The following is a 71812-nucleotide window of genomic DNA, read 5'->3' as shown; positions in this document are numbered from 1 at the left end:
TGAATGAGAAGCCTGATTTTCATTTTATCGCCTAATTATTCTAGAAAATAATTATGCAAATGTGCTACTGAAGACCTTATGGTAGTTTTTCCACTTACTGTCTGTCTATGCGGTCACATCTGGCCTGAAGCCTTGATTTATACATCAGTAATGGGCTTAAAATCTGTACAGTCATGAAAAAAACAAACGTACCCTTTTGGATTCAGCATATGTTTGTGATCAAAAGGAGGAACTGAAAAGAAAGTGAGTTCGTGTAGGACATGCACAATCCTGATTTGGCTTTGCAAAGGGGATGCAAAGTTCTGTTGTGCTTGGATTATGTGAGGGTGATGAAAAAAATCCAAGCCTCCCCTCAGTGTCATAGATTTACCATTTGTAAATCTGATGCAGGACATTTATAAAATTTGTAGTAAAGAAAAGATAGAGGATGAACTCTTTTTTTCTCCCCCCCCCCCCCCCCCCCCCCCCCCCCACCCACAAAGAAGCTGCTGAGTCCTGAGCTTGTACCTAAGAAGTGCCTTATATCAATAGAAACTTCATGTTTTTTTGTATATTTCAACCAGACCAAATCATCCTGACTGCACACCTGCTGTTCTTATTACACTCTGTGAAACTGCAGGCAGGTCAACCCAGCATGCATCTGTGCTGCATTCACTTCCTGGGTGAGGCAGTTCTTTGATGCTGTTTGCATATCTTTATACTGTAATGAACTGAGACTACGTAGTCATTTCATTTCCACAATGATTAGATTTTTCCTTTAGGTGAATAGGAAAATGATAGTGTCTGCTTCCTTTTCTTTGTTTTACAGATTCAAACTTTTTACTACATTATTTTTCCTATGGTTGCTTCACTACAAACAGAAGTGTACAGAGATGTACTGCAAGCCAACTTCCTGGGACACATTTCTTAAAGTAGAATAAAGATTTAGTCTCAAAGTCTGACTCTTTTATTTCAACATTTTGCAGCCAGGAATGATTGTATGCCTACTGGGATTCTCTTTCACCTACCTTCAACATTTATAAATAAAAGTTATTTTTATTATTATTGTTATCTGTAGGGATTTACTGCTGTTGAAAGTAAAGCTCAGGAAAGAACACTTTGCCTTACATTTCTATAACCTTCCTTTTATTTTTACACGTTTTTCAGAGATTTTCCAAAAATGTAGACCTGTGAACATCATTTTACTTTCTTATTTAACTACATGTATAGAACATGAGACTGCTACATCAGAGCTGGAAGATCTTGTGATATTAATCACATACCTTTGCTCCAATTTTCAAAGACAAACAAAAACATATGCTTGCTGTTTTTGGTGGACAGACATTTGTATCCAAATCCAAGGAGTAGAAACTGCTGTAAACGAAGGATAAGACTTCTCCAAGATGCAACATGAAATGAAGAAGAGACACAGGTTTATAGAAAGATTTAATTTTTGTATAAGTAGTTCACGTCCCGGTAAAGTCATTATAGTACCATCAAGAGTATCGGGACAGCATAAGAATATTACAAAAGTCAGAGGAAGGGTACAAAACTTTTTTTTCCATCCCAAAGTTTCCATTTCTTTTTTTCTGTTATTTGACAGGTTGGACACCAGATGGCTGATAAAACTTGTACAGTTAAGGGAGTTTTACATTATTTTCTTGATGTCCATACGTCCATTGTATACAGAGCACAACAAGAGTACACAAAGGACAACATAAATCATGTAAACAGGGACTCAACAAAAACAGGACATGCATTCAGTTATTGCAGGAAATAAACACCGAAACAAAAAGAGCAGAATAGTTTTAACGCCATAAATAAACCTTCAACATAATTTTATAACTCCAAACTGTCATTTTTGACCTTATCTGTAAAAAAAACAACAACCCCTTATGTAACATCACTTTCCTATCATAAACACTCTACAACATCTTTTACATTGAAATCCTTTCATATATTCATATAACATTAACATATTTTTTTCTGTCCCGTCAGAAATGAACTTTTTTTTTTACTGCAAGAGGAAAAGCAGGAAAACAACAAAGTTCCTTTTATATTTCACCCATTAATAACATTCATAAAAGCAACAAACATGTACGGTAAATCTTGGAAACATTTGTGCGTAAGGAAATTAAAACATACAAAAGTAATCTCTTTCATTTCAAGCCCTTTGTATTTGGGTAAAGGTGACATCAAGGTCTCGTACGCACTCTCGGACTCAGGAGCGGAGGTAAACGGACACTTAGCTTGAAGAAAAAAACGACGAAGGTTTAGAACTTGAAGAGGTCGATAAAGTGCTGTGGAGAGATGGGCATGAGGCAGCTGTCTGGGTCGTTGGCTGTGCAGGGATGGCCACAGTCCTGAAACACAGCAAATAAATACATTGTTAAAAAGAGGTTGGGTCAGGAAACAGGAGGAGCAGTTACACATACAGTTCATAGACAGCTACTTGATGAAGGACACTGGAGCTGGTTGCATCAGCTGTTAGTCTGAACTTGAAGACGTTGTGACGCAAAAGGTGATTTACGCAGAGTGAAATCAGATTCCTGAATTCAAAATCTTGCTTTGATCCAGATACTTTTTTGCCTTTTCCTCCCATCTGGAAAATAACCCCTTGATTTCTGTCACTTGTTTTCACCTTCACTCAACTTCAGCCAGCACCTACAAAAACTGCATGTGTAAAACATTATACCTTTTGTTATGTCATCACTTTATTACTACTAAGTTTCTATCTCTGTATCCCAGCTGACTTTGGTATTCCAGGTTAAATGAAGACAAAATAAAAACTGTGTATATACATGTGTAAAAACAAGCTCTAACAATAATCGAGAGGAGTCGGTTCCCAGAGTTAGAACACATCCATGTACAGAAGGACCTCTAATCGTCCGAGGTGAGTACAATGGGGGAATTTGTGTTTATCTCAAAGGATTGAAAAAATAGTACCCTTGTTTTTCTTTTCTTTTTTTCAGCTTTTGGATTTGTGTCCTATACCTAATACTGCATTTGAACTGGATAATGGGTTCACTATGATGTAATATTGACAGTTGTATTTGTCTGAATTGGTTAGGTTTGTGATGTGAGAATTTTGATGCAACTCTCTGGCCTGGTCACGTTGAAACAGACATGGTACTCTGTCTGTAAAGAGGCATATATGCCTTTAAACATTACAGCAGATCACTGCTGATTGTAAGCTTTTGAAACAAACAAGAGTACTAGAAACTTGGAGGATGTGTCAGTGGTCCTTTAAATTGCAATCTTAAACTGACACATTGTACTTTTAAATGATGAAGAATCCTACTTACAATGTTTGACTAAATTAAAAAGAACCCAATATTACTACTCCACAATAAGGATGGTGTAGGTGGGTTGTCTATATATCCCTCTCAATTTTTTGTTTTTTTTAAATACTACTTCCTCTACATATTTTAATGATTACGTTTTACACAGAAATGTAATAAGCATCTATCTATTTACTTATTTGGTAGAGAAAAATAAATTGACAGAGTGGTGGTCGAGAATTATTCTTTTATTGGCTTTCTTAAATTTTTAATTATTAATAGCCAAATTAAGCTTTTAAGCTTTTAAGTAAAAGCATGACTTACAGTAGATCTTTGCTTGCTAAGCTGTAAGATTACCTGATCTAGCAAACCCTAATTTGGTACTGAAGAACTGAAGGACTTTGTACACATTACAGATGGACTTCAAAACAGCTGTTGCAACCTGGTTGTATAGATATACAGAGACAAAGATTTGTGTTAACCTAAATGACTTTAAAGACATGAATTAAACATTCAGTGGAATGTGTGAGCAGACAATAACCTTTTCTAAGAATGAGTTTGAACACCATTAAAAAGTCCGCAGAGAGTTTCACTGTTTCCTAAACACACTTCGAGCAACACATAGTGATCAGGTGAAACAGAAAACATTGAAAGGAACGGCTTATCACAAGGAAAAAGACGAGTTATAGATCAGATAATCTGAGTAAATGGAGACGGACTGGCCACTGTAGTAACACAAAGGAATGGTGGGACAGAAAGTACCTTGAATAACAAAGCCAGGTGGCGATCCTTAAGGAATCAGGGAGGAACAGAACCAGGAGAGGAGGCAGGAAGGAGGGAGACAAGCGAAAGGAGGGATGCAGAGAGGGCAGAGGTTACAAAAGAATAGGGACCACGAGCATGAGGATAATAAGATTGTGGGTGGTAAAAGATCGCAAGGAGCGGGATACTGTAGAAGCAGTGTGATTTATCAGCCTAGTGTAGTTAGTTTGTATAAATACAAATGTTACCTGGAAGTTATAAACTCACACCCTTTAGAATTACATCTTACACATGGCGTAAGATCAGATTTAAGGTTCATTATTTGACCACTGATCCCTACATGTAAGAGAGTTTAAGTTAAAATAATAAATATATTCGGAATCAAAAGGATTAAGCACGCATTACCATCAGTGGTTATGGGCGTTGACAACTTTTACAGTGGATTGAAGTTTAAACAGATATTTTATCTTATGTTACTATGAGTTGAAAAAGTGAATTTGAGGCTTTTTTCTTTTTCAGCAGCCTCAATGTATTCATTTCAATTTTTTGGATTAGATCCTGATGACGCTATTTAACGCAGTGTTAACACAGAGAGTGTGAGAAAGAATGTGTGACTGAACAAGAGTGTCACTGAGACTTTTCTCGTGTCTAACTAAAGATAACAGATGTTTTGTCTCGTTGGCCAAGGATATACAGCGTGTCCTTTTACAAACTTGATACTTGATCTGATTTTCATTTCTGATCTCTGGACAGTTATCAGGACTGTTAAAAAAAACATCTATTTCAAAGGCACAGGTTGATTTGACTTTGCACAAACGTTCTCCAAAAGGCTGAAGCATGTTGTTAGATGTGGGTTTTTTTTACCTTCCAGAAGAGGATGCTACAGTGTTTGCAAAAGTGCAAGGTGTCGCCGTACTGCTCCTTCATTGGATAATGTTTCTGCAGAGTGAAGTACATCAGCTTCCAGTCCACCACACCACTCTTTGTAAGGACCAGATTCCTACAGTACTGCCAACAGATGGAAGGAAAAATAGAGTTAAAACACGATTCAAACACAGGGGACATGAATGTAATTATAACTGGCACAAAGTGCTGTTAGATATAATTAAGGACAATTACTCATTAACACCAATTCTGTGTGTGAATGTGTGTATGTTTGCCTGTGTGTGTGTGTGTGTGTGTGTGCATGTCTGCGTTTGAGAGCGAGCGAAGGAAATGGTGATAACTGTGAAAGATGATCAACTCGGGACGATGCTGCCATCTAGTGGTCAAAAGGTGAACTACTTAGCAGCCTGGTGGAACAGCAATCTCTTTAAATGCTTAACTAAAAATCAAGTTTTACATACACATGAAACATACATTTTAAAATAATTATTAAACCAGACTTTGTCCTAATTTATGCCTAACATACTAAATCTGCTCTCTCTTACCTGTTTGTCTGAGAAGTGGAAGTGGCAGAGTTTCTTCCACAGCACCCTGTTCTCACTGAGGCAATGCAGAGTGGGCGTGGCCTGTCCGAGGTTAATGATGTCATAGGCATCAGATAACTTGCAGAGGATCTGGTTCTGCATGTATAGCGGTAAGTCATTGAATGACATGCCATCACAGATTTGCTGGGAAGAAAACAAAGAGACAATATTTTAAATGAAGAGCTTGTTAGTAAAAAATATCTAATGGTAACAAAAGGTGAAATGTTGCAGTTTTCCACTGGGGATGTGGTTGTGATTCAAACACAGTAAATCATTAAATGATCAGTTTAAACTAAAAGAAGTAATTTTTCCCCTTCCTTGTTTCATGTTCCTCTTATGAAAATCAGCTTACAAGTAAATGCATTTCTACTGCACTTTTACACACATATAGATCAAACTGAACATGGACTGCAGGTGTTTTTAGGCTTGCAGCAAGCTGTAATAAGTTTTGGCTTAAGCTACAGATAATGAAAAAAATCACACAAACAAACACCCAGTCCAATAAAACTACACAAGCAAACAGCAGAACTCGGTCTACCTTTGGGATCTGCAGGTTGTTGAGCTGCTGCTGCCACTTAAGAATGGTCTCCAGTCGACACAGCCAGATGTTGACGTTGCCCACGAGGACACACCTGCCTACATGGATGGTCAGACTGTGCAGGGTGGAGCTCAGGTCCTGCAGCAGTTGCTTGACAAGGCGTGGGTTGTACTGGTCCTCTACAACTAGAAGTGACATTTAAAAAACAAACAGTTAATAATAATAATAATAATAATAATAATAATAATAATAATACTACTACTAATAATAACTTTATTTGTGTGTCACTTTAAAAAACAAGGGTTTACAAAGTGCTTTGACACGTTGACAAGCAACAGTTAACGAACCCAAACAAAACCCAACCAACATCAGTAACCCAAACACTATAAGAACCCAGGTAACATAATAATAACCCAGGTACCACAGGAACCCAGCTACATAAATTGTAAGAAGATAAATAAGCAGTTCAAAGAAATACAACAAAAGGAAATAAAGAGATGGAAACAATAAGGGGGGATACAAACTATAAAATAAGATAAGAGAATTCTATGGAGAGAGAAAAAATAAGAAATAAAAACAATTAGAAATAGAAACAATATGGTGGGGTAGAAGTTATAAAATGAGAAACAAAAACAGCTAAAGCCTTAAATGGACACAAAGCAGTAAAAAAACAAAAGCAGTAAAATAAATTCAAACAATAGACGCAGTAAAAGATTTAGATACAAATTCTGATAATAAAAAGAAAAAAACACATGCTGCAATAAAACAAAACCAACATAATACAAACACATCTAACCACTTCCAAAATACCTGCTTATAGACTCATGAACACCCTAACAGACCGGTTATGTTTCAGACCCAAAGATCACAAAAGGGAAAAATGATAGAAATTCAGAATAGATACAGTTGATGATTTAGAGGGAGTTTTTTTTTTTACATGTCAGTTTCACCTCATAAATGTGGCAGACTAGTTCTGCACCAGGCAAAACAACCCCATAATGACCGAGCACACTGGTCCTACAGGTTTTGCAGTTGGACATTCATTGCAGTAACACTTCTGTTTCTAAATAGTCTATAAACAAATTATCTGATTGCTCAGAATCTCCCAATCTAGCAATGAAACGTTCCTTCTGTTGAAAATTTGAACTTACACAACATGAGGCTTTATTAGAGTCTGAGTTAAAATGACAAGCTCAAAAATGTCCACCTGGTCTATCTTTGTATTCTTACCCTTTCGTACGATCTTCTCCAGTATGTTGAAATAGTTTTTCTGGGCAGCTCCACTCAAAGAAGTCAGCTGGGACCTGGCTATTAGCTGGAAGAGCTTTTGGAGAGCAAGAGAGTAAGACATGTTAGAGGAGTCGTTATTCAATAGTTTCAAAAGGATCCTCATTTGAAAAGTTATTGCTCACCTTTGCAACATAGTTGAATCTTCTCAAGTCCTGAATGGCACTGGAAAAGTCTAAACGGTTGAGGGCTTCACCGAGCGTGCAGTATCCATGTCGCTGTGTTAACATTAAAAATACCAGAAAACAATTACATTAAAAAAAAAGGTCTTGTTTCATCAACTGCAATGACGTAAAAAAAATCTCCTGGAATACATCTAGTAACAGCTGCAGCACTCACCTCTTTTGTGCTTCCTTTCTGCACATAGATCCATTTATCCCTGAAAACAACTGAAGAAGAAAACAAACACATCGGAGAAGAAGTGTTAGGGGTGTTTGTGACCACAAGCAGGGTACAGCTCCATTCAAATTGAACTGAAGTGCAAACTGAAGTGCTAAAATAATAGAGCCTATCTGTGGAGACGCAGAGCACTACTAAGCATTACATCCTGAACTGCTGAAATTGACCCTAAGTTTTCAATATGTGGCAGCCCCCCGTCGGAAATTATTTGCTACAAGTGTTTCTGCTTAGTTTATTTTTTAACAAAGCGCCTTTCATTTTTGAACCATAAACTCTTCCCAAAGCCAGAACAGGGATTATGTGTTAATGAAACTCACACTGAGATTTGGTGTTGTTGTTGTAGAAGTCCTTTTTCCTCTTTGTGGTGGCGAGCTCACACACATCCCCAACAAACAGATTCTCTTTGTTGTCACTGCAGAGTCTGTTTAGAGAGAAGAAGAAGAAGCATGGGTGGAATATGCTAATAACATTTCATGAAAGTGTTACTAATGCATCTGTGATACATTTCATAACACACCACAGATTAAGCTCTGCTGAAGCGTCCTGTGACTTTATCTATATGTCCTGTATATATCACTTTGTAGAGGTACCTGCTGGGGTCTCAGCAGTTAATGTGGTGCAGTGTGTTTGGCTTTACAGGACCAGCAAATGTTTCACTTAAACATTAGAAGCATCTCTTAACGGCACAGAGAAGATACCAAGTCCATAATGTATTCCAGTTCATAATCCAGCTGCTGTATTTTTTGGACCAATCAGGATCATAAGCAGGCAAAGACAGATGTTACATTCAGAACAGACAACATTTGAACTGAAAATTATTTCAAGTGGCTTTAAAAATGTAAGAAAGACCACAGATGGAACCCATACAATACTAGAGACAAAATAACTGACACTGTTTTCTCAGTAAACTTGCAAAACATTACCAGATTTGATCTGATCTCTGTTATTTCTGGCAGCATTTTTCTGGCCTGCATGTTTGATAAGTGATCTCCTCATAATTGATAAGCTAGATCTTTATTTATGTAGATCTTTTTTGGCCTCGAGTTGACATATTTTGACATGGGAGGCTTAAATTGGCTCAACTGCAACATAAACACAACTGAAAGCATTACATTTGTGAGCACATGTTGTTATATTTGATAAATGTTAACTACAGAATGTGTTTGTGAGGGTCTGTGAATGTATGTTTTTTTTCTCCCAAATAAAATAAGCCAGTAAAATGATATTCCATGACAAGCTTCACTTGTTTCTCTACAGCTATCCATTCTCTTCTGACCTTTAACTGGCAGATCAAAGAGGTGGATGGCTGGTTATTGATTCTCCATGCATTCATAATCTCTTGGCTGACGTTCAGCAGCAGACTGGCAGAACTACCAACTCCAGGGGCAAAATATTTTGGTCAGATGATTATAGTGAAAAAGAATACCTTCAAAATATGTAACAAGCAGTGGGACTGATACCAAACTACTTCTATTAACACTATTCAATCTAATATTTGAGATGTGAAATATTATAAATATTTGTAAATATGCATTTGACTAATAGTTTTTTAATTCAAATTATTTGTCAATATTTGCGGTTGTTGTGCTAAAGCTTAACAAGGAGTTTCACTGAGAGCACAGTTGTTTACTGCTTAAACAATCAGACTATTTAACAGTAAACTGGGAACCATTTGGGTAATGTTTTTTTTATTTGAGTCAAAATGATCCAACATCTGAAGGATCCTGCTTTTCAAATGTGATGAAATGATGCTATTCTTTGCGTACATGGCAATACTTTAATATCTCAAGGCAAGGCAAGGCAAGTTTATTTATATAGCACATTTCAACAACAAGGCAATTCAAAGTGCTTCACACGAGACATCAAAAGCATCATGACAGAGTGTTTAAATATGGGCCAGATAAAACAACACATTTCAGTTCCTTTCTTTTGACTCAAAGCCATTACAATGGGCATATTGGACTGATTTCTGACCTTTATATTAAAAAGACTTATCAGGAAAATGATCAGCACAGTAAATGATAATGATATTTTTTGTTGTTGTTGATGAGGTAATAAAGCTATCAGCACATGGTGCCCAAACTATTTGCAGACTTCACTAGAAGGGCAAAATCCCTCAACAGCTTCCCACCTTCAAATGTGAGATTTAATCAGATAAACAAAAGGTAGATACGGAAATCTGCTTTATGAGTATGCATACAACAGGAAATCTATCCTAATGAAGAAGGGCTGTGTTTGTTTTATGAGCTTTCTGTGGCCAGATGAAGTATTTACATCACCAAATGAATGTGACTCCAGCAATAAGTGAATGCACATCTTTTCTTGTCTGACTGCGACGTCAACAGGGTGAATGTGCTAAACAGTAATCCCTGGTCTCTATCCATTTATCCAATTGTTCGGGCATACACACAAACACACATGCAAGCCCATCAATCTGCCACAGTGAATTACAAGGAAGAAGAGCAGTAGCCTGGCTCTTTTACACCCAGTGCATGTGTAGCATCAACCTCCACAGAGCCAATAAAAGACATCAAACAACAGCAGGGATGTTCACAGGGATTTGTGCATGTTTAAATCCTGAAATACATGAGCTAAAGAGGTTGTGTAGAAAGCTATGAACAAGGGAGAAAACAAATGTACCTGCCTGAAATGTAGCTATTTCACATTTCTTAATTATTGCGGGAAATGAATTGAAGTTCAATTCCTTACATACTTTTTAAGTGCAAGTCAGATGAACAATTTAGTCCCTTTTCTGACATTAAGAGATGGATCTAAACTTCTTCTGTTACACACTGTGTACTATGCCACTGGTACACTGACCATTATAAAGCTCTCCTTTCTTTCTGCCAAGTGTACCTCCGTGGAATGATGTCACGGGCCTTTCTGAGTGAGCTTTGTTTGGAGAGTGGCCAATCCGAACAGATGATGTCACAAGTTATTGTCTGATGCCGTGTCCTGTACTTTTTTAGTGAAAAGACTGCTGACAAGCTAATGTGGGGCTGTGAGTAATGTTTGCTGGCTGATCAATAGAAAGGGGGACTCAGTGACGTGAGGGAGATATCGCACACTGGTGCAGAGATTCTACTGTTAACCCCGTGATGACCAGTGCAGGACACCAGCATGTCACTCACAGTTAAAGTCAGGCCTGCTCATCAACAGATGGCTATATCAGACAAACACTGCTGAGCACTTGTGCTTGCACAAAAGGTGTTGCTGCTTTCACTGGACACACACTCACAAGTTGACCTACTTCAATTACAAATCCTTTACTTACTGATATTTTTATTTCCAATTACAATTTGCCAGGAATGATCATTTTTGATTACTATAATTTGTATTTTATTTTTATTATGTCTTTGCATTCAGCTACTCCAATGCTCTAGTCATTACAAACTAAATGAGCCACCCTGTTTTGCTGTTATTTCTGCTTACACTTTTTTCATGGCACAGCATCATGTGCACATTAACACTGATTGGATAGCTGCCTGCTTTTTCTTTTACGAGTCTTCTATCCTAATTTTTCATACTAAAAGGGTGACCCTTGAACCCTATGAAGTTAGAGAGGTTAGGCACATGGTTCAACTTGAGAATCTAAGTAAAAAGGACTCTGACTGAATGTAGGTTGTAGCCCTTTAAAATATATTTTTGTCTATTAAATATATTTGTAATGATGCACTGTTAAGCTCTTGGTTACTAGCAGTAACACCAGATAACCTCATCTGTAATGAACTGTCATATTTGATGTATTCAGAGACAAAATATCTAAAAAAAAAATCTTTAGTCTTGCCCTGATTTCATGGAAAAGGGAAATTAGCAAAACACCTGAATTAGATTTTTAATCCAAACTTTGAAAGGTAGGAGGATAAATGCAAAGAGGACAGAATATGCTAAGAGAAGATATTCTTTCAGTGTACATAATAAACAAACAAACACAGTAAATGACACAACCCCCCAAAAAGCATACTACATAAAGTAAAAAAAGAGAAATAGAATGAGAGGGTGAATAAGAACGGGAACCTCCTTTTCTTTTGTGAGACTTCTAGATGGCATACTTCAAACAGGACATGTTTCCTGCTGATAACAGAGAGCTCTCCAGCTGGGAGGTACCCAGACTGCCCACAGTGACATGTCATACAGAGCAGACAGACCGAAATAGCAGAACTTGTTTTTAGTTTGGCTCTTTCAACAAACATAGGCCATTTAAGTCTCTAAAACAGCTAGACGCCTTTCAGAGGGACAGATGAACTGATGTTAACATTCAATTTACAACTTTAAGCAACAATACCTGCGATAGAGTCACATGTTTCATGTGTTGCAATCATCCAAGAGTAACTACAGGAGATATATACTGTACATGAACATCTAAATACTGAACAAAGGTGTCAGAAACGAATACATGGAATTGCAGCTGTTGTATGTTGTGTTGTTATTTGTTTTCATGGAGTATGTTTGTTTTTTATTCACTGGGTTAAAATCTAATTTCCCTATAGAGACATTTGAGTCGTTAATGATGCTTTTTTACATCAAAACTATGAATAGGCATACTACTGTGTTTTTAATTTTAGAGTTTGTGCCCTAATGCACTCTTGTTTCCCCCCCCCGACTCTCCTGTCGTGGGGAAATGGAACTATGGAGTGGAGCTTTGTTCATTAGAGACATCAGGTATAATTCTGTTTATCAAGGCTTTACCACAACTTATTTTTTACACTTTGTATTAAAAACATATTAACGCATTATCTGGTATTGCCTCGAGGTAATGATTTGCAGAAGACGTTCACCTCAGTTCCTTCATAAACAATACCTGACCTCAATACTTCAGACTCTTGTCTAGATCGGGTAAAAAGTTAGACATTTCGAATCAAAGATGTCTTTCACTGTGATACTGTTGACATGCTGAACAGGTTACACTGACAAGTAGGTCTCATGTAAAAATACCTTCTTAAAGTCTAAAACGGACCTTATACTCCGGCTGTCTGTTGCCACAACGCCCCTTTGGCAACAGCAGGCTGCAATTGTGGGATGCAAATCACCGCATCAAAGACTCTCTGCCTTGGTGGTGATAAGAGTCAGCTGAATAATTTTTCATTTGATGCTGAGACACAACGGCTTCTTCATGCAATTTGGTAAAGAAGTTGAAGATTGTTATTATCACTGTCACTTGTTTGCCTGGATCTGTTAAGCATAGCAAAGGTCAGCCCTCAGATTCTGATGGTTTATTAGAATGAGTGTAGGGGTATCAGTAAGTGTGTTTGGTTTGCACCCAGGTATTAACACACATTCTAGCTCACCATATCCATTGTCAGAACATCTAACTTCTAGTCATTACTAGTCAGTGCTCACACACCAGGAGTTGTGATGTCCTGGTTGTGTTTGTTAACTATGGTAAGATCCTTAACAACCTCCAGCTGATTGGCTCAGATGCCCATACAAAATATTGTTTTTAAGTTCCTTGAGAATATTATATGCAGATGTTTTGTCTTTTTAGAGTAAGGAAAAATACTATGGAAGGGAAGTATAGATGTGCACAATGTTGTGACACCACAATATTTAGATTTTTAAGTCAAAAGGTGAGATACAAGTGAGATTAAATGTAATTTAAAAAAGGGCCATTTTAAGTCATTTTAAGTTCTCCAGCCCTGGAATATATTTGACAAAGCATCTGATTAAGCTCCAGATAGAAACACAACTTAAGGGGGAAAAAAATTATCTTGTACTTTTAGTACACTGAACTATGTAATTAAAATGATGCACATATGGTCAAGTAAAACCAAATATTACTTGGAAAAGCACTGACTCATTCAATTTATATAGTTTGGCATGGACAGTAACAGTGAAAAGACATGATAATGGGTGAACATTTTTTCTTACTCTGTCAACTCTATTTCTCTGTTGTCATCATCCAACTCGTGTCCATAGAAGACAATCCTCTTCCAACCATGTTCGGTCTTTGTCCAGCTCAATCCTGGTGACCTCCAGTCTTGGCCTAAGAAAGGCATTTTACCTGAGGAAGGGGACAAGATGCATGTTTTATCTTTGAGCTGCTGTGAGAGGAAATTAGACAATTATGACATGCTGTATATTGTAGTGAGAGATGTAGCCATCAATTAATATTGAAACAGCGTATTTAGTTCAAACATGAACTAAAGGGTTACAAATTTAAATTAATATTAAAATTTTCAAAAACTAGATTCAAATATGCTGGAATTAATTATCCCATCTTAAAAATGGGTTAAAGCTTCATCCAAGACACCACTTGAGTCCTGTGTTAGTTTGAGTGAACACTTTTATAGGCCTAAGTGAACAGGTTTTATGAAATTGCACCAGATGAAACATCGGTGCATTTAAATAACACGGGTTCAACAAAATATACTGATATTTTCTAAATATTACAATGCTTTAAATACAGTAAAATATCAAATTAAAACACAAGTGTTCATTCCTGTTTTACTTAAGACAAAAAAAACAACCACATGCTATGGCCTTAAGCAGCCAAGGACAAAACTACACAGGCTATTCATAACAGGTTATTGTCTGACAACAACTGCTCTTTACTCCTATTGTTGACATTGAGAAGTTAAAATAACATACGAGGCCAAATTGCTCAAATAACACAACAATGATGACTAGGACGCATTGACATGATAAAAACAACAGCGTTAGAAAAAATAGTTTTTAACAGTCAGCGGTCCAAAATGGGAAACAGAAAATATGTCACTACGAACAAAAATCACCATATGAAGAAAATAAACGACCGCATCTTAACATTAAACGAGTGCTAAATGTCTACAGCCTACCAAAAGCGACTCCCTTGTTGTATCCTCCGTCTTTGCTTCTTTTTCTTGTCTCTTCTGCCTGCTTTGATGGAAATATTGACGGAAGTAAACACACAGTGCGGACAGAAGATTTCGTCCACGCCCCTGCTGTTTCTGATTGGACAAATCGCCAGTATTTATCTTGTTGCTACCCAGTGTTGCGTCGCTGATTGGCTGGCCGTGGCCGTCACTCATGTTCTTTTTTCATCCCTTCTGTTTTGTTGGGGCTTTCTTGTACACGTGACAGTAGCCTGCGCACATGTACTTCTGTTTTGCTTTTTTGTGATGGAGGATGGGAACAAAACCACAGGACATCTGTGTGACTGATGATGTGGCCGAAACAAACACAGGTGTGATGATAGAGTTTAAGTGTTTTATAAGGATAATACATCGTTTGAATGACATCTCTGTCATACTGTTTCTTAGTTCAATAGTCACATAAGCATGTTTGGCTTTCATTAATTCTCTGCCCATGTCAAAACATGAGCAAGTTCAAGCCAGGTTGGAAGTCTGAAGTGTTAACAGTATGTTTCACAAAGCTGAGAAGTAGGCTACCGCCAATGCTTATGCCTGGTAATTTAGATAAGAGTTTGACATTATTTTGAAATCTCAAGCTAGCCTATTTTAAGTTTTTTACTACATACAGCCTATAAAAGATTGGCACTTTTAGTTCAGAACAATACATCCGTATTCCAGTATTTAACATTTACTTTAAAATGTATTTTCAGGGGTGCTGGTGGCACAGTGGTTAGTGTGCGCACCCCATGTATGGAGGCTTTGCTCCTCCAAGCGGGCGACCCAAGCTCGAATCCCACCTGTGGCTCCTTTCCTGCATGTCATACCCTACTGTCTCCCTGATTTCTGACTATATCCACTGTCCTATCTCTCCATCAAAGGCACAAAAAAAAATATTTTCATATCATTACAATATATTTTTACATTATCAAGAAAATAGTAAAAGGAAATGTTCACAGGTTTGAAATTAGGCAATTTTATTTCACTTAAAACATACAGCCTATCGTGTGCATCTTCATAAAAGGTTAAGCATACACTGCCAGAGTCTCTATACTCCATCTCAAGTGTGAATGTATGTACATCCTTGACAAAGGGGACAACAGCTGAGTAATATATTTAATAGGCAAAATCAATTGCATAATATTTATAATAAAGTATTTTAAAACAGTTATAGTATTTCCATGCCACTGTCCTCTTATTATGGGAACTTGATTTGTCAGCTTCCTGTGAAACTGACTAATCTGTGACTCATGTTTTATTTGCTCTGTCTTGGCTTGATGTGTGTACAGTATCATTTGAAACCTTTTGGGGGGTTGACATTGTAAATAACTATAATACTGTTTGTGTATGTGATTGCAGTCAGAGGATTAGTATTATTGGCCTGGTAACAGATTCAAACTCAGTAGCTTCATTATCGTTGTTAGATACTGCCCCCTTTAGGCCCCATACTGTTGCATTAGAACATTTTTAAATCACTAACATTGTAATACACTGTGCTTCTCTTGACATTTACTTAGGCCTTATTTACGGGCATATATAAATACTATTCATAATAGGCCCTGTTATATATCATGGCTGAATTATCTCTGATTTTAGCTCTCCTCTCATTTTAAAATAAAAAAATGTATTTCGTTTTTGAACATTGTTGATAATCAGAAGAGTATCTGCTTTCTGGAATCAGGCAACCAAAACTTTTATTCAACAACAAATTCTTTCAATCGTTGAGTCATCATAGGCTGTCACTATTTTTTTTTTTTTTGGACCTGCCTTAAATATATAACGAGATGTGCAACAGCTTTTCACCATGAACACACTCAATAAACAATACTCTAAGAAAAATGATCAACCACTTTATTTGTGTAGCAGTTTTCCAAAATACTCCAGTCTAAGATGATGCACATGTCAGCACCAAACCCATAGAAAAGTGACTCATTTACATCTGCCAAAAGGTGACAAGACACAAAGCATTTATACTGTATTTCAGCCTTTACAGTAAAATCTGAGCACATATCTTCCTACCAGATCCACAGGTTTATATGTTCAAAGTACAATAACGAAGGCACTTAAAAGCCTTCAGAAGTGTAAGTTTCTTAAATTTTTAGCCAGTATTCACATGTCATGCAATTTCGATACATATCTGTAGATTGAAACACATAGCCTACTATTATTCTACTGAAAGTGCAATTTAGTTCCTGACTGAAACACAACCTGATATGCAGTAGCAACATCTGAGCAAGTTCTGGCAACACACAGAGAAGGCAGGACATGACTTGCTTGGAATTGAATTAGGCAGTCAGGCCTCAGGAGAAATGGAATGTGTGTCTTCCACAGTGCTGCTGAGAGGTATAACTGCTCATATATATATATTGTTTGTTGCTGCATGTGTGTGTGAGAAACAGAATGGGTTATAATTGGATCAGTCTGTCCTTGGATTTTTCCCTCACTCATGTTACAGCCTCACAGCTTTGATCTGTAAAGAAAGTTTGGCTAAAAGACAAAAAGGGAGAGAGTGGAGAGGAGAAAACACAGACACAGATTGGGAGGGAAGTGGAGATATGGTTACACAGGTCACTGGATTTAAGCCTATAAGATTATTAAGTACATTCCTCTCACACAAAACTGTGCGAACATGATTCTTTGGCTGGAAAATAACCACAACTTGTAAGTGTTTGTGTCTGGCTGTAGTTAAATCTGATTACTTTCAATACAAATCATGGAACCACAATTTGGGAGGGCCAGATTTTTCTCACTTACACTTTTTCAGTAACAGTTAAAGTAACTGTGAATATTTGTTTGTGTGTGTGTGTGTCTGTGATGGAATGTTTACCTTTCACGTGAAGAGAACTACACTCATTGGATTAAAAAGACAGGTCGCATATTTCATGCTTTTACTGGCCCCATTTCCTGCTGAATTTATTTTTCAGAATGAATTTTTATGTTATCGCACGTGCTGTAGACCTTCATCTAGAATTGCACTCTCTATTAATACTACCTTTTATGACTGTTTCATACATAGCAAGTCTTTTTTAAAGTGATGACAGATTATGTATACATGTTTCATAGATCTGTTGTAAGACAAATTAACAACAAATCTTTTGGTTGCCAGGTTAAAAAAAATATTTTTCATCCACTACCATGCAGGGATCTGGACCAAAAAACAAAACAGAAAAAATAATAATAAATGTACCATAAATTGAAAATGAATGTGTTTTTTTTATTAGTTATCATTGTGGCTGTATTTTTTGCCACTAGCTCCTGTTAGCTTAATATCACTGCTGCTATTGAAATGTATCCAAGTGTGCAAATACGCACATAGTTTTGACCTTCGACCTGCAGCTGTATGACAAATCTGTGTGGATTGCACGTTATGACAAGATAACACTATATGAAAATAAAATGACATTAATTGTTTTTTGCTGTATGTTTGACAGCTAGCTCTATTGAAGTTTGAACAAAATCAAAGATGCTAAATCTGACTCTCTTCTAACAGGTGTGTGCTGATATTGGCGCTCACATACAAATGAAACAATGATATATGCCCATAGACACACAGACACATGCAACATTTTTAAGAGTAAAATTGCATTAGCTTTTGTCATTCAGAAACAATAGTTTTTGCTAATGTGGCCTCTGTAGAAAAAAGATTGATAATCTCAATCCAGATCTCTTAACTTTTTCCCAGTCTCACTGGCATTTTTGCAGCTGTACAGCCACTTGATAATCCGTGCATTGCGCTCAATAACCGACGTCCCCTGATGTATCTTTTCTTGTAACTCATCCTTCAGCAGCCCCTCGCTGTCACCGCTGTGCCTGGAGAAACAGTCGTCCGTAGAGACACTGGCACTACGGATGGTTATAGATATTTCGTCGGAGCGACAGGAGAAGTTCTTCTTACCCAAAGACTCGATGACCTCACCGTCCAGCCCGCAGTACTTGAAAAAAGCATCAAAGTCTGCAAAGTTTTTGGAGTACCTGGAGCTGATGTCGGAGTGCGAACGACTGACCCCTTTTCCAGGCCTCCTTTCAACCTCAGGAACCGCAAGCAGAACAGCAGATTTGTTCCCACCAGTCACCTTTGTCCAAGAATCATTGTTTCCTGAACATTGTTGTTCTCCTTCTCCGTTTCTCCTCCTCACATCTGTATGAGAGCTGCATTCCTTTGCTGTTCCCTCAGGTGTGGTGATTTTCACTGTGATGTCACTTTCTTTATCTGACGCCTCTGGTAAAGGAACATTTTTCTGCTGCAGCTTGAATGTTCTACGGTGTTTTCTACTGTTTGCTGACCCTCTCAGTAACTCACATTTCTGTCTGTAAAGTAGAAGTGAGTCTCGTCGATTTTTGGAGCTCGACCGACGTACCTGCACTGGTGAGGAGTTCTGTGAACCACAAGTAGCTGCAATTGAGACACTTGAGGTGTTAAGATTCCCGCTACGGTTGGAGCTCCGATTAGAAGATCCAGTGCTGCTCACAGAACCGGATCCAATGCTGATCACAGGCTCCTGAGTGGAGTTGACCACCTGTAGGCTTTTGACGTATTTGAGTTTGCTGGCAGCGAGCCTCTCCACAGCACTCATGTGTCCTTTCGTCTCACTCTCCAGCTCCATTTGCTTTCTTAGGTACTCAGGACCCTTCTCCAGGATTTTTGTTGTATCACTGGCTGTATCCATTGTGGTTTAATCAATTATATCCAAGAAGAGGATAATCCTTTGGCTTGTGTTGACTTCTTCGTTCGAAGAAAAATATTCCATTCAAGCCTGTCCTTTGCCTGAGCATGTAACACAAATAGAAGACTTCACCTTGTCTCTTCAAGCACACATCACATTACCCCACCCATTTCTGCGTGAGGCTAGTTTTAACCAAACACAAGCCTGTTCAAAGTACACCTGATACTATCACAAGTGAGAACAGAGAAAGCTGACACTGCTGCACAGTTTTCCTCCTCGCCTACAGGTAGAAACTTAGGCCTTTATCCTTGTTGCCCAATACAGGAAAGAATCTTGCTTTAGCTCCCACAGAGGAAACTAGTTTCTGTCATTCCAAAGTATTCTCCAGTGACTTTTATCGACTCATTCACCAGACTGACTCATCATCAAATGGGCTTGGTGCTTGTTGCAGTGTGAATGTTGCGAAAAAGGTGTTTAAACAATGATATTCATCCTTGAATCATGGAATAGGATATCTCTTGCAGGGATTGTTTAAGTCAGGTAGATTGTATTTATGAGTCAAAGCCATCAATAAAGCAGTGTTGTGCAAGTCAAAAAGCCTAATAGGCTCAGTTACTCAGTAACTGTACTCAACTGAATAACACACAGCAGTATTTTTTAGAATAAGTAGTAACACAAGATCCCCACTTGTGGCCCCATTAATGCCCCTGAAACCAAACCGAAAAAATGTGTCTAGAATGATTTAAAACAAACAGCTCAATCAGAGGATCTGTCCTACACAGAGCAAGTCTGGATGTGTTGGTGTAAAAGCTTAATGTTATTGAGTGCTTGAATGAGAGCAACAGAAACAAGCACAGTCATGAATTTATGCAACTTATTTACCCTAATATTCACTTAACACACAAGTTTCAAGCCTAGCTCTGGCACCCTTTTAACATGTGTGTTGAAACCTTGTATGCTTATAAGCATCAAGAGGAAGAGAGAAAATAATCCTTACAAAATAATTATGGATAGGCATGTATACTTGGATAGTCTCTTAACTAGAATCTGAAACATCTGTGTACAAAGCGAACCATTAAGACACCAGACCCCAGGTTTATATGTTCAAAAGGCAAAGGGCAGCACTAGAATGTATGAACGTCATTACACAAAGGCTTTCATTGACTTAATTACCCCACAATAGCTTCGACAGCCCAAGATGTAAGACTCTGTTTGTGATTGTTTGTTAACTTAACAACCCTGTTTTTATTGATTCATATAAGCCTACTGTTCGAACATGATCGAACACATCTGTTTGTATGGGTTGATTGCATTTATTCAGCTGTGTGATTTCTTTTGTTTGGCTTCCCTTAAAACAAAATGAACAGTTCACTTGGGATTCTGCAGTGTTTACTTGTACTTTATCCTCATTTGACTTTAACTTCAAACTAATGGTGACCTGCTTGATATTTATCCTCACATTTTAGTGCTGGTGCTAAAAAAAAAGGCATGCAAGAGGCATCTGTGTGATTAATGACTCCTCAGGGGGAAAACAGAGTTAAAATAATTATTATTGAATGTGTCAGGTGGGCATTGCATAGTCACAAATAAACATTTCTCAGGATATTTGGACGTAAGTTATCAATACTGCTCCATGAAGTACTGCAAGTCATTCTTATACAACAATGTTGAGTCTGGCGTTCATGTCTGAACAAGACTACTTTTTACAGGGCTACGCTCTCATGATAATAAATATTAAGCATACTAACATCCTGACACCTACAATGCTAACATGCTAAAGTTTAGCAGTCATACAGAGGCCATGTGAAGCTACTCTTAATGCTAAATGCTAACATCAGAATGCTTAATGTACTGTTCAATGCTAACTTGCTGATGTTTAGCATATACACACAAGTTGGATTCTTGTGTTCCCTAAGTTGGGGATTCATTCTTCTGATATCTATGTGAAAAAGCTTTTACCTTCCATCCATCTATCCATCCAATTTCTTCTATTTTCTCAAGGTTGTGGTACAGCGTTTTCTAGCTCCTCCTTGTGGATCCCAACCAAGGCCAGAAGGTATATAAAGCTGATCGTTTGCTCTTACTGACATTGTTCCCTTTTTCTAGATCCTTGCTTGTGTTGTACTTACTCTCTGATGTACGTCGCTTTGGATAAAAGTGTCTGCTAAGTGAATTGTAGAAATATCTGAATATTTTTATATATAAAATTCTTCCAGCAAGCTCTGGGTCTACCCCAAGTTCTCCTCATAGTTGGTTGTGCCCGGAAGACCTCCAAATGTCTAGTTAATTTAACTGACTACAGCTAAAGGTTAAACAAAATTGTGTTAATAGCTCTGCTCAGTTTTTGTATTTTTTTGATGCTCTGACTTTGTCCAAGACTTCTTGCTTTAGCAGTGCATCCCATAAAAAACTAACTACTAAAACTACTTGAATAGGCTCTTATTGGATGAATATATTTTTGAATCAAACTAGATCAATCTATGCGGAAAGCAACGTATAAAGCCTAAATGTCTATACATTACATGTGAGCAAATAATTGGTATAATAACGTTTTCGACCAAATTCTGAAGATTTTGTCCGACATGTTTCTGCAGGATATGATGTCAGTTTTGCAAGTTGTTTAGCAAGATTCTTGCAGACTTTCCAAATTGTTGTTCTGATTAGAGGCTGTGATAACAAAAATAGTTGCAGACTGGAACTAATTTCATGTAACAACACAAGATTCAAGGGTTATATTCACTATGTTTATTATATTAATTTAGTATATCAGCAATCTTGGCTTTGGCTTTCCTGATAAACAAACACAAAGTACAGTTTGATTGGAATCTTATTCCAATTCAAATAAGATAAGACAGTATGTACCAAATTCCACGAAAATTACACCAATAGCTGTTGAAACATTTCACTCACATCCACAAATGGAAACATCATAGGAGAGGTTAAAGTCATGGGATCATCCGTGTGAGTCAGAATTATCCTCCAGGGACCATCTGTCCATCCTGTAGTTGTTGAATGAATTTCAAATAATAATTATGAGATACTAATTCTTCAGCCAAGCTTGCACAGCTGATGAAAACAGGCTATAGCAAGTAAGCATCTTAAAAAGAGAATGGCATAACTAAACGTCTCCCTGTTTCACAATAATGACTTGTTGGTCTTGGCATTGAGTTCATCTGCAAAACGAATTGTTATGTGCCGTAGTTTTGTGTGTGTTTTCTCTCTGCTGTGTGTGCTCCCCAGGTGTTGCTCCTCAGCCTCAGCGTGCCCAGCCACACCTGTGGCTAATTACTAATCAGGCGCAAACTATAAAGAGCAGGAGAGAGGAGGTTGCCAGTGCCAGTAGGTCGTTGGACTGCGTGTGTCTTTGGCAAAAGATTTAGTGTGAGCCTTCTGTGGAAGGATTTTGTTCCGATTAAGGCCTTACTGTTTATAGCTTGATTATTAGTTTGGAATTTTGTTTAAGCTAGATTGGCTTCTCTTTTGTTTTGTGTTTTTTAGAAGAAGCTTGTTTTGTGTTTCACATTTTGATTTAGTTTGTTAATAAATCATTTTAACTTTGCTTATATTTAGTTCCTATTTCTTTTCCCAGGGTTATAATTTATTGTTACTCCCCTCATCCCCTAGCCATCTTGGGGAACGTAACCCGTATGAATGAACAGTAATTCACATCAAGACCACACCATACCTCTCTCCCCTGTGGATTCGAGGGGGGTGTATTGTTTAAAAAATTTTAAGTGTCAACTCTTTTCTAGGCTAAAGTTTAAAATTAAGGGCACTGGAAGTATTTCAGTTTCCCTGTCTGACTGATTGATTAAACCTGTATCCGCTTAATTAGTGAAAACAAGCAGGGAGCAGACTCAGAAAGGGATGGAGGGGAACTGAATAAACAGAGCAAAGTAACCATTAGTCACTTTTCCCCTGAGCCCATTCATTTTTATATAATGCTTAACTTACGCTGCCTGTTGGACAAACATTCAACACTCTAATGTGACACTGCATCGTCTGCTACTTGTGTTTTAATTGAGTCATTCATAATAATTATAATCCATCCTTTAGACGTGTATGAGACTGAGAGACTCAATTAAAAATGGCTTGCAAATTATGAGACGTAATTGCTGCGGAGATCTTTTGCTTGCAATTATTGTTTTAGTGTTATGTAAAGTGACTAATAATTGGCAATTATGTATGCAGCGCAAATAACCAGGAATATAAGGTCACCTCACAGTTCATTAGTCAGTGTCTATTTATCATATCATCTTCTTACTGTATTTCAGGAAGTGCTGTGATGTGTTCTCAACACAGGATTTAGTTTACTTTTACTTTATTTTTTGTCAGCAGGAAGTCAGTAACAGAGTCTCCTTTTCTTTGAAACATTTGAATCATTATCAAGAGTTTTTAAATTGTAAAGCCACTCTTATTAATGTTTTCACATAAATTCAAATCAATGGAAAGGCTCATTGAATTCCAGAGCCACAAAGAACCATAACTCAACTCTGCATTTACCCTCTGCTCTGCTGAGCTTTTCAGCTTTCTGAGCTCATTGGTTTTGTTTTATGGCCTATAAGTTGTTTTGGTTGAGTCTCACTTTTCTCGTCACTTTTGTTTACAGCAGCTTGTATCTTTGTGAAAATGGTCTGATGAACTCCATGTACACTAACTTCCCATTGGTTATTGTAACTGAGCCTTTAGCAGCTAAATTGACAGGAATTTCCCTTGTGAGCTAACCGGTAAGTGAAAGTTGACTCACAAGCATCCCATAGATAGAAAAATTCTGTATAATGCAATCACACAAGCATTTCCTCTTTTCTGTTTCAAATGCCACTGATGCCTGTTTATTACATTTCTTAAAAAATAAATAAATACAATTAAACCTGCTAATTTATGGACATCTCTTTCATGATTCAGGCTCTATCTAATGTATTTCACAGCGAGAGATTGCTTATGTAATGCTGACTGATGGGAGTTATTTAATAAATAAATGAGAAATGAGAAAACCAAAACAATCTTCAACCCATAGTACGGTCAGCAAATTACTTCTTGTCAATCAATCAATCAATCAATCAATCAATCAATCTTTATTTGTATAGCGGCAATTCACAACAAATGGTATCTAAGAGTCTAAGAGAGATAATAGTTAATATTCATTCATTAAAATTAGGGCATAGACTTCTTTGAAAAAAAGCCATAGTGTTTTGTTGTGTCCAATAGTTACAGTACAATTGAAATACTAGTGGTTAAGTTCAGTGACTTGAAAATGCCAAGGCGACCCTAACAGTATTGCTAGTATCACCTGCCACTCAAAGTGACCTGCCCCTAATAATGTATAACTTCAAGCTTCTAAATATTTGGAATAGAAGAGTTGTATAAATAAATTGACCTGCATAATTTTTGTACGAAATACAGATACTTAGCTATAGAAACAAAACCTTCAAACAAGTTTATTCTGGTGGAAAGTGAAGTATATTAAAAAGTGGGTCTACTGGGGATTGACTCGGGTTTTAGAGCCAACCCCTAGTGGCCAGTAGAGGGACTGCAGTTTTTGACATTTTTGCTTGACCTAATTTTTAACCCTGAAGGTCCCTGCTTTTTGGGATACTACAGTGTGTCATTTTTGTTCAAATCAGGAACACAACTTTGTGTTCACCTTGACATTCCAGACTTTTCTTTGTTAGTAAATGAGTGTTTAATGTGTTTGTGAGTGTCTGTGTGGCTGTGTCTGTTGTTGATGCAAATACCAAACAAAGGGCATTTACCCTGGAGTTGAATGTAGTCTTATAGTCTGATGTAGTCAGCTCCGAATAATCCTTTTTTAACAAAAACAGGTCCAAACATAAATTAAATATCAAATCTGTAATCCCTCTTTAATTCAAATATTCAGGATAATGAACATGAACACAAGGTGGAGTCTCTGTGAAATACAACCAAACAAGTTCTGCTTGCCATGTCCATACTGAAGTGATTAAAATCTGTAAATTGTATTTATGACACACCAGGGATATAAACCGGTGATACTATCAGAAACAAACTTTAAAAGTAATGATTGCCAGACATGAACAAATAAATGTTTTGCAAATGTATTTTTTCTGACAAAATCGCTAGAGTTTGAACTTGATTCAGCTTTTCTTGGATCAGCTGCACAAATAATAGACTTGTAGTTCTTAACTTCAAGCTGTTTTTTAAACCCCTCTATACGCTTCTGAAAAAAACACACTATTTATATTTAAACCTTATTAATAGCCATTCAGAAATAGGTGCTGCTAACTTTCCTGATCAGTCCTCCATCATATCTGCAAAACGAAGTAGACCCAAATGATCCCATTCTATTTCTTAGGAGCTGCCGTTTATTACCAGGAAACCAAAAGTCACACTTTATCTGGACTTTTCTAGACTTCAGGAAAATAAGAAAGTATAGAAAATGCCCAAAGAAACTACCATTATTACCATACAGACATATGTCCCATAGCCAGTTGGATGATTGCTATATAATCAATGACGTGTGTCCTTTGAACCCATCATAATTTGGAGCAGATGAATAGCAAACTGCAGGATTTCAGGTCCCATAAATAAATCCTGTAACATGGCTGTTTCATTTCCAAGAAGAGGACAAGAGTAAAAAGAAGCAGACAAGGATTTATAGAAGCCATATCGACTTCCTGTAAATTCAAGACAAGTGTATTCTGACAGATACACTCCCTGCAGGGATTGTTGCTTCAACTTCATAATTGTTATGAAGGAACTACATTTCTACAATTCAGCAGTTGCTTTTGTCCAAAGCAATGTACACATGTAAGTAAGAAGAACAAAGGCAAGGATCTAAAGAGGAGGAAGAAACATCAGTAAGTGCTCACAAACAGCTGTAAGTCTGATCACAGGGGCTGACGGGCAGCGCACAGAGAGAGAGAGAGAGAGGGAGATGAACAGTAGAGTGACATGTGCTGTTTGGGGTAGGTTAAAGTTGGGCTGCTGCGTTTTGAGTCATCTGCAGAGGTTTTCATGAAAACCCTGCCATTAGGGAGTTGAAGTAGTCAGTGGGTGATATCACAAGAGCCTGTAGCTGTGTAGCATACTCTGTCAGGTAGGGTCTTATCTTCCTGATGTTGTACAAGGCCAATTGACATGACAGGGCAATCAAAGCCCTGTGTACCTTAAATGTTATTTCTCATGACACTTATGTTCTGGGCAGACTATGTGGGCATAAGTTTGGTTGGTCCAAGCTTAATATTGGTCTGTGAGGGTTTCATTGAGGGACTGGCTGGGATGACAAGGGGCCCAGTCTTTGATAGGTTGAGTCAAAGGTGTCCATTCACCCACTTATAGATATCAGCAAGGCATGAAGTAATAAATAAAACGAATAAAAAGGTAAATGCGCTAACATATGTTCACTAGCTTTTAGTTCTGAGTTGCAGACACAAAGTCAACATGGGCCCAACAGAAAGTTGACTGTTGTAAATTGCTGTATGCCTTTGCCAGCAGTATTTAAAAGCACTGAATGGGCTAAAAAGTGTGGAAAATATATTTTTATTGTGAAATGCTTCAGACAGCAGCTCACCACTAAAGCTGACAGGGGAGATTCGCAGAAACGCACAGCCCTCTACCACTGAGTAAAGATGATTCATCTAATAGTATATAGCAAAAGAATGAAAAAATTTAAATATTCATGCTCAACGACTACAGTAATTAACTTGTTTTTTCTTCTTCCCATAAAGTAAGGAAAATGTAAATGTCTGTTCCACTGAAATTGACTAAGTGTGTACATATGTGAGGTTTTGATCATAATGTTAACAGCTTGGGAAATGGCATGCAGAGGTTTTTAGTGTGCTGTACATATTCACAATGAGTTGATAGATTCCAGTTGCTTTCATTAAAAGAAAATGTATTAACAGGTTGGCCCACATAGATTTGTTGTGCTAAAGGCTCAAGAGGTTTTTAGGATTTGAACTCGGTAATGAGAGTAAGTTATGGCCAATAAAGAAAAGCGGCCATTTTCTGGTTTGATCATAGAACATTCTTCCAAGATTAAGTTAATGCACCAGGAACAGTAAAGATGTCCATAAAAAAAGAAAAATTGAAACATGCTTATAACAAGACATCACAGTTTCTTTTTTATGATGTTGCTTTATTTTAATTTTTGCTGTATTCACAGTCATTTCACAGCACTTTTCAATTTAATGGACTTTCCTTTCATATATTTTCTATTAATTTTCTACTATCTATTAACTGACATCACGTTCCGACATTCTCAGAAAAATCCACAAATTGTTCAAAGAAAACAGAGAAAACGAAAAGCTAGTTTTTTTTTAAGTTGCCTCATGAAAACAGAACTGCTCATTGATGACTTTTGAAGTCCATTTGACTTATCCATTAAAATATGATAGCATCCCACCCATGCCCATCAGACACAAACACGTCTGGCTTTACTGCTGGGCTCGTTGTGGTTCAGCCAATAGAATCATTCATCCAGAACCTTTCAAAGTTACTAGTTTAAAATGCAATTACATATTTCCTTTCACATGCATGGGTAGGTTTTGCTTGAGATAAGATGATCTCATCAATGAATTTGATTAAGAAAAAAACATATTTAAATTCATCTGCTTTTCAGCAGCCGTTCAGAAAACAAACAAGCCCTGTCCACTTAGCACACATGACCGAGAGGGTTTGACGTCTCTTTAAGGACTCTAATGACTTATAGTCCCGTTTACTTACTAAGAAAAGACAAAGGCTTAATACACCAGGGATAATGAGTAAATTAGTAAGATGTATAGCTTGTTACACAATCATTTCAGCTTTGTAAGATCTTGGTCCATCTATAAAACTGGGAATACATGCTATGTTTTTGGGAAAGTTGAGGCTTTTCTCTTGTACAGAACCCCTTAAGGGATGTGTATGGAAATGTGTTTTATGTCAATCCCGAAAAAACTTTTATGAGATCTTGCAATACTTTTGTGAGATTCCCAATACTTTTGGAGGACCTTACATAAAGTTGTACATTGACAAAGTCATCAGAGAGGAAAGTTGTGATATTATTAGATTAAACCCATGATTTTACAAGATTAAAGTTGTAAAAACTGCTCAGTTATAATCCAAGCGTTCACTGCACGGGTGAAGACGCCCATTAATTGCCACCCATTTTCAGCATTTGAAAATGGCAATGGTTTTCATTGTTAATTTGCAAATTTCTTCATATAGCTTCATATACAACCTTTCCTGACCCTTATCACAACCTGTTGCTGATGTGTCAAAATATTAAGTATTGCATGTCCTTATTTGTGAAACCTAGCCTAACATCCGCGGATTAGGCAGTAAAAAAAGCTTGTATCTTTCTCATACTTGGCAAACTCATACACTTTGCCTGCTGTTTTCTAATGAGACAAGAGACAAGACAATCTCCCATGACATTATAATTAGTAGAACATGTTCCACTGTTTAGCTGATTGGTAATGTGAACATTGTCCTGTCTGGTAGTTGTGGTGTTGAGTTAAGACTTTGGAGTTAAGGCCTGTATGGTCTATTCTCATCTAAGTGATGATATTTTCTTCTTTACGTTTACATCCCACCATTGTTCTGGCACCAACATGTTTCTGTTTGTTCTAAAAGTGTCTTCCGATTTGATTATTATTCCAGTACTCCTGCCATACTGACTGTGCATGTGTTCTAAAGAATGTTTTTGCTTCAGCTTTACTTAACATAACTTGGAGATATATATGCTTAATCCTTAGTGCTTATAGCCAGACTGTCAACATGTTCATTACCCTCCACCCAAACATGAGCAGGAACCCAGAGGAAGTGTGTTATGATTTTCTGAATTTCCTTTTTGTACACGACATGAAACATTTCACTGATAATATCTTCTCTGAATGCTGACCTTCCAGATTCAATGCTTGTTAGGGCTGAGAGGCTGTCAGATGCTACAACTACTTTGTTTTCATCAATCCATTGCAGGACTAATAATACTGCAATCAGTTCATGCTGTATCCTGATAAGTGCTCTGATAACATTATTTAAATATCTCACTCTCTGGAATGAATGCAGCTGCACCTGTACATCCTATATTGGGATCTTTGGAGCCAGATGTAAATACTGAGTTTGAAAATTGCTGATTAAAATATTTCTGTACAATGTGCCACAATGGAAGTTACTTTGACGGATGCTTAAATTTCTGCTAAAAATTCAGATCTATGGGGAAATAACCAGGAGGTAAGAAGACATTGTAACTGAGGGGCTATAATGTAATTGAGAAAATCGGCTTCTTGCCTTTATAACCCCAACCAGTCCAAAACGTAAACAAGTTATCTTGTTTTGCTGCCAGTTTTTCCAAACTTGTAGAGGGGTGTTAAGTAACACATTTAACCATAGATTATAAATACAACTTTATTCTTGTAAATTTACAATGTTAATCTTGTAAAATTATTACTTTGATCCGTAAATCTTGTGGCCCTAATACACTGTTTTAGAATTGCAACTGAGAAAACAATGCAAAGTAAAAGATGAAGGGAAAATCAAATCATATTTCAAGGTGAAATAAAACATTATATAACCCATTAGCTGCCCTAGGTGGTTCCCAACCCTTTTTCCTTGGAGCCCCCCTACTTGTATCTAAGAAAAGCTGTGCCCTCCCACTCATTTTGACAGCCTCAGAGCAGACAAAGATTTATCTGACTTGAAAACCTAAATTGTTAGAGCATTTTGAGCTTCCCAATGACTATTGTGTGAATTTGGTTGTGACTGTAGTACATTAAGTATGTTGTACAACACCCTGTAATCTGTTCTTTAAATGTCAGACTCTGTCTAGGGTGAGGATTTTCTCATGACCTGCATGTACTATAACACGGCAAAGCAGTACTTAGATTATGGAAATGCTCTAGCAGTCTATAAATAGGGAAATTGTTACTTCTTAAGGGGCCCTTGGGATTGTCAGAGATAGGGGTCAAAATGTGCCTTTGTTTTATTTTGACATTAAAATAGGTGTCATAGTGATATCCAACACACTTCTTCTGTATGGATCTTATGCAATGACTGTAGCCAGAGTCACTCTAATTTACATCATGAAAGGAATCTCAGAATTTAATGTTTTACAATTCTAAAAGATCAGTTAGTATCAACAAGTTAAATCTAGGGCAGGCTAATCCAGCAATAAAGCAAGTTTCAGGGGATAGTGAGTCAGATTTACATCACATCCTAATTTATGATGAAAAAAATCAACCAGGTCAGCTAAGGTATTTTGGCATACAGTAAGATATATTGTTTAGTTGGAAAACTTGTGTTTATAATAGAAAATAACTCATGCTGATTATTTAAAAATATAAACATTGTTGATAATTTGATAATACTTTATTATGTAGGACATGTCAATCAGTTGATGATGGTCTGTTTTTTTTTTAAAAACTACCTCTGCCACTTTATACCTGTTTCAGTCACTTTATCTAATCAATTTAAATTGTTGTTTCTGGGTTAACTGTTGTGTTGCATGTTACATTTCAAGAAATAATTTTAGTAGTCTAACACTAAAATCAGAAGCATCTTTCACCACCAATCTCGTGCGTAGCTATGGAAGCCCATTTCCACCAGTTAAAAAAATAAAAATGAAAATAATAAAGTCATAATAATGAGATTATGTACTTTTAAACTTTAGCCTGAGTTGCATATATCATATATCAAACTGTATTGTGGGCTCATGTTTTTTTGTATGGGTGGGATATGTATGTATATATGTGTTGTGTTGTGTGTTTGTATGGCTGCTGGAACACCTAAATTTCCCTGCTGGGATGAATAAAGTATATCTTATCTTATCTTATCTTATCTTTATCTTATCTTGTAAAAAGTCAAAATTAAGAGATATAAAGTCGAAATTATGAGACATAAAGTCATAATAATGAGATAAGTCAAAATAATGAGATAAAAAGTCAAAATAATGAGATAAGTCAAAATAATGAGATAAAAAGTCAAAATAATGAGAAATTATGAATTTATGAGACTTTATTATTTTCATTTTTATTTTTTTTACTGGCGGAAATGGGCTTCCATACCTATCTGTAGTCCGAAAAGTAAAAAAAAGAAAAATGTGCGCACAAAATATTAATTTGAGTTATTTAAGGTTATTTCTTGTTTGTTCACATTTTTTTTCGGGACTTTGTGGCTCCGCAGATCTGCATGAATTTTACGAAAATGTAAAAAAATAACGTTTACAAGTTTGTTCAGGCACGTCATAGCCACCCCACCTCTCACAGGACCCATCACAGCAACATGGCGACATCCGGGTCGAAGTCGGTTTTGTTCGTTTGCTTGGGTAAGAGACGTCTGTGAATCCCAAATAAACTCACACAAGCATCAGAAATGGTGTCTGTATGAGAGAAATACCACGTACAAACAGTTTGTTGTTTATTTATATGTTGTATGATTCTCATAAGACAGCCGGCTAAACAGTGTTTCTGTAAAATGATGCATACCGGCATAAAGCCTTTATTTACCTCAACCCATCTTTACTATATTATGTTTAGTTAGCAGCCAGGTGCAGTGAAAACACCTGAAAGTGAGTTTTATAGAAACGCTGAGTGACGTCAGGCTGATATTTGCTGAGAGGTCTCATGACAGCTTCCCGGAAGTTTGTTGTTAAATGTCAAAGTCCAGCTGCGTGTTGTGGATTAAACTATGTAAATGTATGTAAAATATGATAATTAATAACAAAATAATGCATTAAGCTTGACACGTTTTTCTGTCACACTTTGCCGATACCTTTTGTTTGTTTGTTTGTTTTTCTACCAGTTAACTTTGTAATTATGCTGTGCATCTTTTCCTAATAAAGTTCAATTTTTATTGAGTTTTGTACATTTAAACCTTTGTTCTTCAGCCTTAGTTAAATACCTCAGGTGGTACGGTTGACTTATCTAAATTTAAAGAAGATATTGCAATACCATTACTTATTGTGTTTGTTTAATTGAACAGGAAATATCTGCAGATCCCCCATAGCTGAAGCAGTCTTCAGGAAGATGGCAACCGATGCTGGCGTTGTTGATAAGGTAATATCATCATTAATTCATTACTGCTATAACTACTACTGCTTTTTTTTTTTTTTAATAATATTTTTTTATTTATCTATCATACTATGCACTGGCAGAGCTAGTATTTTGTACTGTTATCTATGAGTAACAGCTACTTATGCACATGGACCATCCATACCACTTTTTTTATCCTGGCTATGTTTTTTGTATGGGTGGGATATGTATGTATATATGTGTTGTGTTGTGTGTTTGTATGTATGTATATAGGTGTTGTGTTGTGTGTTTGTATGTATGTGTTGTGTTGTGTGTTTGTATGTATGCTGGATGCTGGATCACCTAAATTTCCCTGCTGGGATGAATAAAGGATATCTTAAATTTATCTTATTATAACATCGATCCAATATTACAGTTGTAGTTTTAAATCTTACTGACTAATTAGACGAGGTGAACAGATCTGCACATGGCGCAGCACCTGGTTGAGTTTTTCTGCTGTGTCAGAGTCTGTTGACTTTTTCTTTTACATTTTACCCGTATTTAAACACCACTGTATCAATCTGCTGCATGTTTATTTCATGTGTCATCTTCAGGTTTGTACATTTCTGTGTCACAGCGTACAGTTTTGCATCTCTTAACCTCTTTCCTCTGCTGTTATCCTCTCTCAATTTTCCACAGTAAACGGAGTGACACTGATTTAACCAGACTTCTTTCTGTTGATTGATATGGTCAAAGTTAGTCCTCAAGGTCATGAAATTAGAGCTGCATCCCTAGCAACCATCTGCTTTTCTTAGTAACGGTTTGCTCTTCTAGACGACGATGATCTGTCGAGGGATAGTAGACTGTTGCTATGCGTAATTGGCCAAACAGATTCACAGTATTTAAAACAACTGTGTAATATTTTTTGTTAAAAATGTCCTCTTTCTTACTGGATTTTTCATGTGATTCAAATCCCCTTTCTAGAAAGACCAGCCAAAAAATAGGTGTGTTTTAACTGTACATGACATGATTTTATTAACTGTGTACAGAAATGTTTGCTCCATCAGTTTAATATGTGAAGATGATTGACAAAAAAGACTAAATATATTTAAAGTAGGCCAAACTTGTTTTATTGCCTTTTAGTTTCTTAGGTTTTTAATGCCTCTTAGTGTTAACTTTATTGACCCTTCTGCGGCCTCAAAGTCTTTATGTAATCCTTCATTAAGAGCATGTCATCCCCCTAAAGATGCTAAACTACCTACTGCATTAATTGAATCTGTTTTGCTGTCTTGTTGTTCCCCATGCTCTGCTGTGGCCAGTGGAGGATAGACAGTGCCGCCACCTCCACCTATGAGATAGGAAGCTCTCCCGACGACCGTGGCCAAGCCTGCATGAAGAAGCATGATGTGCCAATGGCGCATGTGGCCAGACAGGTACGACCATCTACACCTTAGTGATAGTTAGTGTTCCCTTTTTTGTTCTCTGTTGTTGCAGTGGGTGATAGACAGTGGTGCCACATCCGACTGGAATATAGGCAGCTCACCAGACGCCCGCGGTTTGGCCTGTCTAAGGAAGAATGGAATTGAGACGAGCCACAGGGCCCGACAGGTATTACCAGCTGTCCCGTGGCCCCTCTCAGCTCACCGTTGTTTGTGTGTACCAGTGTGATTTATATATATATATATATATAACACAGGGTATTTACCATTACAAAAAGCATTGAAAATGCAGACCTTTGTTTTCGGGGGGAAATAAAATAACCTCTGGGTCTGCCACTGGATCATTATTTGATTAAGGGGATTTTCACACATGAACTGAATAAGCCTTTGTTTACATTTTCCCTGCCTTAGCTTAACAGAGTTGTACAGTTATAAGAAGCAGGATGAGATATATTGCTAGAAAATATTACACACACATGTACAAGATGGGATCAGCAGAAAGGTACGATGTATCTCTTTGCTCCCGGATGCAAAAATATCCATTCATATTACAATATAGTATTAGGCAGCTGCATATTACTATTTTTTGTGTATTTAGTGATTATTTTGTCTCCTGGTTCAAGTTTGTAAGTTTAGGACCCCAGGTTTAGTTGTAAGTTTGCTCCAATTTTCTGCAAGGTTTATTTTGATCCATGAATTGATGTTACTCAGATAATTAATGTTGAACACGACAATGTATGACCCGATTGCTGGGCAAAACCTTGAGAGCTCACTCTGTAGGATTGCAATCAGGATGGAGCATTCGCAACGGTCAATAGAAAACTCCCTAAGACGGAGGTTGAAGTCAGATCTTTGTGTATTTCAGTTGTCTCATATGCCCGGCTCGGAAACAACTGCTCAGGCCCCGATCTGCCGTCTTGCCTCAGTGTACACCTCAAGATTGACGACTTGTGTTTGGGCTGAAATTGAAAAAGATTTTGAGTTTTACGACTTGTACGACTCAAAAATGGTGTTTAAATTGGGCTGAAATCGTACAGTGTACGTCTGGCTTAAATTTATTCTTAGCTCACCACCAATTTGTTTTTTCCTGACTATCAACATAGTTGTCATTTGTTTTTCCATTTAAGCAGTCAGGAAAAATGGCACTGACAGTTTTTTAATTCACTTGTAAGATACACCATTAGTGGCTTTATGTAACAATGGCATTCAAGGGTAAATAACTCTAAAATATGAACAGACATTTCCTTTTTCTCAGTTATTCAATATGCAGCATTTTTTGCCAGACATCAGATACAGTGACCTCATGTTTAGGCACATCTATGTGCAAAAAAATTCAAAGTCTGCGGAAACGCAGCTCCTCCTCGGTCCTCCTGTTAGCTGCAGCATTAGCTGCATGTAACGCTCGGTTCTAGCCCCCCTCGAAAAAAAATTGCCAGTGTGACGTCTTGTCAGTGTGAGATCACTGATCTAAGCCCATTGGCTCGTTGTGGCAAGCCCAGCAGCTCATGTTGCACGCCCGTTAACTTCTGTAGCACACACACGATATGACGTAGCCTGCGGTAGCACAGTAGTGCTAAGGTGCTAATGTTTTTGCTCTCCTCGGAGCCAAAGTGGCTGCATTCCCAATATGGTAAAAGGGGCGTGACATTTCCGAGAACCGTGCTGAGCGACTGACCAATTACGGCAGAGCCGACAGGCCGACCAATCAGATCAGACTAGGCACACGTGGGGACTCTGAACGTGGGCACTTCAGAGTCTTAGAGAGAGAGTCAGAAGCGAGCCGGTGCATGGAGCGACAGTACATGAAAACAGACACTTTTTTAGAACTTAGAACTTTAGCTATTGTGAACATACTTTAGTAGGTACATAGATTAAATATACGAACCCCAAAAAGGGCATAATATGACCTCTTTTAAAATATAATCTGCAGCTGATCAGTTCACAAAGAACCATCCCTAGGTGCTTTAGCTTTACTTTATTTCTTTTATTCCATTTTCTTTTAATATTTTTTCTTGTATCAAACCAAATAATTCCTAAATATTGGATTTCCCATTACTGTAGCGTGTGTGAAATATTGTTACAACTGTTGAATAACTGAATCACCTCCCAGCATGTGTTTCAAATAGTGAAACAGGCCTGAAATCATCCCAAGATGTTTGTCCATGAGGGCTGACGTTGTTCTGGCCCTATCCTCAGTGCAACTCCAACTCCCCTGTGCCCTTCACACACTTCATGTTTCCCTGAAAACACTCAGTGTTTTCATCACAGGCTACAGATCTGCTGTCTTATTAGTTTGTCTCTCTGCAAACTATTCAGTCAGACCCTTTTCTAATCTCCTCAAAGCAGGGATGTGGAGGTAAAAAAACTTTGGCTTTAACCCAGCAAATTCATGCACTTTTCCTTTTTCACCGTTTCCAATGCTATCACTCCCACCCTCTATTTTTTTCCTCTATTTCCACCCCTTCCCAAGGTATTTTTTTATTTTTACTCCGTGAACTTTGCTGAACTGCTGCCGCTGCCAGTATTAAGGCAGACTGGCCAAGTGGGAGACCACTGTATCTCCAGATAAACAAACGTGTTTGTTTAATTAAACAAACATGCTCTGGAATGATTTGAGAGTGTTTGATGCCTTATCGGAAAATGCCAGACATTAGATTTACTAGAGCTCAAGTTTTGATTTAATCTTTATCAAAATGTTATCATTGAGTCAACGTTAAGATAAAGGGTTGCTAACACTTAAACTATGACATAAAGCAGAGGCAGACTGAGGTTGTTTTGTGATAGTCATTTAAAAGGGCCATCAGATGCCAGGCAGGTTTTCATGACACACAAGAATGTAGAATGTGAAAGTCTGTATTTAAATATTTTTAAATTGCAACATGAAACACTTAATAATGTATTAGCTGTATATTTACTTTACATGAATGGTTTTTAAAACACTGATAAATATAAAGGGACGTTTTTAGTTTTGATTATTACATCATTAATATCATCACTCCTGAGTTTTCTTTAGTCATTTAACAGCTGCTTAAGTACCAGCCTTCATCTACTAATGGCTACAGGAGGATTTCTATTGGTTGACAAAAACAATAACAAACACTTACTTATACTCTTATTGGGAATAAATGGGTAAATACAAAATATTCCTTGTAATAGGCCAGTTTACATAGACATTCACACATTACAAAAACCCTGAAACAGAAGCACCTTGGTGTAGTTTACCTTTTGCCATTTGCTATTCATTTATTTAATTAAACTGCTGCTCTTCCAACTGTTACATGTCAAATGACTGATTAAAAAAACAACTCCCTTTTTTTTGACTTTTAAAAAAGATTTATTTTTGGGCTTTTTGTGCCTTTTAATGTAGAGATATGACATGCAGGAAAGAAGCCACAGGTTGGACTCGAACCTGGGCCGCTCGCTTGGAGGACTCCATACATGGGGCGCGCACACTAACCACTGCGCCACCACAATCCGGAAATTAAAAAAATAATAAAGCCAAGAACCAGGTATGGACGGGCCTGTGGCACAGACCGTTCCCTGGACCTGAGCCTGCTCTGACTATATACAAGAATGACTGAAGTGAATTGTGTGTTTGTTTGTTCACCACCTTATTTGCCTCTATGAAGGTTTATTCTCTGGTGGGCCCACTGCCCAACAGACCTGTAGTATTGCTTAATATGTAAATTATGTAACCTGAAACTTGTAGACTCGTAACCTGAAACTTGTAGACTCGCCCCACAACAACTCCCTTTTTAATGATTTTTTTCCCAAACAATCATAGAATCTTTCCTCATGTCTACTCAGGGTTTTTGCATCTTCTGAACTTGCCAAACTTAAAGGAAGATATGTGTCTCCCCACTCCTTCCTCATGTACAGTGAAAGCCTCCCAGTTCACTCTCCAGCCAGATGTTTGAGAAATTCAAATAGCGGTGCCAGTCAGGTCTTTTGAGAAGGCTCACATGAACTCTTTCGGGGGATTAGCAAAGATTCCGTTAAAGTGTGAGACTGTAAGGTCGACAGGAGCAGCGAGAGCGGCAGCCGCTGTGATCAGCGCCTACTGTAACCATCCTGTGTGAATGAAAGGGCGTGAGAGTGTTCAAATGGAAAATAAAGATATCAGGCCCTGGTGGCTGCAACCAAACAGTCTTCCATTGAAAACTCAAGCTCAATGCTAGCACTATAAACATCTGTTTATTTTTCTGCTGTTCCATGAATAACCGCAGCTGTCTCTGTGATTAAGTGTTTGTATCGTAACATCTGGAGCATGGCTGGAGATTTATTCACGCCGTGTTCTTTTGTTTCTTTCCTCTTATAATTGTCTCCCGCTGTCCTCGCCGTCTCCCTGGCATTCCTGAACTTTGACTCTCAAAACTCTTTAAATTCACTTTAGATACTGATTTTTTTAATTGATGCTGCTTGTTCCATTAAATCATCACCAAGCACAGTAAGCATTCAGCACAACACCCCTCCATTTGGTTACAGATTCGTAACCCAGTTTTCTAACAGTTTAGTACTATTTGATATTGTAACACCAGGGGTAACAGCAAATGCAGTTCAATACCACACCAGTGACTTAAAGAGTAGTTACTTTATGTGGTTGTATAGTTTGTTTTTAGTGCAGACATGACAAGTTTTAGGAGACAGTCAGTCAAACATTATGCTTCCAGAGACTGCTTCACAATAAAAGCCTCCGTGTGTTTTAAATTAAATAGCTATTCATTTCAAGCAACAGCAGTGATACATTGCTTCACTGTTAAGATTTTATTTTAAGGGGACCCCTGTTGTCTTGTTGAGAAATTAAAGTTGTTTACAAGAACGAATCCATAGTGTTTATCTTTGAAGTCTGACAAACGAGTTGAATCAATTTCCATCCTCATAAAAAGTTTGCAAAGCCGTTTTAAATGTCTTTATTAATTTTTTTAAATCCTCCATTGTTTACAGTCTCCCTTGCTTTTATGTTGGCACAATATCACCACCTGTGGATCTGTTTCATAGTGTGAAATAACTAGCAGGATTGTCTTGACCACATTTAAGTGTTGAATCCAGGAGACACATGGAACAATGACCCACTAATGAACAGACTAGAATACACTGTTACAAGGGATCATACCCTTGCCAGGGAACCTAATAACAGCTTTGACTGAAGTGTGAAGAGAGTGAGCAATAAAGTGAGACTGCTGTCAATGAGATGCAGTTAAAAACATTAACTCTGGATTACCTGTGGGCATCATGTTCTCCCTTAATAATCCCTCGTGCGTGTGAAGAAACTATGTAGTGAGTAATTACAGCATGTGAAAATATGTTATAAAACATGCAGGCCATTAAAGCTATAAAAAATAGGGATTTTGGTTCTTTAAAAATACCGTCATACTTTTAGCTTCAGGTGTGTAGTTCTAAGAGCAGACTGTGTTAACTGTGGTACAGTGATTAAGTTTGTAGGGAGACTCTGCAGGCCACACTGTGTATCGACACGGAGCCAAAGTAATGTTTGCTTTGTTCTCACTCCCAGGTGACGAAGGACGACTTCATGAGCTTTGAGTACATTCTCTGCATGGACGACAGCAATATGAGGTAAACTCATTTTTATTCAACGGCCGTTTTTGTTATTTCTGTAAATGTGGATCACAGCAGTTGGACACACAGTCCCTAAAAACACAGGTGTGCTAAGTGTTCCTTCTGTCGTGTTAATGGTTGCATTGGATCAAAAAGAAAAAAAACAGTTTCCCTTGAAGAGGGTCAAACTAGGTTGTCCTGCTAGCTGTCTGGATACTGATCTGTGCTACGCCTTCACATACACATGAACATGGTGGTAACATTGAGCTAAGACTAATGTGTAGATGAAGGCCTCCCCTTAATGAGCAATATCCTTCCTTAAGCTCCTTCCAAAGGTCAGGGGGAGGGATATTTTTTGATACTTTGAACGTTTAGGGATCATTTTGAGATCACATGCCTCTGGCAGATCTGATCTGTAAGCTGCTTACTGAGTTCTTTGGATGCCTTGTCTTTGCTCTTTGGGTAGTTTTTCTTTCCTTTCTCCCCCACTATTTTTTTTCTCCGCAAATGTTAAGCTGATGAGACTGAGAAAATGAGGCCCTGTCCTAGACATAAGGTACTCAGTCAATGTTTGGTTTCTTTTTACAAAATCTGTCTAACTCTCGTTCGGTTTTTAGTGTAAATGTTAATATTTTTTTCTTTAAAAGATATGCTTTAACACATTATTTTAATGTTCTGTACTTTAAAGCACACACATTTGCGTACTTCAATTTCATGCTATTGTTTGTTGTTATTTGGGAGGAAATTAATTTCATAGATGTTAGTATTATGGGCGCTTAAAATAGATCCTTTTTAAGTGGTCTTTTTAATGTGATAACTCTTTTGATATGGTAAATTACATTTTCCCCCTCATACCTTAAATTCAGACAAAACATGCTGACTGAAATTTCAACCTGAGGAGAGCATGTTTTTCCTGTGTTAAACCTTTGAAGTGTTTCCACTTTTTTCCCCTGGAGTTACACAGCTTCTCTATTCTTCACAGTGAGTTGGAGAGGAGGGCTAAACAGGTGAAAAACTACCAAGCAAAGATTGAGCTTCTTGGTTCATATGACCCTGAGAAGCAGAGGATCATCAAAGACCCGTATTATGTAAGTATTAAAGTAAATGTGGAGTATCTTCAAGCATAATTAAGATGATTCCTTAGTGTTTGATCTCAGTTTATCTCCATATTTGGTTAATATATGGAATGTTACTTGTAAAGCTGCGAGTTCTTAAAAAATGGCATCACATTAAAGAGGTTATTAACACCTTGATTAATTTGAATGTCTAAAATTGAAGTGACTTTTGCAGTATTTTGTATTTTGCAAGTATTATTATGTTCATCTTGTCGATAAGTTAGGGTTTCAAACATCTGTTGTTTTGCATATTTTAAGCTGTGCTTAAAAAAAAATCTGTGCTGTAAATGTTCACAAAACCTCCAAATACATCATCTTGTACTGTCAGTTCTGGAGAGAATATACTCTCCATAGGGTGTGATTGGATCATGCTCCGGCACATTTCATGAAATAAACAGCACCAAACAAAACAGACTGCAATATATTAGTAACACAGCAGCACAGTATGCAGCAATACAACTCTATGCAACCTTTCCAGCACAGTAAGAACCACAATAAATAACTTGATTCTTGATTACTTGGACATCACTTTAAAAGAAGCCTTTTCACCCTCCCCAACTCACCCATCCGTTTTATTCCTTTCGTGCTCTCTCTGCAGTTGAAAGTTGCCAAATTATTTGGACATGTGTTGCCTTGGCCTCCTTTATCAACTTGATGGTTATGAAAGAGAAAGGCAGGAGTGGGGAAGTTGAGGGAGTAAAGGTTGGGAAAGGTTTGAGTAGTGATGACAGGTTGTCAGTATTTCTTTCAAAAAATCTTGAGAACATCAAACTTAAATAAGTCAGTTTTAAATAAATTAGACTAATGCAGATGGAAAGCAATACTACCTGCTGTGGTGTTGTAGCTGAAACTCTGTCAGACTTATAATAAAGCATCTGTGCATTACTACAGTGCTGTTTACAATAAACTATCATTCAAATAGTCAGTGGTGATGGGACTGAAAAGAAGGGCTGTGGTTGACAAAAGCTGATGTGGCCTCAGTCAGTTATATTAAAATAATCTAAATGATATTTTATTCAACATATTCAGAGTAGAAATAAGATATTTATTTTTTCGTCTATGCTTACAAAAAGAAAGTTCCTCCTAAAATATACATCTGGTATCCATCCGGCTTACAGGTGTGGCATATCATGACGCTGATTTTAGAGCATTACTACAACACAGGTGGATATTGGGCTTTCAAAATAAATAGGCAGTCATATTTGCAGACCATCCACAAGAGCCGTGAATTGAAGTTGATATCACTACCAAAAGCTGTCTTCCATGTTGTTTAGGAGAATTCAGTCACAAACTCAGAGCATGTGCAACCATCCAACTAGCTCAATATTTGTATTTAACCTTTATTTAGCCAGTTTAACCCCATTGAGATCAGAGATCCCCTTTCAAGGGAGACCTGGCCAAGTATAAGGCAATTCATATATATATATATATGTATAGTAAATAACAGTGGGCCCAGAACTGAACCGTGAGGTACTCCCTTGTGGATTTGTAGTACATCAGAGGTAACACCTGCTAACTGAACAGCCTGGGTTCTACCAATCAGGTAGTTGGCAAACCCCCCAACAGTATGGTCTAAAAACACATTAGCTTAGCTAAGACGATGTTAGAAGATGCTGTGATCAACAGTATAAAATGTTTTGTAAAAGTTTTTAAAAAGAGAAAGAAAACATTGTTTACTGTCCAAGGCTTCAAGAACATAATTTTTTACTTTCATGGTGGCCGTGGTAGTGTTTTTGGGGTTCTTTTCGGAATCCTGACTGGCAGCCAGGTATTCTATTACTTGTTCACTGACCAAAGTTTCAAGCACTCCAGTTTGGAGATCAGTCTGTAATTGTTTAAGACCGTGGAATCCCTTCCTTTGAACAGAGGAATTAGAAAGGCAGATTTCTAGTCCACAGGGACTTTACTTCAGTCACGATAAGATTAAAAATGTGACACAGTGGATCAGCTACAAAATCTGATGCAAGTTTGAAATAGAAAGGCTCTAAAGTGTCTAGATGAGCTGGTTTTCAAGGCTTGAGATTTTTTAGAACCATAGAGACATCAGACGTGGTAAAGGGACTGAAGTTAAAAGCTTGTATGTCATTTTCAATAACTGGAGACACCACAGGGAATGTCTTTCCCTTAAATAAAAAGCCTGAGGATATGAACTGATTATTAAAATAGTTCAATTTATCTGTATTGTTTGTTACCCTATGACCATCAGTGAGTACGCTAAATGGAAGATAAAAAGTTATACAGCTGTTAGATAATGATTTGATTGTTTGCCAAAATGTATTTTGATTTTTTTGATTTTCTGTTTTAAAAGTCACATAAAATTGAGCTAATTTAGCTCCAATACAAGCTTATTAGTAACATCTGACAAGCATTATTTGATGGGCTTACAAAACCAGTTATTTACTTACAGACTCAGTAAGCACTTGAACCCCAAAGTTGCACTTGACATAAATACCCCCCCACCACCTTTTCTTTGTCCTGTTTCTTTACCCAAAAGATTGTTTTACAGGGTGCTGTGGTTGGTTTGTTTGTCTTCACTGGCTGTGCAAATGTTTTGGATTTTGGCAGTAATCAAAACATGCTGTAGTAACCACTTAAAATATTAAAATTCATAAAATATATTGCATGCATAGCAATATAAAAGCCTTACTTGAATTAATTGGTGAATTATTATGCTTCAACATGAGATGATGGAGCTGGATTAATGGCAAAGTAATGGGTCATCTTTGAATTAAAATGTCTCCATGGGACTCTCGGTTCATAATGTTGACATTAGCAAACCACCCAGACATCACACCAGATGTGGAGGTCCTTGGCCAACATTGCTACATTTGATTTGATTTGATTAATTTATTTTTGTGTCATGCACACAAAGTGCAACAACTCTCATGGGCTTATAAGACACCAAAGAATTCAGTTGCAGTGGTTCACATTTACAAATCATAACATTACAAAGTTGCCAGCTCCTGTCACGGTTCAGTCTTAAATAACGTGTTATGTTTTTTTTCCCAGGCTTTACAAACAAAATCTGCTACAACAAAAGTTCCTTTTTTAAAACACAACTCAAGTTGTTCATAATCGTCTAGCCAAAAGAATTCAACATAATTTGAAGACATTCTTTTAAAAAGAACATCCCTGATGTCAGCATAGTCGGCAGTAAAACAAAAAGTGAATCTCGTTTTCAATTTCTCCTAACTCACACAGCAAACAAACTCGGTCTTCCTCTGGAATGGAATTAAACCTGCCTGTCTCTAAAGCTAAAGGCAATGTTCCTGAACGTAGTTGAGCGCAGAGGGATCTTTGTCTTTTGGTTAAATTAAATTTAGCATAGGCTTCTACGCTGTAGTAATCCTTTATGAGACAATATGTTCTTAGTTTTGGTTTGCACCATATATCCACAGACCATTTCTCTTTGTACATCAGAAACATATTATTTTTTATCTCCTGAATATCACAAGTTAAGTTATTTATAAAAATAAAGGACATTATTCTTATGGAATACAGATTTTATCTCCTTTGCTCATGGGTGACAATGGCAGGTATCCCAAATAAAAATCTTTTTTGTGAGTCGCTGATCCGACATCTTTACAAGTCTATTCCAAAGCCGAAGCATTTCACATTTATGTCTGATGTTTGGAGGCTCCCATCCCATATCTCCATTCACAGCGAAGACTGGCGTTAATTTATGGACCCCCAAGAAGGACCTCAGAGCTCTCTGATGTACAGAATTGCAAATTAGATGTTCCGGGAACCCCCAGACACCAGAAGCATAATCAGACACTGGACACACACATGAATGATAGAGTTGTGTATAAGTCTGAAATCCCAGATTACCACAGTGTTTAACTTTGTTCAGTACAGATCCCAGAGCTCGACCAGCTGACTGAGTCAAAACACTCACAGCTTCTTTAAAAGTCATGTGTTCATCCAATGTCAAGCCAAGATATTTATATTGATCAGCATATGATAGCACTGTTGTGCCTAAATTAAAACTAACTGGACTTCTTACTAATGATTTTTGCCTGAAATGTACTACCTGTGTTTTGTCTTTGTCCATTTTGTCATTTGCTACACATGTTTTACAGTTGTGAGTAAAGTATGATTCACTGCCAAATTCCAGAAAGTGATGCGGAGATTGCTTATTGTAGTACAATTATTTTTTCTACAGTCAACATCCCAACGGAAAATTCCCTCATAACTTGCAGTCCGTTAAAACTGCACTTTCGAGGGTTTCCCAGCCCTGAACACACCTGTGTTATAATCATGCAGTTACATTTGGATCTTAATTTGCCACACCTGTCAGGTGGAATATATTGGCAAAGGAGAAGGGTTCTCTTAAACAGATTTAAATGAACATCTTAAAGATATTTAAGGTCAATGTGTCTTTTGTTTAAATAGAAAAAATTATTTGATATTATTTTCATCTCATGGAGAAATTATGTGTTAATGTTTTTGTTCAGTTTAGTACGTCTCAGATTTTGACTTTGAACACTGCTTTTTTGTGTGGGGATCAGCAGGAGTGTCTTTCTAGTTGCTTTTTTTTTGTTTTGCCAAAAGTAAGGCTTAATGAATACTTTTTACAGTAAGTGGGGTTTGTACACATGACAGTATTTGATGGTAGTCCCCCTGCCAGCAACCACATAGCATGCCGGCAAACAGAGCTGTTAGGAGCCAGACAGTAACTGTCAATGTATCTGAAGGAATGGAGACACAAGTTTTCTGGTCTGTTTGGATCGATTAAAATTACCAGCAAAAAACCTTCCTTTACTGAGACGTTTTACTGTTACTGTTAAATGACAGAATAAAGAAACGTATCTCTGAACTCAACAATTGTTTACTCAAAAGGAGATGTGAAAATATTTTATTGTTTGAGTAAAAAAACAGATATTTTCTCATCTATTTTTATAACCTAATCAGAATTTTGTCATGAGCTCATTTTAATTCTTTTTTTTTTTTTTTTTTTTTTTTTTTTAGGGGAGTGACGAAGACTTTGAGAAGGTGTACCAACAATGTCTGCGTTGCTGCAAAGCATTCCTGGAAAATAACTCCTAACTTCATCCCTAAATGATCTTTCCTTAAACTGTCATATGAACCAGAAAAATCAACAATATATTCTTCGGCTGTATCACACAACATCGTATCTGCATAATTGTCTTGTGGATGTTGGTAAAAGAACCAGAATACTTTGTTTCAATGTTTGTTATTTGGTACAAAGTACACAATGTGCACTTTTTGCAAGATGCTGCATGGACATGTTCGTCAACTGTAAAATTCAGGAGATCAATAAAATAGAAAGAAAATGAGACAATCAGAGATTTACTTTTACACACAAATCATTTAAACAAGCTGAATACACAGATATTTTTTTTTTAATGAATCAAGGTATCCTGTAGTATGTATTGCATGACTGACTAGTCAAAATTAATGCTTTCTTAATTGCTTATTTTCTTGTATATTTTGAGGGACACTAGGTTATTTTCTTGGCAAGTTTTATTTTGCATTCAACTGTTAATGACACAAATAACACAAGATATTAAGTTATTCTTAGATGTTGAAAAAAAACACATCTGTTCTCACTCATTTCTCCTAGTTTTATTTTATAATGTACCAATTACCACTAACTGCTTGAATGATATGAATCTCGTAAAGTTTAACATTAAAAGTGAATAATTTCCACTTGTAAGAGCTGAAATTGAGAACTTTGAAGGCATTTGGATGGGAGCTTACAGTACAGCTTAAGAAAAAGTTAGAAGTTGGATTAATTTTGCCCTATGTAACTACTCAACCTCAAATTCAAATCATCAAATTCATTTAGATGGTAAATTGACCTGTAAGAATGTTAGCCCTAAACACTTGTTTTTCACTATGTAGTTTGGGTTTAATGGTCTTAGCTTGGTATTCTCAGTATGAACAACATGGCAGATGAAAAGATGCCATGAATGGAGAAGAAGAAATTAGGGAGTTAATGAAAAGTAGGCTATGCAAAATAAAATCTCAGACTTGCTTCCAAGTTCTTGGCGAGAGTGTGAATTAGAACGAGCAAAACCTGATGGTAGCCAAATTGTTTAAAAATCCTACTCCTGCATAATATTGTTTTAAAGACTAAAAGCAGGGTGAAAACCATTGGTCTCACTTTGTCTGAGGTAACCAAATCTGTCTAAAGCTCTGAGCATGTTAGACTAAAGCTATTACAAGCTATTATCTCCCTTGTTAATCTGATTAAACCCAGTTCTTGTTATTTAACCAAAACTGTTTTTGTTTCCTAACAAATACTTTCTTCTAAAAAAAGAACATTACTCAGCAGTTACATCAAGAGTAGTCAGGGTCAGCTGGCATACATAGGGGAATCCATTTCTGAGATTTCTGCCTTTCCCACAATATTGAGATGATTTATGATGGCACTTAAGGCCTAAAAGAATGGGGCAAACCATAACCAACAGAAATGCCAACACATAGATACAAAAATGGGCTCCTCCAATAAGTAAGAGTCTGAACTGATCTCTTCAATCAAATAAAAAAAAAAGTACAGAGTAGTTCCTGTGAATTTTTATATAAGGATAAATCTGGTCACTTGTTTAAGGAAAAGTTTCTTAACTTTTGTTTTATTGGAGAAAAACCCCTATATTTTTGGCATTTTCACCCTAATTGATGCTATGATGGTAAGAAATATGTAAGAGCATACATATACCTTGCAACAAATGTTCCCTTTCATAGTCAAACTGATGAGATATAATGTTATTGTGATTTTCCAATATATATCCTAAAAAAAGCTAACCACTATATTGGACGTGAATACATGTTTTAATTGCTGTCAGCACTAGAAATGTTTCCAAAACGGCAGTGTAGGGGTGCCTTCAAACCGCCTACCTTTTCTGGTCAAAAGAAAAACATTTCCGGAGCGGAATTGAAACTTAGAAGGAGGACATACTGGCTGCTGGATTGTTGTCAGAGTAGCCAGCACTTCAAAATAGTATGTCTCATTTATGTCTGATGATATGGTAAGGTCATTTTATGTTTGAATCAGTAGATATCTTCACACACTTACGAACTCACAAACAAAACTCAGTCACGTGCATTAATGCATAATCAAATTAATCACAGTGAGCAAAAACAATTGCTGTTAACAAATATTCGGCAACGCAGCTTTCCCTCTCTCTTCCACTGTGGACACAAACAGGTGAACAGGTGAGTTAAATGCCCCGGCCTTAACCATGTGAACTACTATCCCCCTCTCGATATGGTCAAAGAATAAATTACATGATAATCTATAACCCAACACATACCTTAACCTGAAAAATTACACTTTAGAGATACACTTGAATGCTTTCATGGCTCCTACACATCAGCCCATAATTATAAGGTTATTGCACATAATTATAACACATGATAACATTGATGGGAGACATGGAACAATTAAAGAATACATTTTCAGAGTTAATAACACATACGATGTCTTTCTTCTTTAGCCAAAGGTCAGTAAAGTCAAAAGTCATAAGATCCAGTTTCAGTCAAATGAAACTTGTCCACATCTTTCTATATCTTTCTCAAGTGAACATCTTTGCTGTTCCACTTCCAAGTCGGACCTCGCAAGAGTCATGCTCAACTGTCCTCTCAAGGCAAGAGCCATTTCTTAAACCTCAACATCCAAGCAGCAGATTCCCTGAGACCGTTCCAAGATGAGAAATTACTTAACAGGCAAGTCACAGCAAAACATCTTGTCCAGCTTTGCTCTCGGGTTGAAGAAGAAAAGCCAGACCTAACAACCATGTTGCATCTTTGAGAAATGCATCCACTTTCAAACCCCTAAAAGCCATATCAGCCGGGTTACCTGGATTCTCTCAATTGATACCTCCATTGGGAGGATTATGTAGCTGTTAGGATTTCTGAGACTCTGCTGGCAACAAAGTCTTTGAGACTTAAAGTTTAATTTGTGATGTATTTCAGTACAGATGCACTGTCTGTCCAGAAAACACAATCTTCAAAACCATGGTGCAACTCACTCCTCCCGAAGTGTGACTCGCCAGATTGGCAGCAATGAGCTCCATTCAAGGGATTGTAATGTACTTCAGCCTTCTGAAGCCTTGTGAGGCATGTTGACTTTGTTATTCCTAAATGGTAAGCCAATCTGGTAATGCCCAATTACCCTTTTTACCATTCACCAAGGATGTTTGTCTTGCTGCTTCCAAAGTTCCTTCAAATTCCCATCTGACACTCTGTTCACTGATAACTCTGGCCGCTCCCAATCCATTTCATCCTGACTTTCTCCTTTCAGAGGTCCATTTACAGTCCAGCCCAGCCCAGCATTGTCCAGATTCCATACAGTCCACCATTCACACTGTGAATGACTTGTAATGGTTCCAAAGCCTTAGATTTATCCCAATCAGCAGCCAATCTCTGAATCTATTTCAGGCAGATTAACATGTTTCAATTGAGGCCTTGGAATGTTTCTTCTATGAACAGGCATACTTTCCTGTGTAAAAGTTCACAGAATACATGAAATTCCAAAGCTAGCAACTTCTAGTCCTGAAACAATATGGCTGGCCACAACTATCTCTTGATCCATTTAAGGTGTGCCTTCTTCCCTGTGTGGCCTAATCTGTGCATTGGTACTGTTGGTACTTTTACAGTAACTATTGGAAGTATACAATCATTACCACCCACCCAGTTATGTGAAGTGTATTTGGATGTTGGGGACCACATTTTGAACAGGAGATCTGTATCCTACAATCTTTGCTGATGTGACCAATACACAAAAAGCCAAAAGCAAAACTATTTTCCCGTAAGAAGGCTTCTCCTTGTGTGTTCTCTTCTCCAACTGGGGTCACCAAATTCATCATGTATCCTCCCCCACAGCAAAGACACATTCTCCTTGCAGTTAGAGTTTGTTCCTTACCTTTGCTTCCATGTTGAGTTTTGTTCTCAACAGGAGTCACATTGGTAGCAAACCTGGTTCCTTTCATTCCAGGGCGAGGCTCTGGTTTAATGTGTGTATGCCTTTGTTCGCTGTCTCTTGAGGAGCATCCTGCAGATCTCCAATCACAGGATCAGTTCATATTTTTACTTGTCTTTCAATAAAGTTTGGGCTGTCACTGAATGTCCCTTTGTGTCTCTCCTGCAGCTCAAAGGCTACAGTTATTCACGTATCTCTGTCTTTATAAGGCAGCTTCTTTAAAATGGTGAGCATATTTGCTGGTATGTCTACTGTAGCTCAAGCAAATACATGACCCCTTCCATAGCAGTAGAACAGGCTCTGAGGAAAAGGCTGTCGCCCTGGAGAGCTTTGACATCTTCTGTTTTGATTGGAGGCCATGAAAGAGCCTTTTCCATATATTCAGCAGCAAATTTCAGTTCATTTCCGATGTGCTCCCTTTATAAAGCTTTAGCCTTAATGTATCCTCTTTCTGGATTGAAATGCTGGCAGCTTCTAACCAGCCCCTTAGGACGGCCCCTAGTTACTGCTCCGAGAAATAGCCTGTCACTGTGGCTCTCAGTGTTTCTCCCCACACCATTTTCGAAAGCCTTCATAAATGTATGGTCATTTAATGGATCGCCCTCAAAGGTTGGGATCTCTCTCTTTGGCCTTGATGAGAAGCATTGCTGTTGTATTAAGAGCGTAGTTATTTCATTTTGCGGTGTCATAATTCCCAGCGTATTGTGTTGATTCTCATTTTCTGACCCAAAACCTGCATTAACTGTATCCTTATGGAACCTGTGTTTTATCTGTAGCACTGAGACTTGCATGATAATAAGCGTCATTAATTGATACAGCCACTGAATGAATGAACTTAGGTGCAGTTTTCTTCTTGGGCCTTGATCATTGAAACAAGTAGTCATATTTGATTTCCTTTTGATTTTCTGATATTAGTGGAATAAATGAACTTGCACCAGCATTGAGAGCTCTCAGTTGTTATTTTCGTTTTTTTAAACTTTTTCACACAGGAATCCATCCTACCAGAATGTTTTGAGAATTAGTTTTTCTCACTTGAGATGCTTCGAGATTGCAGTTTAATGTGTGCTGCAATGTCCTCTTCAAATGTAAGCTGCTCCTTCTTTCTCCTCGGCCTCTCCTCCTGCTCTTCCAATTTATGCATCCTTTAATAATTTGTTGTCTTGCCATTAAAGCTGCCAAATCAGCCTCTGCTCTTAGATGTACGGAAGAAGCTGTAGAAACAGCAGACCTTCCTCCTGTAGCAGGAGGGTTTGCTTCCCACATATGACACACTGTCACTCGCGTTTATGTCATCTTGCAAATCCTTTGTCATGACCATTGATGCATCCTGATTGAATACCCGAGATCCAGCTCCTGTTAGACATTGAAGCACTCTTTCATTGGTGGCAGTGGGATCCATTTGCTTAAAATGTTATTTTATTGAGATTCCTCAGAGTCACCTCTTTAAATGTGTTGCTATGTGTAATGATGCTTGCAAACCATGTGTGGTGGTAGCCTCAGCACACAGTTGACCGACACAGCTCAGATGAGGTATTTTCCTTTTTTTTCATAAGTGCTATTATTTCCACAGGGATTTCTTCATGTTGAAGCGTTTTGATTTCATTTGCTAAAGCCTTGGCTGAAAGTTTAGTTTCCCGTTTACCACAATCCATTTCACCGCCAGTGTTTATTTAACTCATTTCCTCCTTTAATTTCACCTTTGATTTTATTCCAGTTTGTGTATTTAAAACACTTCCTTTTCAAAATTTGTACCACATTTTCCACAGAATAAGATAACAAATTCATCCAACAAACACAATTGATAATTCCACATTGCAGCAGAGAGACGAAGCGTATATTCAGAATGGAGATTCAGGCTTTTTATTGCATGGTGATCAATTTGGCACCAAGACGATTTGCAGCACTGTTAAAGCCGATGCATAGAGTGATACAAACCTCAGTCAACCATCTGTTACCATTGTACAAACAGCAGTCAATATGCCAGCTGATTCCTTCCATTAATATACAGCTTATTTGTGCACATCCACAGGTGGGCTTAGCAGGCTGCACTTCGCTCCGACAGCGTCTCCTTAAAAGTTGAACAGCCAGCGCCTACCTCCATGATTGATCTGTTCGATGTATAATGATGTTTACCTCATGCCGTTTCGGTTGACAAAGTGACTAGCCTGAACAATGAAGCCGCTGAGAGGCTGAGGTTGGGCATACAGAAATAAGTTACACTTTTTATTTGTGAAAAAAATTCCAGTCATGATAACGTGCATTAACTCATAATCAAAGTAATTACAGTGAGCAAAAGAAAAAAATGGCCACCAAAAAAATCGGCGAACCAGATCAAAGAGTGAACAGGTGAGTTAACATCCCTACCCATACCCATATGACCTACTATCCCTCTATCCAATATAATGAAAGAATAAATGATATCAAACAATAACCCAAAACACCAAATTATAACCCATATACAAAACACATTAAAGATACACTTAAATATGTCAAAAATCCACTCCTGTACTTTATCATGCCTATAAAAATCCTCTATTTCAGCCCTGCTCAGAACAGGCTGTTTTTGTGTCTGTAGCTTTAAATGCACGTGACCTGTGTTTGATCAATTCCCTCTCGAAGGGTTTGTGAGGCTTGGGCTTTCTCGCTCCATGCCCGATTTTTTACTATGAGAAGGCGCAACAAACACCAAGCTGTGGTTGTGTCACCCACATGGGGGAGGGGTTACTGCCCTTTGTGATGTCACAAATGGGAAAATCCCTAAACGGCCTGTTTGAGCACAAATTTTCTTAAAAAGTATAGCAGGCAAAAGACATAGAGGATGGACTTCTCTCATAACTGAGTGGTTTGAAGACAGGCTATAGGGACACATATTAGAATTCGAAAAATATGGTAAAGTGTATTTTTCATAATATGTGACCTTTAATTTATGCTGACCCACAGTTTGTTAACTGTTTACATAAATTAGATTTTACCCTCGAGTTTATTTCCAAAAAAAACCCCACTTCACTCTGTCACTGCTGCCCCCATTCAACACTTCACTCAAGTCAAGCTGTTGCTCAAGAGCTCTGTCATTCATGTGCTTAGTCACGGAGGGATCCACATGATGCAAGAGGAAATTCAGCACGAGACAAAAAAGACCACTCATATTTGTACCAATCTTATAATTTATTTAAATATATTTCATTTTCATATATTTATATATATATGTATTTAACAGCCATTTGATACATGTCGGTTGCTTTAATTTAAGGTAGACAGCTGGATTCCTCTTAAGCTTTGCTTTACAGTATGTACATATTTCTCTTGTTTAATGTGGTCATGGCGTTTATTATGTACAGTGGAACGTTTGTGACAACTCAAATATATAAATATAGACTGTACCACGCACTTCAAAGATCTACAGGAGGGCTGCGACTCACAACCACTACTTCTTTTTGAACATGTCTCTGCAAAGGCACAGAGATATGTTCATGTTATCAATAATGGAAACACAGTTCTTTTTCAGTGTGAGCACTAGTGAATAAAACTATGCTGTGACTGCCAGCCAGGGGGTTCTGTGACAGCTTTTTGTCTGCGTTATGAGTAGTGCAGAAGAAGGGTTGGGCCTCCTTGTCATGCTAAAAACAGTAGCTACATTTGGATTTTGCTCTTTTCTTAAAGAAATGAACAAAATGAAAACATGCAATCCCTTTTCTTTTACTTTTTGGATAGCAGCAGGGGAAACGCCTCCTTGTGTGTCACTGTCAGTCAGTTAGTTCTTCTCCACTCTTAATTTCTGCCATCTTTTTCTTGATCTGGTTCTTCTTTCTTGTGAAAGCTGACCATCAGGAACCAGCCAGAACAGGGGGATGGCAGTAATCCACGCCTCAGCAGAACAGACCTTACTGAAGGGCAAAATTGTGCCTGTCCTCGGTTGGGGCCGCTCAGTGTGTCCCAGAGTCTCCCTCTTACTGTCAAAGGCATTTTTTACCCGAGTTATTTTCTTCTCGAGAACTTGTGTTAGGCTTCAACCTGCGTTGAAAAAAAGGAGAAAGAGAAACTTGGTACGGTCTTCAAATTGGCATCACCAGACAAATTATTTCATTTACAAACATAATGACGCAAAGTAAGAATCAAGACACTTGATTTGCTATGGATCTGGTGCTCCAGTGAGCCACTGCTAGGGGCCAGGGTGTTTCTGCACAGCATATCACCACTGTGAACATTTGTCTCAGTGTCTTGAAAACATGAACTTTACACTGTGAATACCTCGATCCTGGTTTAAGCTTTCACTCTCTGTATGCTTTGTACTTAGAAACAAACACACAAATGTACTGAAGATGTGGAGTGGCCACTTCCTGGTAATTTTATTGTTGATAATATCACTAAAATATTCTTTGTATTAATATGTAGACAGCATGTTACTGTATGATTTAGCCTTAATGTAGCTGATCAAGGTAATGCTATACTTCTGGGTGGTTTATTGTAAAAAGAGAAAAAAGCATAATTGTCATATATTAATGATGTTTACTGTGGGAAATTGTAAACTGGAAGCAGAAATTGCAATACTTTCCTCTGAACTGAATTGTGGAAGTATAATATGTGACACGTGCCATCTCACGGAGAACTACTGTAACAAGTTATATATTTGAGGTACTTGTTCTTAACTTGATTATTACACTTCTATGCTAATTTATATCTATACCATTCTATTTATGTTTGACCAACACTATGATCACATGTTGCTTTATCAGTTGAATTTTAATTCAGAGATCAATGATGAATCTATAAACCACAACACATTGTTAAAAACAGTTGAGAGTGCAGACTAGATTAAATATCTCCAAATCAATCAGCTTTCAGATTTAATTTTAACAAATTAAGTTATCTAAAATATTGATAGAAACATTTAGTAGCATCACCATGAAAGTGTCCATTTTTCTAAAATACTTTGACTTCAGTTAATATTAATATTTGGAAGTATACTGCCTTGGACAGTGACACCTTCTTTAAAAAATCATTACTTTTAAATAATTTCCTGTGAAACTCTGTTTTTGAAATGTTCTTTCCTTTTAAGATTCTATGACCATTATTTTACAAAAGTGCAAAACACCAGCACGTTAACCTTATATCCCGTGTATGCACATTTTCTCTAAGACCTTCATATTGCATGTGTGTTTCAATAAGAGCTGAATATATTAAGTACCTTGTGTGAGCAACCCCTCAGTGCACTGCGGGCTCCCGGCAAGTCTTGTGAGGAGCCGTGCACATCTTCTGAAGTCTGAAAATAAGAAGATGGAACTAATGAGTTGAGAGTAGTTGACATTGGATTGATAAAAAGAAGAGTCCTTACAAATAGAGGAATTGCTTACATGCAGGTATGGTGCAGTCTCTGGTGTGGTGGTAGAGCCGGTACACATGCTTCCTGCACTTTGGACTGAAATAAAGCGGACCTGAGGGACAAGAAAGGATGCTGTGAGAATATTTCATGCACTGCATGTAGGCAAGTGCACTTCTTTAATCTGTTTTTCTGTGCAAGGATATCGTTCAAATTGAATTAGTTCTTTTTTTGAACTATTGACAGACGTCTGCATTGAAACATACCTGTCATATGTTTTATCATACTCTCCTTTTTCCTGAGATCTCTGGGGTAAACAACTGAGGAGAGAAAGAAGGATGTCAGGTTAACCTTTTGAAATAATAACCTAAAGCCTCCATTTAAACAGCTCTGGTATGAGAAGTTTCATTAAAGTCGCATATTCTTAGGAAAAAACTTGAGGGTTTGTACACCTAAACAGTAGCAAAAATAAAAACTAAGACAAACATGTTTCTTATTTGCCCATGCGTATCCTGCCATACAGACACGTTTGAATTAGTTATGACAGATTTTTAAACATAAAAAAAATCAGATGTTGTTACCTTCAAACAAGTCTGTGCATGGCTAAGACACCTACACTATCAGGAAATGTTTTGGGGTACATTTTGAACGCAGCGACCCTTTAATTTCACTCGATCCATCGCTCCACAATCACTTTGAACTTTGAACGGATATCCCAGAAAACAAACAGTATTCTCTTGAGGTGCAACATAAAGGGTCACACCCAGCCCAGGCGATAGGCTATCCATCACTCACCGACAACCTGATCCGCTCTGTCCGTTTTCAAGATGTGTAAATCCTTTGACACCGGGGAATTCCTCTCGCTTGACGTTAACGCCGCTTCCGTTTTGCCCAGTCGACCCCGGCTCTCCTCCACGTGTTTCACGATCTCCACTATCCGCCTCGTATCCCGTCGTGTGTCCTTGCCGGCTGTCGTCGACACCGACGGGGCCACCGAGGGCGCGCTCTCGCTGCAGTGTCCGCTCAGCGTGCACATCAGTAGCACTAGTCCCATGCTGAAGTGCCTGCGCAGGCCGCTCATAGCTCCCACACAGTGTGAAAATAAGTCTTTCTCCAACAACCGGTCACCTGCAAGAGAAGTCGAAAATAGAAGTAATATGTGTTCCTTTAATTTTTTGTTTTGTTTATCAGTCAGCCATAACATGTTAAAAAAAGACATTTATTTTACTTGTTGGCCACAAGGCTGTTCAATATCAATCATATTTAAAAAAAAACCTAGTGTAGTCTAAATATGCACATGGATCCAGAAATTTCGCCCTTTTGTGCAACAACTTTGAAGTTATTCATTCTCTGAACTCACTTTTCCTGTCACACATCCCGCATTATAGCCCAGATAATCCATATTATAATTTAGCCAGATTCCCCACACATTCTTTAAATGAAAGGGTCAGGTTTATCCCTGTTTAAGACTTTTTGCCGATAAGTATGCTACAACTGCAGCTTATAGGCAGTATGACCAGTTACTTTTGTGACTTTAGCCTTGACATGGAAGAGGGGGGAAAAAGACAGTTGAGCGTGAATCACATAATAGCCTATCACTAGAGTAAGGATGCTAGACATTAGTAGGGGGGGGGGGAAGTTTTTTCTCACGGAAGAATGAGTAACGGGGGTGATGAATAATTTACCTGTAGGTCCGTGTAGCTTTCCCCCAATAGGCTGCTGTATGATCAGGTCCCGTTCCCGTGCGTCCAACAATGATGAAAATGAAAGAAGAAGAAAAAGAACCGTGTGAACTTTACTTCCTTTTTCTGTTGAGTCAGAAATATGTCCCTTAAAATGTAGGAACCATCAAAGCTTCTGAAGAAGGATGGTGTTTTCTGAGCGTCATCCTCCGAACACCGACCGAAAGTAGTCAAGAGTGTGTGCCTCAGGTCCCGTGTGCGTCCTCGCTGAAGTCTCAGATAAGTCGCCTTGAAGTGAAGCTCACTTTTTATTCTGTCTGGCGGACGCGGTCATCTGTCCCTCGTGGGTTACTCCGCCGTGCCTGGGATGATAATAGAACACACTATTAGCACCCCCGAGGCGGAAAGTCCACTGAACTTAACTGACCATCACTTGAACGCCGTTTTAAGTTTTCTGCGCCCCCTCCTTTCCGTTACTCCATGTATCTGTGTACGCAGTTACAGGAAGCGTTTTCCCCACTAGCACTTCCACTGAAATTCCCAATAAGCCCGGTAAAGAGCGCAGATACCGGCATCCTAGTACAAATACTCCAGTATCCTTCTTAAGATTCTCAAGAGGTCATTCAGAGCCATTGCGCATTTTACATCCATCATGGGAGTCGAAATACGATCGCACCGTTTGGGGATGACTGTTAATTAATGACTCACAGTTTGTAAAGTTAATGCACTTTAGTTTGTGGTCAAATAACAGACTACAGACAGCACAGTCGAGGCTACAGAAGGTTTTGTCGTCACTAGAGTTCAGTTTTTCTAACCTGCTGTTGCTGGTACAGCATTCTTAAAGTCAGGGTGTGCAATTGGCTCCCATGCTTACCCTAACTCCCCCCCCCCCCCCCCCCCCCTCAAATCTGACTGACCAGTGAGGCTGGAGCAGTTTACTGTGAAAAACACAGAGGAAAAAAAGAAAATCATGCTGCAGAACTATGAAAGAAAAAAAAAGACTGCAGCGCCACAAGTTTAGAAAAATAGTCTCATTAAAATGACAACTCAAAATACGACTTCAAACTTTGTTCAAACAACACATTAACGGGTGAAGCGCTCTTATGTCTCACCTAAATGTCCTTACCACTTTATACCCCTTTCTGTGTTTTCGTGTTTTCGTTGCAAAGTCAGTGCGGTGACTGTGCGTAAACGTTGGTGCTGAAAGGACAGCGCGCACTGTCAGAGCTCAGCTCCAAACCTCTTCTTTGAAACTGATTTTAATGCATTCCAGCATACGCGCAAACAGGTTTTCCCTTTCTGAAAACTGTTGCATTAAAGGACTGACACTGATGCAAATATGCGATAGTTTCGTTTTATTGTTCATTCGTGTTACTTTATTTTTTTTTTTATAGATTTGAAAGTATTGATCTAACTTATTTTTTCCTAGTGATTTCAGATTTTGTGCTGATTTCTGACAAGTGGAAAGCAGGGCAGTAGTTATAAGCATTGTAGATTATATTTACATTGCAACAATTAAACCAATAATAATGGTATGATACAACTTGTAGTCTATTATTCTTTTAATTAAATGCAGTTATTTGACCATTCAAGATGTTTATATAAGATTTTCCCCTAAACTTAGCTGAATCTAACATTTGCCAATAAAGTCCCACAGAGAATATATATTCTTCTTGGTTTCACTGCAGTATTTTGTCATGAGGAGTAGCACAGTCAGCAGGGGGTGCCATTCTGCAATAACTGCACATTCAAAGCCTCCAAATGTTGTTCATATACAGCAACAATAACACTTAGCCAGACATTTTCTGGATTAGAGGCTTGATATCCTTCCATATGGATGGAAATAGAAAGAGCCTTCACTGTGCTACATTAACCAACATACTCGATTTACACCACAAAATGCAGTTAAAGGGCCAGACATGCATAAAAGATCATCCACATCAGATGTTGTAAGTCTTTGGCAGCCATGCAATTATATGACACAACAGCTACAAATTTGGTTTGACGTTCCAAAAAACACAGACAAGCAATAATTTAAGAATAGATTTAATTGATTAGTAAAGATAATGAATGGTTGATGCTTCCACAATTGTCTGTATTCTTCAAAAGGGTTAGTAAAGACAGATCAATAGAAAGGGAATTCTTGCACTTTTCTTAACCCTGTTGGCTTTCTTCCTGCGGCAGCTGCTGCTGGAGAATTCTGCTGAACAACATGTTGTGTACACTCTAAAATGTAACTAAATTAAGTCAACCGTAAAAGTTATATTGCTTTGTAAAATCAATGTCTTGATATTCATATGACCTTGTTTAACCCTGTTTTTCACCCCCAGCATTTCTACGACCTCTCTTGGATACAGTCACATGTGAAACTGCGTTGTCCAGTGTAAGACAATGAGTAATGTTCATATGCTTTTTTAATAAACCACATGTGGTAAACCTCACAAGTGCCGTTGGTTTCAACACACGATTTGTCTCGTTCCCCTTTCCCTCCTGGACTCTTTGAGATGTTCTTTTTAAAGAAGTTTTAATTAGTTTTGAAGTTGAGAATGTGATCGCTTTTCCATGAACGTGCCTCTTTCTTCCTGGAATGCTTGTTTCACTTCCTCAAATTAAGTATGTCCAAGAGCAAAGCCTTCTCAAATGTTGGCCACAGCAAAATAACTGTCATCTGCAATCAAAAAAAATTGTAATTATTATTTTGTTAGGGTCATTAATACCTATATACGTATCTTTTAAACTGACTGTGAAAATTCCTGGCTACAAATCCAATACCTTATAATTTGTGTTAAAAAAGTAAACTTTTACTTGGATTGTCTGAAAGGACTTGGTGTTTCACATAAAATGAGCAGGATTAACATCTGCAGACAAGGCATAGTTTATAAACTGGTGCTATTGATTTTTATTTTCCCACCCAAAAGTCATGAAATGGAGTCTCTGTGAACCTTATTTTCCACCACAAAATATTTGTGTCCTGGAACTGGTACATGGAAGACCTTCTCTTCACGTGTTTCCATTTTTATCTTTCACTACTTCTTCTTAATCTTTCCAGACATTATTGCAGATCTGCAGATGGTTGGCTTTTAATTTGCAATGACTACTTAATTTCAGTGACAGACTCTATTCCCCTTTTGTGCCACATCCTCACTTTCCATGGCCCTTTTGGTGCTATTCCTTACCTGTCCACCATGATGCCCTCAGACTTTTCTGATGACATCTAGATCCTGCCAATCCCATCTGCCCTGTAAGAGCCTCATACTCTCCACCTAAACTTTTCCCCTATCCCAACAATTGTGCCTCACTGCCTCATTAACCACTCTCTATACACCAATCCATTTATTTTTTCTTTAATGAGTTTATACTTGTTACCTTGCTGTTTCACAGTGTTTTCCTTCCTTTACCCATAGTATTGCTTGTTTCTTTATGTTTTTTTCCCACAATTGGGCCACCTTCCTTCACTATGTACCTACCAGTAGGTTATTTGTTTACAATACACCAATAAACTGCACCAATCCACGTGTTCTCTGCATTAGAGTCCTTCTGGCTGCCAGAACTAAAAGCAATGAAAGAAGAGCTGACAGGCAATGGACAAAGCAGATGTATTTGAGGAGATGTTTCATAACCATTTGTGCCCTTGCAATGACTGGTCAAATGCCTCCAGCATTGATGAACAATAGGCAGCTTTGTCACTGGCACCCTGAGAGAAAGATGAAAGCCTTGGTTGGAAACTGGTTTGACATCAGTGTAGGAATTTGTAAATGATCGAAGGCCTCCATGCCTTCATACATCCCAATACAACTCAACCACCAACATTTTTTCAGAGTTTCCTCATTTATTTGTTATTGACTGATGCAGAGAGATGAGGAGCACGCTTCAGAGCTCTACTAAGCTTATTTCCTTCCAGCTCCACATTCACAGATTTTTGTCATCACTGAACTAAGTAACATCACCGTATAAACCTCAATCTGGATACAGAAAAAAGAGATTTTACAATTCCCCCCTCACATCTGCAGTAGCTCTCCCTTAGACTTAAGAACAGACTTTGATGGGAAAATTGTTGAAGGTCCTGCTGAACATGAAAACAAAGAGCAAATTTATCGAAACCAAACATTTTAATGAGACTTGATGCGAGAATTTAATGGAGGGGTAACATCCCGGATCATGACTTTTGGAGTAAGCAGACCAAAATAGCGCCTAGATGAATGATGGAAGAATTAAAAATCATGGACATGAATGGTTCAAATTTAAACATGCATAAAAACTACTTCTGAGCGTGCCCGGACTTCAAACAAAGCTCATTTTTGATTCCAATGAACTTGAAGTCAGTCATCTGCTGAAAAGCAATGTAGGCTTTTCATTGTGAGCACATGAAAAATAAGTTACGTATTTACAGTTACACGTTCATGATGTATGTACTTGGGGATCTGTTTTACTGAAATGAATGGGCCAACATGTATGTAGTGTATGCTTCATTTTGTACATCCATGGGGGTGAACAACACAGGGGTATTTAAAAAATGTAAGTTGATTTTTGACCAAGGAGCCACTGATATTGAGTTAAAATGCTATATCTCAGGTTATTAAAATGTCTGTATACTGTATATAGAATAGTTTAGCAAAATGAACATCCACACGAATGTTGCAATTATCTTTTGCTTTTTGACCTCTGCTCTAATCATGTGCAGTCATGAAAAGACCATGCTCGATTTACGTTGATATTAATTGAATATGGAGTTAAATTTGGTTTTTGGATGATGTGTCAAATGTATCAATCTTTTTATATTGTCTTTATTTTAATACTGTAAATAGAGCTGCTCTTAGTCCAGTCACATTGCAATCATTTAATCAATAAAATAATTCACATAATTCTTTGCTTTCTGTGTACTGATACATCTTGTGATTTTAATCTCAAAATCAACATACTTAAATACAACTGTGTTAATGACCGGGTACCACAATGACCGTTGTTTTTAGTTTGATAAAGCTGGTTTATAATGTCTGGTGATACTTAAAGTATCTTAAAGGAACTGAAACAACCAGCTTGAAAAACCCCGTCGTTCAAGTAAATCATTAAGATTTTAAATATAGTACTTATGTATTGGTGATATATTGGCCAACGTTTTAACCTAGTTCCAAAATGAAGATGTGTTGAAAATTAATTACAAAATGCAGGTGTCATAGGGGACAACAATAATCATAAACCTCCACAAAAAAACTTTGGCTAACAGCAACCATGAAGGCAAATGGTTGCTTTTTTCTGAGTTGATACAGAACATTAGGATTCATTAAGGCTCATGTTTCAGACCACCTGACATTTGTAAATTCAATGCTAGCTCTGTTTAAGATCTGTTTCTACTATAACAATACTCCTGAGAAATATATCCAGCTACTTGGCCGCTAAATGCTCTGTATGTTCATCTGCTTGTGGCTCACAGCGTATGTCTGCTGTTTGGTGCTGAGGTTAATGGTAAGAGGGCTTTTGAAGCTTGTTGTCTGTTGAAACAAAAACTACATTATTAATAAGAGAAAAGTTAACCCCAAAAAAGAGAAAGTTATGGGTAACTGCAGCTACAAACTAAATGTGGCTAAATTGTACTGTGGAGATGAAGGGAATCCTGCAAGTGTTGATCCCCTCTGGATTGGTAAAAAGTAAGCCCTCTTATATTAAACCTAGTTATTTAATCCATTATTATCAGATAAATATTATACATGCTTTGACACAATTTCACCTTTAGAAAAGTTGTAGGATTTCAAGACAAGTGGACTTCTTTTAGAACAACTGTGAGCAGAATACTGTAATAAAACGTCTAGTTAAACGTTATATTGAACAGAGAGCAGAGCGGTAGGAGAGCTGCTTCTGCTTGTGGACACATTGAAATGACCCCATTAAACACTTATACTTTGTGTGTCACTGGTTATTTGAGTTCCTGTCTGTTAGGGTAAGCTTTTAAAATCATAAAAAAAAAAAACTGTTGTAAGTAGATTCAAACACGCAGCTGCAAGAAAAGCACGTGCAAACTGTTGTTCACATGTTGCACAATAAAATATTTTTTGTGAATGGTCACCACCACATACTGTAAATGTCGTGCAGGGAACTAAAAAATGCACATACAAATGAATTACACTCAAATGAACTGCACATGCTCAAGCACTTATTAGTGGCAATAATTTTTTATATTTTTTCTCCCCCCAATTCAGATTTATTATATAATTGCTTTCTAATAGGAAATCAAAACCACACCAACCTCCCACCAATCCATGAATGCAAAACAATTGCTCTGTGTAGGATACATATGTTCTTTATTGCATGTTGGGGCCAAGGAAAGTAAAGAGAGAGCGAAAATACTCTTCTCTAACACTTTGAGTCTTCAGACAAACCCATGTCCTCTGTTGCGTTGTGGTTGAAGAAGTGTATAGAGTTGACAGGGCTGTGGTCAGCACAACTTATGCAATCTCTATCTTTCTGCCAACCTTGTACCCCCTTACAAGCTGCAGCCTTTGCTCTGTGCTGTTTGAAGGACTTTTCAGGTCAAGTCTTGTAACCATAACTGTCTCGTTTCAGTGTGCCCCACATCGTCAGGGTCGAAAACGAGCAAACGAAAAAGACGAACAACATTTGAATCCAAACACTTGACTCCAACATTGAACTAGCATGATTGATGAAATGTTCTGTTGCAACGTTGGAACTATTATTTCCTTTGCATCATAGCAGATTAGCTCACCGCTCAGGAATGGAACTGTAACTATCAGAGTTGCAAAAAATGTGTGCAGTTTTTGCAAAGGGAGACCTTCAGCAACCACTTACTGGGGACAACCCTGTTGGTCGATTTGACATTTTTACTGTTGACAAGAGAAAGGGGTTTAGGTTGGCTCAGTCAACTAGTATGTTAGGCTCTTGCTGGAAATATAAGAAGAGGAGGTTTTCTTTCTGCAAACTTGAGAAAGAAAACCGTAAGACAGTCATCCTTGAAACATCTGTACAACAGGAGGATGTAGTTTGTCATCAAGGTCACACATGAACTGAAAGGAAAAACCTGAACAAGGGAGTGAGAGAACCATAACAGATGCAAAAGATTCCACATGTGACATTGACATGATTTATATTCAAGTAATCCTGGTGATATGTACAAATAAATATAAGAGCACCTCTAGGAGGCTTTAAGGATCACTTTGAAAATGTTAGGCAACTTTTCATGACAAATCTGCTTGAGCAGCTGTGAGATTAGAGTGTTGCTGACATTTGCAACATCTGCAATGGAAATTGTTGACTGTAAATTGCACGCACACGTTTAGTTTAGTAGTCTGTCTGTACATTTTTTGTTTCTTTTCCAAAATATGCTTAGCCTTTTTTGTGGTGTGATTGTAAATGTCATTTGCATTCATACACTTCATAACATATTGGAAACCCCTTTTAAGTGTATCAGGGATGGACCTGATACACGATACCACTATTGAAACATGTAAATGGATCCAAGAAGCACTCAGGTGGAAAAAGCCAATTGTTCAAATAGTTTCAGGAGGTGAGCTGCATTCTCGCCAGTTGTTATATTTAAAAAGTGTAAATGCATCCATCGATTCTTCCACTAATAGGAAATGTTAATCTCCCACAGACTGTGGAAAAAGCCTTTACGAGACCTGTCCTCTGGGATAATGGCAGCTGAAGGTGAAATTACACTGAAATTAGCCATCGTTTGCCCTGTCTCGGAAAAGCCACAATTTCAGCCTTTTCAGCACACACTGTGCGATTGAGTTCAGTCTGTACGTGAGAGGGAGAGGCCTGAAACTTTGGTTCTCTCTTGGCGCTGCATGACTCATCCATGTGTTTATGTGTTTTCTTTATGAGAAGTGTAAACGGTGGCCTGTGAGTTCAGCAGTGCAAAAACCGTATTTCTCTAAAGGGCTGTGGGAGAAACTTATTTGGTCAGATGAGTCATCCTACAGCATACGCTAAACCATTAGTTGATACAAAGGTTCTCCTATTTCAAAGCGTACGAGCACTTTCACTTTGTACACATCTAGCACATCAATTCCTTTGTGGCTTTTAAGGAGTTTTTTTGTTCAAGTTTTGCAACCATAGGTGATCCTATTTTGTCCCAACCCAAATCCTGCTCTGTTACCACCCCTTTAAATCTTCAGTGAGTAACTTTCTTTGTCTATTATGTGACCCCTGTGGATAAATCGTAACCTCCTTTCTCTTTTGTTAATCTTGTTCTTTACGTACTGTATGATGTATGTTGTGTTTTTTAACAACAAAAAAAAACAAGCCCAATTAAGCCCCTAAACGTTAATCATAACAGCAATTTTTTAAGAAGAAAGTGCCCATAGGTAAACAAAGACTACAGAATTTAAAAGCAAAAAAGGCCTCAAGGTCACAAAGGTCAGAGTAATAGACAAAAACCCACTCTAAACCTATGAAACATAAACAAATCTTTGGTCCTTGACAAGCCATTAAACTGGAAAAGAAAAGAAGGGTGACACAGGTTGTCGACTTAGTTTTACCTTTTGACTGTTCAAGTTTACGGCTGACAAAAGACCCTCTAACGTAGCCTGTTCAAGACAGGCAATGTTTTACACCTCCTTGTCAAAGTAAATGTCTCAAAGGCATAACAAAGGAGAAATGGTATCACTTTAAAGGTGAAGCTTGCACTGAGTGTTTACTTTTGCAAAGGCGTAATGTGTAAAATCAGTATTACACAGTTGAGGGGTTCAATGTAAAAGTATAAAGGCATTGTGATGGCAGAGCTTCATTACGACATGGATCTCATTGTGAAGACGGCTTTGGATTGCTCAAACTCTATCTATAACTGGTATTGGGAGTGTTTCATTTTCAGATTGATTTAACTCTGATTGATGATGAGACACCAGTTTGGAATAAATCTTTTTAGGGTGTTTCCAACTAGGGAATTCTCTCTCTCTCTCTCACTCTCTCATCTGTTGGTGTGTTTTGATGTTTGAAGTGACTTTCATGTTTTGATATGTCACACCTCATAATTTACTCTGCCTTAGACATGGGCTGTTTTGTTGTTCAAAAGGTTTGCTTGTTCAGAGCAGATATGAATCGCTTGCTCCTCAGCCAGATCGGCGCCATCATTTTATGGGTTCCTCTTTGGCCCAGCTTCACCCTGCCATCGTGTTTTATTAAACTCTGGCTAGAAGTTTATCCATAAAGCTGCAGACACGAAAAAATTGCACAGAAAGCATTTCATCCTTGCCAGAGGACTTTATTGGGGTGAATGTGAAGGCTATTTACATTATCAATGTTAATTGAATATTAATGGTAGAAACATAAAACAAATTATTTTTATTTTTCCTCACATACTCATGTGTCATTTAAATCCAATTTTGTGTTTACCTAATGTTCTGACTTGGGTTTCAGAGCTGTGTCCTTTACTTTTAGGTTATTATATGACCTATACTATGACCTTTATGATGTTCCTGATAAAGAGCTGAAGAAATGTATTTCCATCCACCCATCCATCCATCCACCCACCCATCCATCCATCCATCCATCCACCCACCCATCCATCCATCCATCCATCCACCCACCCATCCATCCATCCATCCATCCACCCATCCATCCATCCATCCATCCACCCATCCATCCATCCATCCATCCACCCATCCACCCACCCATCCATCCATCCATCCATCCATCCATCCATCCACCCATCCATCCATCCATCCACCCACCCATTCATCCATCCATCCTTCCATCCATCTATCCATACAAACTACATTCCACTTAATAAAGCATTCATTGTTCCTGAAAGTTTAATCTGTTTCTTCACATGACTGTGTTCTATGGCTTGAACTTATAGAGCCAAGGGCGCTAAACTGCTTGGTTTCCTCACACAGTGCTTAACAGAGACCATTCTAATTTCAGACAAACAATCTACCACTATGCAAATAAAGATTGATTGATTGATTGATACCAGCTCCACAACATCACTCAAACATAAGTTTTTTCTGAAGCAGTAAATAATATCTTTTGGTATTAGTTCCCGAACTATTTTATATGTAAGGATCGTATCTGATATGATATGATCCAAGCTTAATTGCTTGGTCAAAATAGGTCAAATGGAAACAAATTGCGTCACTTGATATTTTCTTTGGTGGCAGTCAAATGCCAAACCCAAGGCTTTGTGACACTCATGGTGGCTACGTCTACAATGGTCTTTGTCTGATCAATAATCAATACATTTAATGTTCTTAAGGGTTAAGCTTGTACATTGCTGGCTCATTCAACAGTGAGCTACGTTTCTACTAGCTGTGTCCAGTGTACAAATAGTTCCTTGGAGCTTCCTTGGAAAAGATGCAACACCTGATAGCTATACAGGCCAACAACTCAAGCTGCACTGACTTCACACTTGACATGCATCATTATCAATCACATGACAACACTACCTTCCAATTTGTCTTCTATTTAAGCTGCAAGATTTCCGGTCTCTCACTCTGCTCTCTCATTTCCAGCTCTAACCTGAATCAGTACTGTGCTCCTGCTTTCAGCCCCACCACCACCCCAGCATACACCTGTAGTTTTCCGACTGGGGGGGTTTAATATATTCGGCAGAGTTCGACAGGGGATTCTTGTAGTTAAAAGTCAGATCATCATAACCGCTACATACCTTGACCCAGGTGTAACCAGTGGGACCCATCCACAGATCTTGGTAGTCAAGTGGGCAATTACTAGCTCAATTAATCAGATATGTATTAAAATGCCAAGGCCATTCAAGGATTACAAGCCAGCAATAAATGTTCAAGTTTAGAAATGGAAAAGAGATGGCTTGCTTTTAGACACCACTGTTCAGGTCAAGCTTGAGCTTCAAAACTATCCATAAAAATAAGTCAATTTGGAAGAAAAGATTCCTTGTGTTTAGGGCTGAGTGTGGCAAGGACTTAATGTTAAACAAAGTAGCAAATGCCTCAAATGATCATGGTCATGTTTATTGTTAGAAGAAGTAGAAATCCAGAACAATTTATCCTTGACTTATTTCTGTATACCCATGAGTTGGTTGGATGACAGAAAATCTCACTAAACAGTGTTCAAGGAAAGTGAAAATATATAGTTTTTTTGTCTAAAATGAACATTTGTTTTTGAGGTAAGTGGTGCATTTCATGAACTGTTTAATATTAAGTAAATAAGTTGTTTAACTGCATCAAGGTCTGGATCTCATGTTCTCCCAGGCATGCAGCTCAAAAACAAAGTCATTAAGAACAAGGAAATAATCTTTTCCTCAGCCAGATCCTTGTGTTCCTAACCTTTTGGCTGACTCTGACTCTTTTGATCATCTGGTAATTACTCCTAGCCTCTCTATGCATGATAAATCTTTATGTGTGTTTCCGTTTATCAGATTATTTACCTGCTGGGTGCCCGTATGCAACCCCTGTGCTGGAACATCAGGTGTTGGAGCTCTTCCTCGAGCCTGCAGAGACGGTTGGGTTCTTGTCTTTGGCTGACAGTGAGCACATGTTTGCTGCATACTATTAATTGAGATGGCTGAATTATTTTATGCCCAACCAACTTTGAAGTTTCTCCCAAAGCTGAATAAAAAGGCAAAGAAGCAAGACAGTGAGGGTGTGATGACTTAGAGCTGCAATGAAGGTTTTGTTGGTTTAGTCTCGCTGACAAATGAGACAACACTGTGGAATTTGTTTGTTTGACCAAGATGCTGCTGTGTCTCCCATTTTCCAATTTCCGTGACTGAAGATTTGTTTACTTATTCAAGGAAGTAGAAGAGATGACAGAGGGACAAGACCACTTTGCTGAGGTAATTCCCCACACTAAAAGTGAAAATGGGAGCATCCGGATGGTATTTCTGATCTCATAGGTCTCGCTTTTCTTTGGTATCCACACAGGATTAGTCATGCTTCGTCATCTGATCCAGCATCTCCAGAAGGTAAAGATAACTCTATGGCCTTTGAACTCTGCAAAAAACTTAAAGGAAAAGTCCTGTATTGAAGTGGGGTTGCAACAGTCAGTATATTTAAAGTTTGATACAAAAGCACTTAGTTGAAGTCTGCTTGCCCTTTGGCTTAAAGTTTGAAGACCATGGCTTGGTTAACTGAGAAACTACAAGACAACAGTCAGTGTGCTACAAACACTGACAAATAAAGACAGATAATTAAAAAGAGAAAAAGTGAAACGTTCAAAAGAAAAACCAAATAATAAATCAATTAATAGTGAATTAATAAGCAGTTCCCTGTTTGACCTTGTGTGACTGACCATATAGAACCAAACCTCTCCTCCCAACCCCCACGCACCCTTCACAAACAGGAAGCCTGTCATAAAACTCCCACACACACACACACACACACACACACACACACACACACACTGATAAAAAAGTTCTATGAAGTAGCATCAATGCAACACATCCACATTGTAATGGATAGGTTCTTAAGGAACTAGGTCACAGGTTTCCTTGCTCATCAGGAGCTACTGACTGCACCTGTGATGTTCTCCCTCGCCTGATGGCTGATGACAATCAGCCGGGCTAGGAGTCTATATAGAGAACAAACCATATGACGTAATTTTGTAGGCCAACCCGGAAGTAGCATCGCCATGGGGTCTAACAAGAATTTGCAGATGGGATTTTTGCATTGGATATTGGATCATTGCAGAAAATAAGCTCTGTGGCAAACGCACGTTTCTGAAGCGTAGGCGTTTTGTTCAGCAGGATAATCTTCACAGATGAACATCATTTTTATGATGTTTGAAGCGTTAATGCGGCCGACAGAAGTAAAAAGCTAACGTTATGCTACAAGCGAACTACACGATGGTCGGATGATTGTGACGTCACTAGCGTTATGCTTCAGACGATCTCCGATAAACTAATCCGTATAGTTTAATAAATTGTTTACTAACATAATATTTGCCTTAACCTAAAGACTAAACCTACATGAGACATATCGGACTAGCGAGAGAGTTCCCGGCCTCTGTGTCCGGCGTGATAACGTTTAATGTCCCAGACAACCACTGTCATCACATTTAGCCACTTGTTAGCAACCGCCTTTTTAGAGACGCGTAAAAACTTCAAAATTCACAAGTGGGGGTATTACCTAACGTAGTTTATGTGGTCTAACAAAACGTCAACATCTCTTAACCTTGTGTTAACCACAGACCTTATTTCAGGAGTCTAATCACGAACCCATTCAAAATCCGTTAGACCCCACGGCGCTCAAATGCTAACTTACTTCCGGGTTTTAGGACTCATTCCTGGGGCGCTCTATAGGGAGGTTGGAGTTTCCCTGCTCAGTTGTGTCTCCAGAGTAAACACCATTAGTTGGCTTTCTGTGTTTTGTTAATTAATGAAAATCTCAGTTGTGTGTGTGTTTTGAAAATGTATTTTTTTTTTTGGGTCATTTTGTGACTCCTTCTATTACCCCTCTGTTCATTGATTCCCACTTCTCGTTTGTTTTGGGCTCCAATTTATGTTTTGTCTATCACTTTGATAGAATCAGTGGGTGGTTTTGGGGGGGCTGTGTTCTTCTGGCACTTTTAGGAAACCAAAGGCCCACTTATTTGGTACTATTTTACAACAGTGTTTTGTCAGTTCCCTGACACGCAACCCCAGTCATTCATATTTTTTTACTGGGGGGAAACATACATCACTGAGACAACTCCACATCTGCACACATCATTGTCCTAGAGGAGATTCTGCAAAACCCTGCAAAATTATCCCAACACTATATTCTTGCTAAAGGGGAATACTTCACCACCCTTCTATCAGGAAAGCTAGCGCTAAATAAAATATAAATCTAACTAAACTTGCTAAGAGGTTTTCTGTCTCCCTGTTGTCTGTCTCATCTGTTTTTCTTCTGTGTTCTCTTTTTCATAAAAGTATCCTCCTTGTCTTCACATTTGATTTTATGTGGTGTCTCTTCTTAAACCGGCTGACCTAACAAAATGATCTGCTACCAAAGTAATGTTTTCAAAGCATTTGGGACTGATGTGTTGTGAAAACATTGTGCCAAAGGCTGTCTGAGGTTGTCAGTGTACTGTCAGAAGTTTGTGTCTGTATTTGGCATTTGTTTCCCCTTGCTGCTTATTCAAGAGTAGGCTATTTTATTTTTTAAGATTTACCTTTTTGTGCCTTTATTAGAGAGACAGGACTGTAGGTAGAGTCTAAAATCTTTAATTAATAAAAACTCTTAAATATAGCTCCACCACATCTACACATAACCAAGGATTGACTGCGCAGTTAGCAATGCTAATTGAAGCAGCATGATGCTAGCTTAACTCTCGGTCAAGTCTTTAATTTCACACAACCTAAACATTCTGTGATACAAAGAACTTCTGGTGAGTGAATACATTATCATCATACACCCAGGACAAGCACACAGCATTAATGAGGAGCTTTGTGACTGCCTTTACGTTGCTTACTTGCTCACTTTCTTAAGAGGCTAAAGTATGTTTTGCTTCAGCCCTGTGTGAAGCACTACAGAGTGTCCATGTAGGTACTCAGGTACTCACTATGTAATACATTCACTGTTTATAGCTACCCCATACAGCCCCAGTTAAAAAAATCTGGAATATCCTTTTAAAAGCTGTGCTGCATTCTGTTTTATATCTAGGACACAGTTGCTGACCGCACACAGCGTGTTTAAACGTGAAGCAGGGCTTCACAGATATCTTTCTCCCTGGGAGCAATTGATAGGCTACTAACACGCTTTTCCTGCAGGCCCCCGACCATTCAACATCTCAGCGGTGGGATCTAAAAGCTAGTGAGAAAAAGAGAAAGACAAATTGGGGGGGGAAGCTCAGTGATTGCAAATGTTTAAGAAAGTGAGAGTTTTGTAAATGGATTCCTCCTGGGAGATTAGATGTTATTGTTTTTATTGGATTACATCAGAACGTGTGCTCCAGCATGAATCCATATGCTGAGCCTGGAAGAAGACAGTCAAAATGTTCAAAAAAAGACTTACAGTAACTATTCCTATAGAGAAATACAACTGAGTGAGATAATAGTTAAATTCTTTGAAAATTCTTGCTTGTCAAGAGTGTGTTCTCAAGAAATGACCTCGCCATTGTTGTACGGAAAAGGCACTTAGACATGGATCAGTTACTGCAGCTGGAGCCATCGAGAGGGAGACAATTCTTTGGAATAATGGTAGTGCATATGCCATTATCTATTACAGCATCATGACATAATTTATATATATAATCATAACATTTACTTTATCCTTTCCTTCGTGCACTGGAGGGGCCAGACGTTATCCTCACCTGAACTATGGACTAATTACTGAAAAAATACAAAAGTATGCCAGAAATATTTGCCAGATCAGTGTGATGTAATAATCCTCTGACAGTCTATAGCTACAGTATGTTTCATGTGACCCTGTTGGAGGGATTATAGATAGCAGCAAAGCACGTTATTTCTAGCTGGCCCCTTCAGTTAAGGGATTTTTATTTTCTGAAACTCTCCTGGTCAGCCCATTGATCTTTGACCGATTTTTCAACTTTTTGTCGTGTTTTTGCATCTGTCTGCATGGTGTTTTATATGATTAATGGTCCAGTGGAGGTATTAATTACATGCTTTAAAAAAAATCTTGAAAATTATAACCCACCTAAATCCAAAAAAGGTAT

General features: G+C 37.9%; 6 protein-coding genes across 8 annotated transcripts in view; 2 read left to right on the top strand and 4 right to left on the bottom strand.

Annotated features, from left to right (window-relative positions):
* si:ch211-225h24.2 (uncharacterized protein LOC564539 homolog) overlaps positions 1–327 on the top strand; it is a 16235-nt gene extending 15908 nt beyond the window's left edge. The window contains exon 4 of the mRNA XM_061052053.1: positions 1–327. This exon is cut by the window's left edge and continues 783 nt beyond it. The gene's annotated coding sequence lies outside the window, so the exon portion shown is untranslated.
* Positions 1–14272, bottom strand: part of cmtr1 (cap methyltransferase 1) — a 54264-nt gene extending 39992 nt beyond the window's left edge. The window contains exon 1 of the mRNA XM_061052048.1: positions 14268–14272. The gene's annotated coding sequence lies outside the window, so the exon portion shown is untranslated. The remainder of the gene's footprint in view (positions 1–14267) is intronic.
* On the bottom strand, positions 807–14645 carry fbxo25 (F-box protein 25). 2 transcript variants are annotated; one of them, XM_061052050.1, is made up of 11 exons: positions 14510–14645; positions 13584–13716; positions 8033–8136; positions 7656–7705; positions 7442–7534; positions 7260–7353; positions 6030–6214; positions 5453–5635; positions 4887–5030; positions 4023–4049; positions 807–2342 (listed from the first exon to the last, which is right to left on the bottom strand). In XM_061052050.1, the coding sequence occupies exons 2-11, from the start codon at positions 13709–13711 to the stop codon at positions 2253–2255; spliced, it is 1098 nt and encodes a 365-aa protein (XP_060908033.1). In that variant the 5' UTR covers positions 13712–13716; positions 14510–14645; the 3' UTR covers positions 807–2252. The 2 variants fall into 2 exon arrangements, with proteins under 2 accessions (XP_060908033.1, XP_060908034.1); XM_061052051.1 differs by lacking the exon at positions 4023–4049 and having other exon boundaries at positions 14510–14642.
* Positions 14646–16376: 1731 nt separating this feature from the next.
* fam110c (family with sequence similarity 110 member C) lies at positions 16377–19428 on the bottom strand. The gene has a single exon (XM_061052052.1). It carries the CDS (start codon positions 19207–19209, stop codon positions 18196–18198), a length of 1014 nt encoding a protein of 337 aa, XP_060908035.1. The 5' UTR covers positions 19210–19428; the 3' UTR covers positions 16377–18195.
* An 11959-nt stretch (positions 19429–31387) lies between these two features.
* On the top strand, positions 31388–45589 carry acp1 (acid phosphatase 1). 2 transcript variants are annotated; one of them, XM_061052064.1, is made up of 6 exons: positions 31388–31489; positions 32146–32219; positions 33669–33782; positions 39126–39187; positions 40152–40257; positions 45256–45589. In XM_061052064.1, exons 1-6 carry the CDS (start codon positions 31447–31449, stop codon positions 45331–45333), a joined length of 477 nt encoding a protein of 158 aa, XP_060908047.1. In that variant the 5' UTR covers positions 31388–31446; the 3' UTR covers positions 45334–45589. The 2 variants fall into 2 exon arrangements, with proteins under 2 accessions (XP_060908047.1, XP_060908046.1); XM_061052063.1 differs by lacking the exon at positions 33669–33782 and adding an exon at positions 33494–33607.
* Positions 45590–52377: 6788 nt separating this feature from the next.
* On the bottom strand, positions 52378–57057 carry LOC132984968 (ALK and LTK ligand 2-like). Its single transcript, XM_061052044.1, has 6 exons — positions 56234–57057; positions 55344–55676; positions 54815–54868; positions 54583–54663; positions 54417–54491; positions 52378–53242 (listed from the first exon to the last, which is right to left on the bottom strand). Exons 2-6 carry the CDS (start codon positions 55627–55629, stop codon positions 53238–53240), a joined length of 501 nt encoding a protein of 166 aa, XP_060908027.1. The 5' UTR covers positions 55630–55676; positions 56234–57057; the 3' UTR covers positions 52378–53237.
* Positions 57058–71812: the final 14755 nt, after the last annotated feature.

The sequence above is a fragment of the Labrus mixtus genome, chromosome 12 (assembly GCF_963584025.1).
Source record: "Labrus mixtus chromosome 12, fLabMix1.1, whole genome shotgun sequence".
Classification (NCBI taxonomy): Eukaryota; Metazoa; Chordata; class Actinopteri; order Labriformes; family Labridae; genus Labrus; species Labrus mixtus.
The sequence above is the reverse complement of the archived record's forward strand: the minus strand, read 5'-3'. Positions and strand labels throughout refer to the sequence as shown.

Bases quoted from the DNA above. Each gene is read 5' to 3' on its own strand.
- fbxo25 (XM_061052050.1), bottom strand. From the start codon at position 13,711: ATGCCTTTCTTAGGCCAAGACTGGAGGTCACCAGGATTGAGCTGGACA. The intron at 7,535-7,655 runs GTGAGTGCTGCA...ATGTTAACACAG, and splicing joins AGAAAGGAAGCACAAAAGAG to CGACATGGATACTGCACGCT. The intron at 5,636-6,029 runs GTAGACCGAGTT...TTTTCTTCCCAG, and splicing joins ACAACCTGCAGATCCCAAAG to CAAATCTGTGATGGCATGTC.
- LOC132984968 (XM_061052044.1), bottom strand. From the start codon at position 55,629: ATGAGCGGCCTGCGCAGGCACTTCAGCATGGGACTAGTGCTACTGATG. The intron at 54,869-55,343 runs GTGAGTGATGGA...TTCTCTCCTCAG, and splicing joins CAGAGCGGATCAGGTTGTCG to TTGTTTACCCCAGAGATCTC. The intron at 54,664-54,814 runs GTATGTTTCAAT...CTTGTCCCTCAG, and splicing joins TATGATAAAACATATGACAG to GTCCGCTTTATTTCAGTCCA.
- acp1 (XM_061052064.1), top strand. From the start codon at position 31,447: ATGGCGACATCCGGGTCGAAGTCGGTTTTGTTCGTTTGCTTGG. The intron at 31,490-32,145 runs GTAAGAGACGTC...TTAATTGAACAG, and splicing joins GGTTTTGTTCGTTTGCTTGG to GAAATATCTGCAGATCCCCC. The intron at 33,783-39,125 runs GTATTACCAGCT...TCTCACTCCCAG, and splicing joins CGAGCCACAGGGCCCGACAG to GTGACGAAGGACGACTTCAT.
- fam110c (XM_061052052.1), bottom strand. From the start codon at position 19,209: ATGGATACAGCCAGTGATACAACAAAAATCCTGGAGAAGGGTCCTGAG.